Source organism: Thamnophis sirtalis, unplaced genomic scaffold, assembly GCF_051295495.1.
Source record: "Thamnophis sirtalis isolate CommonGarterSnake01/CBP01778 unplaced genomic scaffold, rThaSir2_p1.2 scaffold_3, whole genome shotgun sequence".
NCBI lineage: Eukaryota > Metazoa > Chordata > Lepidosauria > Squamata > Natricidae > Thamnophis > Thamnophis sirtalis.
Genome location: NW_028261383.1, coordinates 160,123,176 through 160,183,645, shown reverse-complemented (window position 1 = coordinate 160,183,645; position 60,470 = coordinate 160,123,176). Strand labels below are relative to the sequence as shown.

At 42.9% G+C, this 60,470-nt stretch overlaps 1 protein-coding gene across 1 annotated transcript; it reads left to right on the top strand.

Moving 5' to 3' along the window:
• Positions 1–26,808: 26,808 nt before the first annotated feature.
• On the top strand, positions 26,809–52,716 carry SHMT2 (serine hydroxymethyltransferase 2). The gene is made up of 12 exons (XM_087710609.1): positions 26,809–26,942; positions 32,106–32,297; positions 34,397–34,476; positions 35,953–36,153; positions 36,811–36,892; positions 39,366–39,488; positions 39,582–39,721; positions 42,051–42,216; positions 45,901–46,000; positions 49,648–49,803; positions 50,900–51,007; positions 52,315–52,716. The coding sequence occupies exons 1-12, from the start codon at positions 26,910–26,912 to the stop codon at positions 52,440–52,442; spliced, it is 1,509 nt and encodes a 502-aa protein (XP_087566735.1). The 5' UTR covers positions 26,809–26,909; the 3' UTR covers positions 52,443–52,716.
• The last annotated feature ends 7,754 nt before the right edge of the window (positions 52,717–60,470 follow it).

The following is a 60,470-nucleotide window of genomic DNA, read 5'->3' as shown; positions in this document are numbered from 1 at the left end:
TGTTTCCATGAACCAGGACTTTATCAAAAACCTCAGATGTTGGCTTCAAGGAACAGCACAAAGAGCTCTCTCCATCCTGCTCTTCAAGGAAAGAAGACAGGACTTTCAGCTGGGAGATATGGGCAAAAAAGCTTCTAAGCAGCTCTCTTCAAAGGGCTATCAGCACTTGGCTGCCAAAAACAGGGCAAAGGCCTCATGGCCTTCAAGATGAAAGCAATGAGCTCCAGAGTGGGACCTGTGAAGCTTTGGACAGATTGCTGCTGTGCTAGTGAGCTTTGTAGAGCTGAAGTTGTGCAAAAAAAAATATTCCAAATTGTAAGAGTTAAGAGGACAGTAGAGCCGGTTTGGTGTGATGGTTAAAGGGCTAGAGATTGCGAGTTCTAGTCCCACTTTAGGCATGAACTCATTACCCGCAACTTCTGGAGGCAAGTCGTCCCAGAGAGAGATGCATAGTCTCTATCTCTCTCCCTCTCCCTCCCTCCCTCCCTCCCTCCCTCCCCCCTCTTTGTGTGTGTGTGTGTGTTATATATGTGTGTGTATACATACATACATACATACATACATACATACATACATACATACATACATACCAGGGACGTGCAGTCAGGGGAGGCAGGGGAGGCGGGGCCTCACCAGTGTCAGGAGGAAAAGAAAAGAAAAATTAAAAGGAAAAAGGCTACGGTAGTTGCTGTCAGAATGACTCTGCTTAGTGCTAACTGCAGGGGGGGCAAGAGAACTACGTGCCTCCTTTCCATAAGGAATTTTTCTCCTTTTAACCCTTGCTCAGAGTTAAGCAAGGGTAAAAGGCGAAAAATTCCTTATGCAAAGGAGGCACGTGGTTCTCTGCCTCCTGGTCTGGGAGCAGCAGGTCTTGCCTAAGTTGCCTTTTTCTTTTTACATTTTCATCATGGCAGACAAGAGGAGAGTTGAAATGATCCTCTGACACAGCTGGAAAAGGTGGGTGCGAGGGAGGGGGCAGGGGGGAGGAATTCAAAATTCCAATCATCCATCCCCTATAATATGCAGCTATAAAGTGATATTTGATGTTTGACCGAGTATATAAGTGTAGTAATATGGGACATCATTTTGAAATGGTCAGTTTCCTATAGAAAATTATAGTTATTCTTGAACACTTCCCAAAATTCACTGCAACATGTATGTATTATTTGGTTCACCAGTTGAAACAGAAATAGTTCCCTGAAGAATATTTAAAGTGGTAAAAAGAAGCTGACTTCTTCAAATGAGGAGCCCGGATGAGGCTGGAGCGAGAGCTGTGGAGGCAAAAGGCGAAGAGGGGTGGGGGTGTTCCAAGAGCCCCCCTCCCCTTTTTGCACTCCGCAAGCCAGGCCCGCAGTGGCAAGAGGCTCTGCTCCACTTCTATCGCCCCCCCCCCCACTCCAGAGAAGCTGGCCGTGGGCGAGTCTCCGCAGCCCCAGTTCCATCTCCAAGCAGCCCTGGGAGGAAACGGGCCAGCCCCGCTTCCCTCCCCGGACTTTCCAGGAGCGGAGGACCTGCATTCCGCTCCCCCTTCCAAGACCCGAGTGGCCAGCCTTTCGCCTTTGCGGCTCTCGCTCCAGCCTCATCTGGGCTACTCCTCGGCGGGCCTGCTGGAGCTCTGGAAAAAAGCAGCGGGAGCCAAGGCTGGCCACCCGCCCGCCCGCCCGCCTACCTACCTACCTACCTACCTACCTACCTACCTACCTACCTACCTACCTATCATCTATCTATCTATCTATCTATCTATCTATCTATCTATCTATCTATCTATCTATCTATCTATCTATCTATCTATCTATCTATCTATCTATCTATCTACTCTGTTTCCCCCAAAAAAGACCCAATTGGAAAATAAGTGCTAGCATGATTTTTCAGGATGCTCGTAATATGAGCTCTACCCCAAAAATAAGTCCCAGTTAAGATCATCAGCCAGATGGACGCAATTAATACCCCCAAAATAAGACATAACCAGAAAATAAGCCCTAATGCATCTTTTGGAGCAAAAAATAATATAAGAGTCTTATTTTGGGGAAAACATTATATCTATCTATCTATCTATCTATCTATCTATCTATCCATCCATCCATCCATCCATCCATCCATCCATCCATCCTATCTATATCCATCCATCCATCCATCCATCCATCCATCCAATCTCTCTCTTTCTCTCTCTTTCTCTTTGGAACGATCTGCCTCCAGATGCTGCGGGTGCTCCAACACTGGAAGTTTTCTTGCCTGAGCAGAGGTTGGACTAGAAGACCTCCAAGGTCCCTTTCAATTGTGTTAATCCACTTCCAAAATCTTGCCAAGAAAACTCCAGGGACTAATCCAGGCAGTTGCCAGATGTATGGCTTAAAGGGACACACAGACCCAGACACACAAAAAGGACGGTTGGAAGTTTGTGTTACATTGCTCCTTGCCCTACATTATAGACCTGCAAAGAGACATGGGTTTTCTATTCATCTACATAGCAATTGACACACTACTTCAGTATGGAGCTATTGGGTGCTGTTGGAGAGACAAGAGGGAGAATTGACCGAGGAGATTTCTGAAATATATTTGGGGAGAATGAATCAGTTCCACCCACTCCTGCCCCCAATTTAATATTTGTAGTACATGGATTATGTCCTAAAAGCCAGATATTTAAATCATAGGGTGAATCCTGTCAGAGCAAAGGGAATACAACAAAACCAATAAGCAAGATTGCTGGCTATTGCTCTGAAATCTTTCAGTGTGATGAAACGTTTGCATTCATGGGATGTCATCACATAGAAACTCATATATTTGTTTCTGTTCCAAGAACAGCACCATTGTCCAGCTTTCCCATCCCACCCCTGTCAAACCAATTTCGTTAGTCTAATCTTCTCTTCCCCCTCTAGGCAGCAGAACAAAGCAAGCCGCCGTTGTTAAAAAAAATGTTTTTGTCTACGGTTGCTTCATTTTATATTAAACAAAGTTTAACCATTGCTAGAAAAGAATTTGCATACATTCTGGTTAGAGGTCACTGATGTATTTGTTGCAGGTCTAAGTAAAAGAGGATACAAATGTGTATGCAGAATCTGTACTGTTGCTTTGAGTCCATGATTTAAGATTCAAGATTTCTGTCTCTTGATGGCTAAAAACCAGGAGACCGTGAGTTCTAGTGGAGAAGAGCCGAGGTGGTGCAGTGGTTAAATGCAGCACTGCAGGCTACTTCAGCTGACTGCAGTTCTGCAGTTCGGCTGTTCAAATCTCACCGGCTCAGGGTTGACTCAGCCTTCCATCCTTCCGAGATGGGTAAAATGAGGACCTGGATTGTTGTTGGGGGCAATATGCTGACTCTGTAAACTGCTTAGAGAGGGCTGAAAGCCCTATGAAGCGGTATATAAGTCTAACTGCTATTGCTATTGCTACCTTAGGCATGAAGCTAGCTGGGTGACCTTGGAGAAATCCCTTTCTCTCAGCTCCAGAAAGGAAGCAATGGCAAAACAAGTTTTGAAATCATGCCAAGAAAACTGGTTTGAAGGTGAGAGAGGGGGGAGGAGGGAGGGAGGGAGGTAGAGAGGGAGAGAGAGAGAGAGAGAGAGAGAAAGAGAGAGAGAGATTATCTAAGATGTAGTTCTTTCTTAGGCATGGAAATTGACTAGATAACTAGGCTAGTCTCTCTCTCTCTCTCTCTCTCTCTCTCTCTCTCTCTCTCTCTCTCTCTCTCTCTCCCTCCCTCCCTCCCTCCCTCCCTCTCCCTCTCCCTCTCTCTCTCTCCCCCTCTCCCTCCCTCTAAACTGGGAAGTTAAAAAATGTCTGCCTACCAACATGATAGATCATCGTATATAACCTGCATTAGACCAGCATGATAGATCATCGTATGTAACCTTTAATGAAAGTGCCTTCGTTCTGCAGTGGATTGATTCACACTGATAACAACAACATTATGGTTGCTGTGGTTGTTGTTATCTTAATTTTGGGTCCAGCCTGGAAACTTCCAGATGTATTGGACTTCAGTCCTCACAATTTCCATCTCTGTTGGCTGAAAAATCAATACGAAAGAATGGTTAGGAAAAGTTAGGCTAGTTTCCTTAACTCCACATAGTCAGAAAGATGTCACTATATAAACCTGGCATCCAATATACCTTTTCAATTACAGCTTGGTATCATCGACCATATTTTTCTGTGTTTCTTATCCATAAATGTGGACCCAATTGGGTATCGTTTCTAAATTAAATTCTTTGTTTCATTTTGCTTTAAAATGTAGTTTAGATTATTAGAGCTTCACCAATCTTAACAGGTCTTATGGGCTTGTGGATTACTTTTCAGGGAGCAAATGTCATGTATTCCATCTTCTGTAGCTCTAATTAGAGGCATATATTAAAACAAAACCACATTGTATTTTTTTAAGGTCATAGTTATTCTTGTTCTTATCATTATCAGTGCAGCTTTTCCTTACTCTTTCCATGGATGAGCATGAAATTACAATTTGATAAATTTTCCGAATACATGGTAGAGCAGGAGTGTCACACTCAAGGCCGGATCCAGCCCGTGAGGTGCTTAGATCTAGCCTTCAGGGCTACCTTGGAAACAGCAAGAGACCGCTCTGCAGTGCCTCTGCCAGTGAAAACGGAGCTGGGGAGGACCATGTGCTGCCCTTCCGAGCTCCATTTTCATTGGTAAAGGTTTGCAGGAGGCCATCACAGCTGAAAACGGAGCTCGGGAGCCCGTTTTCACTAGCAGAGTGGCCAGGCCACCACAGGCGCCCCCAACACGAGTAACATTGAGCTGGCCATGCCCACCCTGGTCCCGAGGTTAAACACAATCCTGATGTGACCCTCAATGAAATTGAGTTTGACACCTCTGTTGTAGAGGGTCACCCAATAATTGAGCTGGGAGGGACCCTATTGAGCGGAAGATAAACTCTCCCTCTTGGAGTATTGGCAATTAAAAGATGGATATTTTCTACCCAGAAAGGGGATTGCGTTAAAATATTCCCAACAGGAGCAGAGGCCCTAAAGTATCCTTGCCTTGGCTCTGCTTTTTTACTACTTCGAGCGTTTCAGTTGAAAGAGTTTATGCATCCATAAATAAAAATAAAATTTCATGGGCTCCACTTTTGTTCATTGACACTGAATTAACTGGTGTTTTAAATAGTAGCCTTGAACAGCCTGCTAGATCGACCTTCTACCTTGCTGAGGCTGCAGGAAGTCCCTCTCTCCGTTTAAGATATCCAGCTACACTTCACAACCGAGGCACCAAGCTCTGCTCAGCACACCTCGAGGCTTTAATTCCTCAAACCATTTATACTTTTTTCTTCTCAATAGAAAAGAAAATGGAAAGAAAAAACATTGTTAGTGGAAAAGTACCTTCTGCAAAGACTCGGTGGAAAGGCCCACAGGAAAAGGAGGTTCGTATAAAGCACACTTTCATGGAATGGATACTGCATCAAGGTTCCTTGTGAATGAACATGGTAGAGAAACCTATGAATGAGATCTCATGCCAGCAGCCAGGTGACCCATGTAGATTAAACTGTAGTTCCACTTGTGTACAGACATGTTTGATTCAACAGCATCCTCAGACCACACAGCTAATCCTTGAGATGGACTTAACCTTCTTTCGGAATCACCACTTAATGTGAGAACTGAACCACTCCCAAATAGTATCCCTGTATCTCTCCCTGCATCGAATCTTGGTTAGTTAGCCCTCATTTAGCTCATTACCCTGTCCTGGTTTAGTACCCAGACTGTGTCATCTAAAATCAAAAGGGGAGATACATCCGGTTGTCATTTGCACAATGGTGAGTTTTGGGCTATAGTGCTGCTAATCGGGATAACCAGAGATTTCATTGTAAAAGTTAATAAGGATGAAGGATGAAAGATAACTCTGAGGGATCTCATAGGACAATTGCCATGTGTTTTGGCCCGCCTGCAGCCAGGGGAGCTGGTAGCAAATTCAGACAGTGAGGAGATTGGGGAAGAACATGGGCCAGTCCTGGAGTCTGGGGAAGGCTCTGATGAGTTCTCTGCGTTGGAGGCAGAGAGGGAGCCAGGGCCATCCAACAGTTATCAACTGCTGGAGAGTGGGAGATCAGTGGGGCAGAAGAACAGCTGGAGCCCATTCCCGATGTGCGTATGCGCAGAGCTGCCCGGAGAAGGGAACAGTTAAGGAACAAGGGCCAACTCGGGAATAAAGAGGAGCGAAAGGGGAGTGGAGTTTGCAGGAGACAATTAGTTTGCTTAATTAGTGTGAAGATTTGTTCCTGACTCTCAAAGACTCCTTGCCAAGCATTTTCTTGTACAGCATTGCATTTGGAAGTTATCGGCCTGGCAGTTCTCCAAGCCTGATAAGGTCTGTTGTTGTAAATTCTCCCTTGAAAGACTGTTTGCCGGGACTTTGCTGGATGTGAATGAGAGGAATTCACATTAGCTTAATAAAAAGGGGTTTTGTCGGGACAAGGAGTTTACTTTGTGATTTTGTGACGCCTCAGTTAGAACACCATGGGTCAGTGCGAGCCCACTAACAACATCTTCTCCACTTGACTATCAGAGAAAAAAAGTATCTCATGAGATGACAGAAATACGTGAATGGCTCAGCAAATCAGTCACAACATACTTGTAAGGGTACCATGATTTTTCTCTCTGGGCCAGATTGAAAGATGTTCTGTACCACCTGGAAATGTTCCACAGGATACCTCAGAGGTAGATTAAAAAAAAACACCCTTCTTTGCTGCCCTTGCTGCCACAGAAAAAGCTTACTAAACAGTTTTTACCTCTATTGAATCAGATTCCACATGTTTTTATCCACTGTTCTAGTATCACCCCATCTGCTTTCTTATCCACAACTCGGAATACAGGTAGTCCTTGATTTACAATGGTCCATTTAGTTACAACGGCACTGAAAAACGTGACTTATGACTGTTTTTCGCAGTTACAACCTTTGTAGCATCCCCATGATCATGTGATCAGAATTCAGATGCTTGGAAAGAGGCTCATATTTATGACCTCTGCGGTGTCCCAAAGTCATGTGATCCCCTTTTGCGACCTTCGGACAAGCAAAGTCAACGGGGAAGCCAGATTCATTTAACAACTGGGTTACTAACTTATCAGCTGCACTGATTCACATAACAACTGAGAGACCGCCTCCTGCCGATTACCTCTCACAGACCAATTAGATCACACAGATTAGGTCTCCTCCAGATTCCATCTGCCAGCCAATGTCGGCTGACGACTCCCCGGGGAAGAGCCTTCTCTGTTGCAGCACCTCTGGCCCTCTGTTGCAGCTCTGGCCCTCTGGAGCTCCCTGTTGAGATCCGGACCCTTACTACCCTCCCGGCCTTCCACAAAGCCACCAAGTCCTGGCTGTTCCAGCAGGCTGGGGGGGGGGGGCTGAGAAGCATTTACCTTCACGGAAATTGTGAATGTTGGTTTTGTTTTTAATATGTTGTCTTTGTCTCGTTTTCCCCCTTTCCCTTGTCTTTTGTGAGCCGCCCGGAGTCCTCCGGAAGTGGGCGGCATACAAGACAAACAAACAAACAAACAAACAAATAAACAAATAAATAAATAAACAAACTGTAGCAAGAAAAGTCATAAAGTGGGGCGCTTAGCAGATGTCTCACTTAATAACAGAAATGTTGGGCTCAATTGTGGTCATAAGTCGAGGACTCCCTGTATACCCAGGAACTACAGGGGCTCGGCAAGAAAGGAAAGGATGCTTAAGGCATAATTATATTCTATAGGTGGTGGAGAAGGGTAATGAGTCCCACATGCCCAACACAAAATATGACCATATTCGATTGGTACAGGGATAAACAGGAAGCCTAAAGAGGGAAATGGGTTATGGGTATCTGTGAGTTATGGTGACATCTCCTTCCTGCCTATTAAGTCTTTATGGATGCTGCAACTAATTCCCGAAACAACATTATTGGGTCAGGCTAACCTTTTCCACCACAAAATAGCTCCAGATGCCAGATCAGCCTCATCATCAGCAACGAAACCAGAGAGAAGTTTTAATTATGAATTGATCTGCCATTCAGTCTCAGCAAAAACCATACTCAATGGCAAACTGGCCAATGTGGCCAGGAATTAGTTACACCATGATAGGCAATCTGTGGGTCTGTGGGTGACTTGTAGTAAACCAAGGCTATGTTGCTGAAATGTTCTTTGGTTTTCTTCAAAATTATGGGGGGAAATGGGAGCGGGACACTTCCAGGAGGCAAATCAACTCTATTTTACACTTTTGCAAGCTCACCCAAAGAGCACAAAACCATGGCACCAAAATTTCAGCTACCGGGGGAGCTTTTAAAAGATGGACTTGCAAGCTTAGGGATTCTTTATTTCCATTGTTTAAACCCTTCACAACAGGCCAAAGCAATGCTCGTTTGTGACATTAACAAAATTCCACCCACATCTCTTGAAGCCCTTGAACTGGTTGGAGGAATCAATTGCTGCTCCATAATCCCAGAAAAACTGTTCATTCAGAATAGGAGAACAGGAAGGAGATGTTTGACTGACTTTCTGCTCCACTGGCTCACTGTACCCCCGGCTCATAGTTACCATGGTCTAAAATCACATTGATAGGCACACATACTAATCCTTCTCTATTTTAACCATAGAGGCCTTGAAGTAGAAGAGCTACTATTGACTGTTGCTATATTGCTTTATATTGATTCAATGAGATAAATTCTCCTTTCATGGCCTAGATCCGTGATGGTGAACCTATGGCACTCATGCCACAGGTGGCACAGGAAGCCATTTCTTAGGGCATGCAAGACGTTGCCCTGTCAGCTCCAGTGCGCATGGATGCGCTGACCAGCTGATTTATTTTTGGCCATTTTTCGCCCTCCGGAGCGAAACCAGAAATGGCCTATTTCCTGCCTCCGGTGGGCCTGCAGGGGTGGGGGAAGCTGTTTTTGTCCTCCCCAAGCTCCTAGAAAACCTTTGGAGCCTGGGGAGGGTGAAAAACGGGTCCACTGTGCCATCGCGCACCAAAAACAAGGGAGGAGGGAGGAGGGGTCAAGTGTGCATGCACGGGGGTGGGTGGGTTGCCTGTGCAAAAGCGGCGGAAGGGCACACAAGTACACGACGCCCCCCCCCAATGCTCCCCCAGCTTTTGGCACGCGATGGCAAAAAGTTTAGCCATCACTGGCCTAGATAGAAGAATGCTAGCTTTTCCTCTGCTGGGCAGGACAAAACTGGCAGGTAGAAAATGGCCTTCTACAATCCTTATCCCAATTTGACAAATTGCTAAGATCTTGAGGTTGTTCTTCTGCTTTCGAGCTCTTTGCTTATCTAAAAACGACTGTGCCCATGCTATGCAATTCTGCTTTTACGCTTATAATAGGGCTATAATAGGGCTACCATAGCAGGTTTGCAAAAATCCAGAGAATCACTAGATGGCAGCAGAGAGACACCACAGACTTTCGATACTTCCCTGTAAAGCTCATTTGCATTTTTACAATCTGATAAGGTAAAGGATCCCCTCCCACATATGTGCTAGTTGTTCCTGACTCTAGGGGGCGATTCTCATCTCCGTTTCAAAGCCAAAGAGCCAGCGCTGTCCAAAGATATCTCGGTGGTCATGTGGATGGCATAACTAAACACCAAATCCCTTTACAATCTGATATGATAGCCCTATTTAAATGGTGCGGTGGCCTAGAGGTGGTGCTCTCGCCTCACAATTAGGAGGCTGTGAGTTCGATCCTAGGTAGAGGTAGATATTTCTCTCTCTGGGCACACTGGGAATGTATCAACTGGGAAAAAAAACTCTGCATTGGCGACAGGAAGGGCATCTGGCCAGTAAACACTCAGGTCCATTCAGTTGCCCAGGCTCCACCCAGCAAGGGATTATGGGGTCGTTAAAAGAGGATGATGATGATATGATAGCTCTATTTAAACATTTTTCAACATCCAGAATCGGTGCCACCCTATGTTCCTACAACATAGATCGGTTTCTGCATCTCTATGTAATTGAATCAATTCAAATTCTTCTGCATCTGAAACAAAATGCCAGGAAAACAATTCTGCAGCATGAATGCTAGAACTGCATGGTGAGCAATTACACTTTGACAAGAACTTTCACTTTTGTCCCAGCTCTTGCCTGATTGGCTGTTCTCCCTCCCCTCCTGAAATCAAGGGGAGCACCCATCCATCACCTCACTGTAGGGTTGACCACTTTCTTCCTTACTGTAACAATGGCGGCAATGGAGGAAGGGCCATGTTTTTCCCATTGATCAGTTATAGGGAAGATGCAGGTGGGATGAGATGATAATCAGTGGTAGAACTCAAAATGTTTTACTACTGGTTCTGTGGACAGGGCTTGGTGGGCATGGCTTGGTGGGCGTGGCAGGGAAGGTTACTGCAAAATCCCCATTTCCTCCCAATCAGCTGGGACTCGGGAGGCAGAGACTAGATGGGGGTGGGGCCAGTCAGAGGTAGTATTTATCGGTTCTCCAAAGTACTCAAAATTTCCACTATTGGTTCTCCAGAACTGGTCAGAACCTGCTGAATACCACCTCTGGTGATAATGCTTCTGGGAGCAAAAGGGATGAATTTTGTAGCTCTAGGAAACTACCATCATCTTTCATGATCAGCTGGGAGGGAATACTGCCAGGTGGAGCTTCCTGGCTCCTCAATATGCGGGACAGCAAACTCTGATCAGAGAGGTGACCTTGAAATGCAGCTCCTGGTACTGCAGGGAAGTGCTTCCCTTCCCCCACTGTTTGACAAGGTTTTTCTCCCCTGCAATTAAGGTGGGAGGATGAATAACAGACTCGGCTCATTTAGCAATAACCCAAGCAATGAACAACAGCAGTGCTGAAAAGCAGCCGCACACACAAGGTCCTGCTTCTGGAAACACCTGTTTGGTTGTCCCAAAGGTGCTTTTTCAAGAGGCAACTGGACTTTCTGGTTTTTCCCTGAAGACGTTTTGCTTCTCATCCAAAGAAGCTGCTTCAGCTCTGACTGGATGGTGGGGAATGGAAGGATTTATATTGCTTGCAGACCGCTGGTCATTTGCATTGTTTTTAAGAGAGTCGTTGAGGCCACCTGGAGGCTTATCTGTGTCCTCAGGGTCACCTGAGTAGTGCAAATGGCTGTGGAGCCTACTTGGATCTGTTGAAAGGACTGAGAATCTCCATAGACACCTGTCTGATTCCATGAGTGTGAAGCAGCCTGGCCATGTCCTTTGAAGAGAGAGGGAAGATAATGTGTGAATCTTCACAGGCTCCTGAACAACCGTTGACAATTAAAGACCAGCAACATCTGGAAGGATCCATACATTCCCCCACCAAACCCAAAAAAGTACTTTCTGATTCAAAACACAAGAATTACATGATTATAGCAGTGTTCTAAATAAGCACTACTTTATCTGGAATCTACATGTATATATATACAGTACATTCTTTTTTGGAATGGATGGCTTGGATGCAATTTGCATACAACTCACAGTTGCTATCTCCTGTCTCCCAACTTCTCTTATTCCTCAAATAGGAGAATTAAGTTTCTAAGTGGTTCTTAACCACACAAGATGTCGGGAATGTCAGATTGTACACATAAAGGTCCACAAAGGAGGTGGGGGTGGGTGGGGGGCAGGGAAATGCCATCATACGTACCCTGATGACATTTGCACGATGGCATTGGAATGCATGGGACTTCTCAAATACATGTGGCACTATTTGGGGTTTATTGCAGACATCTGTGGCTCATAGCACACAATGTGAAATTAACTTGCATGTGCCAATGTTTTGAGCTGGGAGAGAACCCTAGGAACACAAAAGTGGATTGTTATTTATTTTTCTGAAAATGTGTTGACAAAGCTCCTGAGTGCTGGGCAGAGTCTGACTTTAATTGAGGACAGCTTGCCCATTATAGCATGAAACTGTATGCTGACTCTCATTCTGTGAGCAAGCCCTAAGCATCTTTCCCAGATTTCCCTAAAAAAAATATATTGGCTACAGCGGCTGCTTTAGCCTCCGCAGTTTCTCACCCAAACTAACCTGAATCCTTTTGTTTTTCCTCTGTCAAATCAGTGAATCAGCATTAAATCAAATGACGAGACCTATTACTGACGGGAAGCATAACTGTGCAACAAATTAACTATACATGGAATGCATTGGGGGGACGGGATGGGACACTGCTGGAAACCTCTCCTGGTATGCCCATCAGCCTGGAACAAACAAACCACTTACATTCAAATTCTCACTAGTGACAAATAGAATTTACTACCCCCACCCCTTTCCCCTTCCTTCTCTCTCTCTCTCTCTCTCTCTCTCTCTCTCTCTCTCTTTCTCTGTGCTCATCTGCTCCTATATAGTGTGATTCTTGCCAGATGACACATCACGTGCAATTTATCTCCCTGCTTCCCACTGCGAAATCTTTATTTCCTGAGCCCAGATGTTTGGTTTTTCTTCTGTTATTTTAATTAGATTCTGTTCGGCTACTGCTTTCACAAAGTATCATTATTGCTCTGAGAACACAGTAAAAAGAGTGTCAGACATTAACAGGAGAAAAGGAAGAGGGTCCCAGCGAATAGAAAAAAAAGGATATTGGAGAAAAAGAAAGGCAATTAGAGTTTTTAGTGATTGATAATGGCCAAATGGGGAAAAGATAAAATGAACCCTGTGGCCAGAGCCATGTGTTGCCAAATAGGAGATGCAAGATCTTACTGTTTCGCTAACGACTCCCGGTGGCATTGACATCAACCTGCCTCAACATGATGCCCTCCAGATGTGCGGGGATTGTGGCTTCTCCTATTCCTCCTGGCAATTTCCCAGATAGGTGACTGATCTATATGGAAAAAGGGCAGAGGAGAGAGAATGGTGGTTTACTGGACAAGGCAAATCTTACCATCAGACAGAATGAAGCAATTTCATTGTTATGAAGAAACAGCCTCATTCCTCTTTCTTGAAAGATTGAGTTGTATATAACAGCCCTAACACCAGTCATGGATGCAACCTCCATTATGTTTCTTATCCAGCACTCTGAGTTGTACTAAGTAGCTACATCTAGCCAATGTTTAAATGTCCATGATATTTCTGGACAATCATCATTCTGGGAAATGTGAAGCATTGCTCAACCCAACTGTTGAGTTAGATAATGTACCAGAATCACCTCTCCTTCTAGCATCCAGTGCACGTGACGTCTTCAAGTTGATACTCAAGAGAAAAGTTAATTCTGCTTTTGCTAGAATTTTCTAACTACTCTAGAGCAGGGGTTCCCAACCCTGTGTCCGGGGATCATCTCTCTCTCTTTCTCTGTCTCTCTCTGTCTCTCTCTGTCTTTCTCTCTCTCTCTCTCTCTCACACACACACACACACACCAGCAAAATGCTGTGAGCACAATGGCTGCAAAATAAGAAATCCAGTGGGGCAAGGGAATAAGTCAATAAGTCCAGAAAGCAAAGGAACATAGCAATGGTTTCAGGAAGCAAAGGAACAAGGCAATTAATCCAGGAAGCAAGAAATAAAGCAAGAAGTCCAGGAAACCCCAAATGTTGGCAATGACACACAAACCTCCATGAATCCAGCATTTGTTCCCGACAAATGCCCCTCCCCACAATGTCTTCATAAGTCTCAAACCCCAGGTGTGCTTTGTCAAGAGGGGTGGAGCGCTCTCCTCCCGAGTGGTTGTGTTGACCTGCACTTTTCCTGTTTCCTCTCCACTCTCTGTGCTCGGGGATCAGGAGGGGGTGGTTCTTGCTCATTGCCTGAGCTCCTTTGCTCCTCATTTCCACTGTCTGTCCTCTGTTGGTCGTCCTGGGCCCATTCCTCCCTGCTAGCAAGCCATGCTATTCCTGAGGGGCCTTGGCCTGCCTTCTTCCCACATTCTTCCAAAGCCAACGAAGCCACCCCCTTGGTCTCCCTCGGCTCCAACTCCGGCTCGTCTTCCTCCACAGATTCAGGCTCCGATAAGGATGTGACAGCCCCATGCAAACAAGTGAAGCCACATCCACAGGATTCAGCCAGCAGGCAAAACCATGTCCTCTCCGGTCTGCGAAAAAAACCTTTCGACCAGAGAAATGGTCCCTGGTGCCCAAACGGTTGGGGGCCATTGGTCTAGAGTACTTTTGCACAGAAACGGAGTATCAAGAATGGGCAATGCTGCCAGATCTAACTGCTCCAAGGAAGTCCAAAACACAAAACTTGGATGGGTACCAGTGGTGGGATTCAGCCAGTTCGCACCTATTCGGGAAAACTGGTTGTTAACTTTCTAAGCAGTCCAGAGAACCAGTTGTTGGAAGAAATCTCATTTTGTTTCCCCCCCCCACTTTACAGGGCTAATTCTGTAAGGAAGGCAGGAAGAAAACATTCTGGTGTTGCTTCTAGCCTAATCTTTATTGCCCTGCTTACAGAAACTGCCTTTCTGGCTAATCCTTGTTAATTCTAACAGCTGACGAAGTGCCCATTGATGTGAGTGATGTTGAGTTGGCCACGCCCACACAGTCACATGACCCCCCAACCAGAGAACTGGTTGTTAAATTATTTGAATCCCACCACTGATGGGTACCAATAGCTGCAATCTATCCATCTCAAAGGCCAGACTGCAGTAATGTTTCTGATGGCTCAAGGAAATAAATAGAAACTTTCCTTTTCACCCTAACCCAGGTTTCAACTTCCTGAACTGTTGTTGGCCTTGTCTCACTCAGGGTCTTAGACTGAAATGCAGCCATTTCAGAATAGGGCAAGCATAATTGGTTGTTGAGAATCTCCATTAAGTGTAGGCATGTCCATTGGAAAGGAGAGAAGATGAGTACAAAGGAGAAAGCAATAACCCCAGTTTGGGCTCAAGCCGGAGGATGGTTGGAATTAAAGCCGCAATTCTTGCAAGGAGTGATCTTTAGTGGCTGGGATATGTTTGTGCAGTAACTACATCATAAAGCACCTTTCATCCTGAACAAGAAGCCCCAGGGCACCTTAGCATGGATCAAGCAGTGCAGAAACATAAGAGCTGCCAGACAGCGTAAGGCCAATGATCTATCTAGCCAGGCATTTTGGTCTCTGCAAAGGGAAACAAAGGAGAGACCAACTGGGAAGAAAAAGATCTGAGCTGCAGCAAGATGACCAACCACACTAGTTTCACCCCAAACCAATCCAGATGCATTTGAAAAACATAACAGTACACCTGTAAGGACTTCAGGCCAGGAGGAAAGTACCAAGCTTTGAGGCCAAGAGAGGTACAGCCTCAGGCTGCAGGATCGCATTCCTCCTCCAATAATCCCGTCTATGGCTCTCACAGACCCCTAATTATTTGTTTACTAAACTGGAATTTTCCATATGACAGAAAGAGACAATGATTAGATACATGGGGGGAGGAAGTAATTGGGTTATGTATGTTTCATTTTCCTTCAATTTTAACGGAAATGACATTAAATCAGTTTTAGGCCATCATCCTGGCTCCAGACACTACTTTAAGAGTTTAGTATCCAGCTTCTTCAAAAGGCAACTCTAACCATATGAAATGAATGATCTATGACAGGGGTCTCCAACCTTGGCAACTTTAAGCCAAGAATTCCCCAGCCAGCTTTGCTTTCTGGGAGTTGAATTCTGGGAGTTGAAGTCCGTCAGGCTTAAAGTTGCCAAAGTTGGAGACCCCCCCCCCAATCTAGGATGCTTCACTGATGATGTTGGTGATAATGCAATTAGGGGCTAAAATAAATTCTTACTGGTTGCTGTGGGCCACCGCCTGTCCAATTCACAAACTGTCTGTCTGCTGGCTTGGTCTTGGGGAATAATTTCTTTGCTAGCCCCTTAGCAATTTGAAAGGTAGCTAAAACTTCTATTCTGGGCATCTGCCCACATCCACTGAATAGAATGAGTAGAGTAGAGTAGAGTAGAGTAGAGTAGAGTAGAGTAGAGTAGAGTAGAGTAGAGTAGAGTAGAGTAGAGTAGAGTAGAGTAGAGTAGAATAGAATAGAATAGAACTTTTTATTGGCCAAGTGTGACTGGACACATAAGGAATTTGTCTTTGGTGCATATGAAACCAGCACTATCACATGTTGGGGACTGATGCTTACTTCCTTGCCAGTACATAACACAGGGTGGGAAGGAAAAATGCATCCAGGGGGAATCCATTAACTTTATAAACAGTCCCATTGACCAATCCCATCAATGAGGCAAAATAGAATATGGCTATCATAACACAAATACTTTTCTACCTTCTTAAGGGCTGCAGGAATATGGCCATGAAGAAGACAACTTTCAGCTAGTTTAGGATTAGAGAGGCAAATAAGTAACTATTGATCACAGATGACAGAAATAGCCTCGGGTTGCAAAGCGAACAACACCCCCCCCTTTTTAAACTAGCTTGATCTAGCAAAATCAACAGGTGAAGCTTTCCATGCAGAAAAAGGCAATATTATTGCTGCCTAAGATCTACAGGACAAGCTGTGCTCTTAAAGGCAAAGCCACCCAAGAGCTTTCAATATGTCTTCATTTTAGTGCCTGATTGTGCCCATTCCCTTCTTTTATGACGAAGTTCCTATTGGGCCTTCCCAGTAGCAAGCAGTGCCACATGTGGCATTTAATTACCTCTCTGCTGAGTGTTGCTGTGCTCTGGCCACAGGATTAAACATGCAACAGTGTTGTCACTTAACAGCAATAATTAATGCATAATGCAAATGTATTACAGGGCAGCAGGAAACCTCATGCTCCTTTATGCTGCTCGCCTATTGGCCTTAGCCCTGCAGAAACAGATAAATAATGGTTTGGGAGGCATGCTATATCAGGAGGAGAATAAATGTACACCTTAGATGCCCTGTCATCTGATTCTGTAGTTTTGGTTGATTAAAGCTATTTGATTTTAGGTAGCCTGCATCCCATTCATCAGCTAATGACCAAAATGCAGCCGAATCTTGCTGCTAACCCTGGAATAATGTTCTTAATTTTAATTGCGAGCAAATAAATTTGCTTTATTCAGTCTGTTTTTATCTGCAAGTGGTGCTTTGTTCAGTGAATGTTTGCAGCTGTAATGATAAGTCTACCCTATTCATCATCATGATGGGTCTATAGTAGAGATGCAAGCACAAAGAGAAGAGCTTATATCCAGTCCCACCTACCCTTCTCCCCCTCCAGGATGTTTTTAAAAAGTGACGAGGGTAACTTGGGGCTGGCTAGATATTATATTCTTAACCCCCTTTTTGTTCTCAGGGAAGTATTTGTGGAAGTTCCTTGTAGTCACTTCAAATCACCTTGGTCTACGCTGTCTTCATGGCAGAGGTCACCCATTGAGTAAGCTATAGCAGCTTTGCCCCGTTTCTGGAGCACTGGAGTCACACAATACACAAGGAAGGGAAAAAAAACACATATCATGGCTTATTTTGCTGGGCGAACTAGGGCACTGAAGGAAAGCCATAATTATCATTAGGATTATGAATACTTTGAAAATGATTCAGAAGAAGTGCTTCAGACCTCTGCAATTCGTCAAGGCAACCATCTTTGTTCAGGTTTCCAAGCCAAGCCTTAAAAAGAAAAATCAGCTGCTACAAAAAGCCAGTTCTTTAAAACCAATGAACACTTCAAACGTCCAAACCTTTCTTCACAATAGCCAGAATTTTTTTTTTAAGGGGGAGGGTGGGGGGAGAAAGATAGGCAGTAATGCAAGGATGCTGTTTGAAGCATTTTACTCCTAATCATTTTCGAAGTATATATCACCTACGTTTTGCTGAATTTTCTCTCTTGATGCTTTGATTGGTCTGATTCTTCCCAACTACCTCTAGTTTGGCACATGGTGGAAAAAAGCAATACCGTTTCTTTTTTTTTTTTTAACATTTAGTTAAATGGATGCCCTGAGCTGTGCCCATCTTTTCTGCTTACCCATAATGCCTCTGGGCTACTTCGAGGCTTTATTGAGGGAAAATAAAGATATCCGATATCCTATAATAGATATCCTATAATAGAAGGCATCTGGTATACAGTCTGCCTGTCTAATTTTTTTAATATCAAGTCACGCAACACCAGTGGTGGGTTTCAAAAATTTTTGGAACCTACTCTGTGGGTGTGGCCTCCTTTGTGGGAGTGGCTTGCCGGCAATGTGTTTTCTTTCTTTGTTTCTCTTTCTCTCTCTTTCTTTCCTTCCTTTTGTCTCTCTGTCCCTTTTTTCTTTTTTCTTTCATCTCTCTCTCACTCTTTTTCTTTCTTTTCTCTTTCTTTCTTTCTTTCTTTCTTTCTTTCTTTCTTCCTTTCTTTCTCTTTCTCTCTCTCTCTCTCTCTGTCAGTCTGTCTGTCTGTCGCTCTCTCTGTGTAGCAGTGGTGGGTTTCAAAAATTTTTGGAACCTCTTCTGCAGGTGTGGCCTGCTTTCCGGGTCCACTGGTGGAACCTCTTCTAACGGGTTCGATAGATTTGACGAACCGGTTCTACCGAATATGTGCGAACTGGTAGGAACCCACCTCTGCACAACACCATCGACTTCTAGAGATCTTCCAATACATAAAATATTAGATTCTCTACCTCTCACCAGGTTTAAATCTAGGAAACCAATTTGGAGTAACATGCCACAGTCTTACAATCTAAATGAAGAAGGGCAATTAAGATGGAGGACTTTTAATAACCACAACCCAACAGAGATCACACAGATCCAACAAATCACTTCCAGTTGCCCCCCTCCACCTCCAAAAATATGGAGCCACCTGAATAGAATCAGGACAGGACATGCCAGAACTAAGGCAAAGCTCTTTATGTGGGGAGTGGCTGAGAGTCTTCAGTGTGACTATGGTGCACTGGAACAAACTCTTAACACTTATCGTTCAAAAATGTCCTCTCGGGAAATTTCAAGGCACCAGGGATGATCTCACCACAGCTACACACGAAGCAGTTAGATCGTTAGATATCAAAATATAACATCTCATCATCATTTTAGCCATTGTTGATCCCCCGCAGGATGAAGGCCTCTTCCGCATGTTTCTAACCCATACGGGCCTGAGCTTTCTTTTGCCAACTGGGCCCGCAATACTTGCTGATGTTGTCAATACATCTGTTTTAGGTCTCTTTCATGGACACTTTTTGCATTGGAATCCTTTCTGTGACTGCCTTGGTCCACCTGCCTTCAGGTCTTCTTGTTATGGGACCAGCCCATTTCCATTTCCATTCTTTTACTCTCTTGATGATATCGTACATCATCATTGTTCTCTAATACAAGTGCAAGTCTTTTTATCTTGTCTTGTAATGACAGGCATGTATCTTTCCATGGTTCTTTGTGCCACTCATAGCTTTTGTATCGATTGTGAGATTAGTGTCCATATTTCACTGGCCTATGTTAAGCAGGTAGCACCCACTGATCGAAAACCTCTCTCTTCAGGTATAGGGGGAGATTGTACTCGAAAATTATGCTTAGCTTGCCGTGTGTGTTTGTTTGTGTTGATGCTTTATTTAAACTAAATTTGTATATCAGTGATTGCATGATCTCTGTAGATGCCATACCTAAATAAATAAATAAATAAATAAATAAATAATAAAAGAATAAAGGAATGAATTAATGAATGAATGCAAATCCACAAGCTGTGCAAATGTTAGTTAGATTCCACAATCCCTTTTATTCCATCTATCAGATACACTTTATATTCTTCACTTGTTTTTCTCCCCTTTAATCCTTGTTTACCTATCAATCTAGTAATCTATAATTAATTTTTGAAACCACATGGAGAGTTGCTGGGATAAATTCAAGGGAAGAAGAAATCAAGTCAAAATACAGAATCAAGCATGCAACATACCTGCAGACAGTGATAACATTTATAGGGAACATGCTAACCAATCCATCTTATTATAAAATTTATCCTCCTTGGATTTTCTCCAAAATCAAAACAAACCTCTGAACAATTCAAGTGAATAGCTCTGATTCAATGAAATCCCACCCCTCTAAGGGAAGCAGGTAATAATTATGGCTCATGAAATCAGAGCAGCAGCATTATTGGTACCCTCCATCCCAAAGAGGAGTCACCCTGTGTGACTTGGGGGAGCCATATATATTTTTTCATAAATAAAATAAAATAAAATCAACACATGATAAGAAATCACCAGGACAAGAGAAGAGAAAAATACAACACCAGGGCTGTTGCTTGGGTTTGGCTCTGCTCAGTAGGGCACAATATTAAAACTGAGGAATGAGCTAGTTCAGCAACTAATCAGTGTGCTTTATTGGGTGATTTCAAATATGCCACAAACTAGAATGTGACAGAAATATTGACTTTGCAAAATTTCTTAGCGAGTGCTCAGTGGGGGACTTAAAACTTGCTCGGGTCCATCCATAGCCAAAGTACAAAACGACTGAGCAAAGGACACATTTGGGGGGAAGGGACTTCACTTTAAGGAGGAGAGTCACAGCAAGGGTCAAAGGTCCGTTTTTGAATTTGTATTCTAGTAAGGCACTGCTCAGCTTGGTAGTAAGTCATGCAAAAGTAGGATAGAGTAGAACATCAAGATGGTCAAACTATGTAAGATAAGGAAAGAGTTATGAAAGGTTCTGAAAGAAAGCCTTTCGGACAAATGAGATTACTGAACATATGAGATTACTGAATCAAGTAAAAGTGAAATGGTGTACACTAAAGGTGCAATCTTACCAGTGGCGGGTTCCGGATCCTGTTCCAACCAGTACAGTTGGAACGGGCCTGGCGTCGCCCACATTGATGTGCACAGCATGCACATGCGCGCGCACACACAGTGTATGCATGTGTCGTACCTGTCAGCGATCCTCCGCAAGCCTATGTGACGCTCCAACTGCTCGGCGGAGCGTCGTGCGGGCACTGTGTGCTCCCTGCGCATGCACGGAAGCACCAAAGGCTTTAAAGGACAGGTAAGGAGCTTGGTTAGGCAGGTGGGCCCTCTGCACCACCATATCCAAACGGTATCCAATGCTCCAGGCAGGCTTGGTACACCCATACTGGGACATGCCACCTGCAACCCACCACTGAATCTTACTGTCACTTATCTAGCTTGTGCTAAGAATCAAGATAGAATTCAAAACACATACAATGACCCAGCAATAAAAATGAGGGGTTTGAATGAGGATGAATTTAACAGTTAGCAGCAAATTTACAAAATAACACCGCCTTTAAAAAAAAACACGTGCTAGGGATGATTAAAGATGGAAAATAAAACTGCCAGCATCAGAATACCATCATACAAATCTATATACCATTAACCCTTGACTATGTTGCATTTTTGTACCTCCTTTGACCTGTAATGGATTCTTCTAAAGATTTCCATGTAAGCCCGTTTGCTCTCCCTTTAAAATAATTCATTAGAGGTTGAAGGAGGTGCAAAAAAGTAATCAACATGGTCAAAAGATCAAAGAAGTTCTCAAGAAGGAAGAGAGAAAGCTTTTAAGTCTTTTTAGCTGAAAAGAAAAAGTGACCAGAATGAATTAGGTAGTGGAATGAAAGGATTTCTCCTGGGAATATTGGAATTCTAGCCATAATAACAAAATCTGTCATATATTAAAAGCTTGTGCTGACCAACTGGCCCTTATCTTTAATAAATCACTGGAGATGTGCTATGTTCTTTCTTGCTTCAAAAGCTCTCTTATCATCCCAGTGTCGAAGAAATCCTCCATCAAGGAAGTGGATGACTTCAGACTGGTTGCTCTAACATCTGTAGCTTTGAAAACCTTTGAAAGGCTGGTGCTGGCCCATCTGAAAACCATAATGGACCCACTGTTAGACCTCTTGCAATTTGCCTCACAGAGCAAATAGATTGACAGATGATGCTATGAATATGACTCTGCACTACATCCTACATCTTGAATCTCCAAAGACCTATGCAAGAGTCCTCTTTGTAGACATCAGCTCAGCTTTCAATATCACCATTCCAGATATTCTTCTAACTAAACTAAATCAGCTAGCTGTACCTGACCACACTTGTAAATTGATCATAAGCTTCCTAACAGGCTTGAAGCTAGGCAAAATCACATCAGATATATGTACAATTAGCACAGGGCCCCCTCCAGGGCTGTGTGCTCTCTCCACTTCTCTCTATACACCAATGACTGCATCTCAAAAGATCCCTCTGTTAAAATACTGAAGTTTGCAGATGATACAACAGTGATTGGTCTCGTTCGACACAACGATGAATCTTTATACAGATGGGAGGTTGAACAACTACCCTTGTGATGCAACCAGAACAATCTTGAATTAAATACATTCAAAACCATAGAAATGGTGGTAGATTTTAGGCGGAACCCTCCTATACTACCACTTCTTACTAAACTAGACAACACAGTATCAACAGTAGAGACTTTCAAGTTTCTAGGTTCTATCATATTGCAAGACTTAAAATGGAGACCTAACATCAAAAACGTCATCAAAAAAGCACAACAAAGAATGTTCTTTCTGCGCCAACTCAAAAGTCTCAAACTGCCCAAGGAGCTGCTGATTCAGTTCTACAAAGGAATTATTGAGTCTGTCATCTGCACCTCTATAACTGTCTGGTTTGGCTCTGCAACAAAACAAGACTTCAATGGATAATTAGATCTGCAGAAAAAGCAATTGCTACCAACCTGCCTTCCATTGAGGACCTGTATACTGAATAAATAAAAAAATGGGCTGTGAAAATATCTACAGACCCTTCACATCCTGGACATAAATTGTTTCAACTTCTACCCCCAAAATGACTCTATAGGACATTGCACACCAGAACAACTAGACACAAGGGCATTTTACCCTAAATGCCATCACTCTGCTAAACAACTAATTCCCACAACACTGTCAAATTATTTATTAAGACTATATTACTATTCTTCTTCTTATCCTTCCTATTACCTATCTCCTCCCACTTATGACTATAATATTGTTGCTTGTATCTCTACGATTTAGATTGTTTTATTTGTTCCTAGTATGATTTGATTGCTTATTTAGTAATCTGTGACTATACTGTATGTTATGATTCTTGATGAATAGATTTTTTTTCTTTTCTGTACACTGAGAGCATATGCACCAAAGACAAATTCCTTGTGTGTCCAATCACACTTGGCCAATATTCTGTTCTGTTCTGTTCTGTTCTGCTCTACTGTACTCTATTCTATTCTATTCTATTCTATTCTATTCTAGTCTAGTCTAGTCTAGTCTAGTCTATTTAGAGGCAGCAAAAGAAAGACTTCTTCAAGCAACGTTTATGGAAAAAGTGTGATGATAGGGATTTCTATTGTAGATGGTTTCAAAATGGGATTGCAGAAGTTCACATAGACTCAGATGGCACTAAATTTACATAATAAAATTTGGTCATGATCCATTTTGTTTGATTTTGCTTACTTTAAGGTATAAACCCAATCATTGTAGCTTGTAAACCATGCTTTATAGTATAATGTATTGTATTAATCCAGATACTTATGGCTTATTCCATGACCCAAAATGTAGGACAAAACACAAATGAGATGTCAGTGGATAATGCTCCTGTAGGCTGTTTGCTTGCTGCCTCCAGAAAAAACAACTCAAAATGGTAGTTGTCCTAATCTCCTGTTGTAAAGGCACAGCAAGTGGTAATTGAGCTTGACTGACTTCAGAATCTCAGTGGGGTTGGAGCTAGTGAATATGTGGATGGGGCCATCTAGGATTGCCAGATGATTTATTTGATTCGGAAGTCAGAAAAACATTCTAAAAGAAGACAATGGTAAGTTAGTTCGGGAACATGGAGAAAAGCATAGGTACAGTTGCCAGGAACTGGGTCCAACACAAGGGTGTCCTTCCTTTTACCTTTCTTTTTGTGAGCTACTCTAGACAGTTTTGATTATTCACTATAAGATGTAGGATGTCTAAGTGGATCCTTGAATGACCTACCTAGGTAACTGGCCATACTGTACAGGACAGGGGTGAAATACAGCAGGTTGTGACAGATTCTGGAGAACCGGTAGTGGAAATTTTGAGTAGCAATAGCAATAGCAATAGCAGTAGACTTATATACCGCTTCATAGGCCTTTCAGGCCTCTCTAAGCGGTTTACAGAGAGTCAGCATATTGCCCCCAACAATCTGGGTCCTCATTTTACCCACCTTGGAAGGATGGAAGGCTGAGTCAACCCTGAGCCGGTGAGATTTGAACCGCTGACCTGCTGATCTAGCAGTAGCCTGCAGTGCTGCATTTAACCACTGCGCCACCTTGGCTCTTAGTGCTGGTTCTCCGAGTAGTTCGGAGAACCAGCAAATACCACCTCTGGCTGGCCCCAGAGTGGGGTGGGAATTGAGTTTGCAATATTCTTCTCCTGGAGTGCGGAGGGAATGGGGATTTTGCAATATCCTTCCCCTGCCATGCCCACCAAGCCACAACCACAGAACTGGTAGTAAAAAAAAAAAAAAGAATTTCACCACTGGTACAGGACCATATTGTTCTGACCCAGGCTTCCTTAGAAAGCAAAGTCCCAACAAAACCTCTTTTCTTTACATGACTGTGAATTCCTTTCATTCACAGTCGGCACGGCTTATCAAACAGTCTTTGAAAGGAATGTTTATCCACATGCACCTTTTCCCGTTAGGAGCGCTGCCAGATAACTAGTGCCCAAACACAGAGCAAAGCAAAATTTGGCACAGAGTTTCTCACAAACAGACCTTTACAGAGCAATGAACGAGTTGTTTCCTGCAGAAGCCCACTCCACGTTCGCTCCTCTGTTGTTTCCTAAGGGAGGCCAATTACCACCAAGGTATGGCTTTACTGCTTTCTTAGTTGTTCTTGTCTTCTGGCACCTCTGCGCATGCGCGCACTGCAGTGGTGGGTTTCAAAAATTTTTTGAACCTACTCTGTGGGTGTGGCCTCCTTTGTAGGATTGGCTTGCCGGCCATGCGTTTTCTCTCTCTCTCTCTCTCTCTCTCCTTCCTTTTGTCTCTGTCCCTTTTTCTTTTTTTCTTTCATCCCTCTCTCACTTTTTCTTTCTTTCCTTTTTATTTATTTATTTCTTCCTTTCTCTTTCTCTCTCTGCGTGAGTCTGTCTGTCTGTCTGTCTGTCTGTCTGTGTCAGTGGTGGGTTTCAAAAATTTGATGAACCGGTTCTACCGAACTGGCGCGAACTGGTAGGAACCCACCTCTGGTGCACTGGGAATAGGGTCCAGCTGTTCCTCTACCTTGCTGCTGTCCATTCTTGATGTACCGTAGCAGAACCTTCCCCTTTTTGGTTTGTTGCTATCCTTATTTTTATATATTTTTTAATCTTTTTGAATTATGCCCATCTCCATCTTCATCAGGAAATAGGCAATGTTGAATCCTGTGTTGTATAGCTCTCACTTCACTCTTTTCTGTTGGTACTCCTGGCCTTTGTCTTCTCCAGGTGCCAGGCGAGACTATTCTGGATTTATTCTTCCTACAGCAGAATAATTTTTCCTATTCAGGTAGAATGGACACCACCTGGTTTAATAAGGGAGTTTTCCTCCCCACTGAGCAGAACAGGATTCCCTCTATATATTCCTCTCTTTTATGGGACTACAATGAGCAGTATCCTAACTTACAACTCTTTTGTTCACATGAGCATTGCAGCTGGATATTCTTAGGTAGAAAAACTTATTAATACATTCTGTTTTGAAAATTGGAATGAATAATATGGAAGTGAGGCAGTAGCCTACTCATCTAATGATTTTTTTTTCTTATTTAATTGCTTTACATATGCACACACACATAGAAACAGAAGTAATGGAATCTAAGGAAAGCCTTATGATATGATTCTGTAAAGTATTAGGGGTCAGCTACTGCCCACTTTACAGGTAGGGCTCCCAGATCTAGGTAGCAAAAACCCAGAGGACCACTAGATGGTAGCAAGGGGATACAACCCCTATTTCTTTGAAGCTCCTACCTGTACTTCAGGATTATCAACATTTTGCAGGAAAGCTCTTTCCACATCTTATGGAACCTCAGTATGATGGCTCACAATTGATCTTCAATATTCCACATAGAAATCCCCCAAAGCATGTAAAAAAGTTTAACAAGAGAGAGGTCAAACAGTTGGTCTTTCCCTTCATTAGACAATCTTCATTGCTTAGAAGAGAATTTTAGTTCTTTAAAGAAAGCAATGGTTTTTCAAGCCTGTCTCATATCTCCACTCTGGTAATTAATGATTGTTGTCTTCTCTTTTCCATCTATCTTTAACAGAAAGCTACTGTATTCATTTTAAAAAATGAAGGTTGCACCATTTTTTGTTGGTAATGGGCAACATTTGGTTATATCTTCTAGATTTCCCAGTATGCTATCTAAAAATGTAAGTAAGCGATTTAAACACTACTATTCTACCACTTCCCACTTTTTTTAACCAGGATTTTCAATCATTTCATTCAGAGAAATTCTTTGAAATTCAAGAGCGCATGCTTTTTTTTTTTTTTGTAAGCCAGCATCTATTACAGATGTGGTTGCAATACAGATTCTAATTCTTTGGTTGCCTGATCGCACAGGACGTTGGAGGAGATCCCTGTTGAATTTTGACTTATTTTAAAGTTGTATAAAGTGTAGAACACTATACAGCTTGTGTGATGGAGCGGGAATAAATTAATGAATTAAACAGGCAATCATGCAAAGTTGTGAAAAAGCAGCCCTCTTTCTAATTTTCTGTCTGGATAAAAGGGAGGAGTTTTCACTCAAAATCAATCATGAAAGTCGAATGCAACATCCCCATTATGGGTCTTAAGGTTATATTAAGAACCTATCCTTCGATATTACGTCGCTGACACTTGCTTTCGCTTTCAACAGACAGACTGAAAGAAAATTCCTTCCTTCCACAACAGCGATCGCCGCAGATGCCCATCCTGAAGTCACCGCTTGCCAGACGTTAAGATAATAAGTGCAAGCAGAAGGAACATCGAGAGTAAAAACTACATCTCCCATAGTGCCTTTTGCACCCGGTAGTAGCTGGCAGTGGCGAAGGAAGAGCCACGCGTTTCCCTTCTTCTTCTTTTTTTTTCTTTCCCTTTTCACCAGCTCAGCGATTTTCTTTGGTCTTTGGACTCACTTAACGTGAGCAACAGCTTGTACAACAGTTTGCACTTTCCTCGCCTGTTATGCTGTCTTTTCCTTTTAGACACTTTGCCAAGGTAAGATGCGGGGCGAATGACAGGTGGGGGCTCTAGCGGAGGGGAAGAGAGCAAGTTGCTTTGCCCACTTGAAGTGGGAGCAGAGATGCCAGTTGCTTCATTGATAACTTCTGAGAAGCGCTTTTGAGCCGGCGGTCTTTGATGTTTGGGGCCTCTTGGGATGGAGAGCGGATGGCTTGAATTGCAAACTATCGGGGGGTCTGACCTCAATGATCATTCCCCCCCCAAAAAAAGCCGCAAGGAGGGTGATGGGTTATTTAAAAAGGCCTAAGCTGTTCTCCAGGCTCGTTTCAGTTTTTCCAGTTCTCTGAACACCAAAAAGTTTCGCTGCTCCAGGAAAGATCCATCTCCTTCTCTCCCCCCCCCCCACTTCATTTTATATCTTTTGTTTTGAATGGGACTGTTAAGTGTGCAAGTTTAGAAATCGGAGTTTCTTGGGTAAGGAGTTTATATGCCCGCCTGGGGCTTATAGCAGGGATCTGAAAGCGGCACAGATCGTTGCCATTCTGCTACTCAATTATTATTTAATTCTGGCTAATAGCTCTTGGAAGCGGCACAGAGCAAGGCGAAGAGTTATCTTGATGTTCAGGACTGAGACACTATTATCAGCGGAAACCTCTCCAAGCAGTCACGCTTTGCTGGGTTTTATGGGCTAATTTTTTTTTTTGTAACATCTCTTTTCTTTCGCATACTGTCCTATCTGACATTGCAGCTTTGAAGAGAGGAATTACAGAATTGGTTAGAGCCTCCGGCGGGCAGGAAGAAAAGAACAGGGATAGATGGGACAAAACTAACTTTGCAGCTACTCTGTGACCTGGCTAAAGGTCCCTTGGCAGTAACTCTGTTGTACCCTGGAACCATCAATAAAATGATCTGCCCCTCTGAAAATTGCTCTCTGATTTGCAGACTGTTGATTAGATAATGACATTAAAATACTCCTTTAAAAAAAAAACACCACAGCAAAAAAAAATATTAAAGGTTGTGTGGCAAATCTATTCTTAAAGGTAAAGGTTCCCCTCGCACATGTGTGCTATTCGTTCCTGGCTTTAGGGGGTGATTCCCATTTCCGTTTCAAAGCTGAAGAACCAGCGCTGTCCAAAGATGTCTCCGTGGTCATGTGGCAGGCATGACTAAACGCCAAAGGCGCACGGAACGCTGCTACCTTCCCATCAGGTGGTCCCTATTTTTCTCCTTGCATTTTTACGTGCTTTCGAACTGCTAGGTGGACAGAAGCTGCGACAAGTCACGGGAGCTCACTCTGTTACGCGGTGCTAGGGATTCGAATCACCAAACTGCCGACCTTTCTGATCGACAAGCTTAGTGCCTTAGCCACTGAGCCACTGTGTCCCTTTAAAATCTATCTTTGCAACCTGTCAAATATTCCTTTCCTTTAAGAAGGAATTTTTTTTTCCCCCTGGCAAACAGTGTTGGAACATTTCACCCTTAAAGCCAAAGTTGATGCATTATTTTGCTACTTTGCTGATGCAACTTATATGACGCCGTTGCATCATCTGCAGAAGAGATTATGGTTGGCTGATAATTTCTTTAATAAAGAAAATGAAAGCCAATTGTTTTGTTTTCCCCTCAAGGTGCCTGTCAGTTGTGGTAACGGCCTTACTTTGAAATGAATGTTAGTGGCGGGGATGAGGGAACCAATCCAGCTTTGTAGGCACATATGCATCCAGCAGTTCTTCCCTGACTGGATTTACCAGCTCAGCAGCACAGAGGTCTTGCTGTTCTACTCAGAAGAGGCCTACTTACCCATCTGCAGCACAGAGCCATCTCTGTCTCACCAGACCTTGAAATTGACTTGTCCCGCTCGCCCCTATGGCTTTGTCTTTTGAGTTCTCACTCCGTTGCTCATCCATTGAGTCAAGTGGCTAGAAATATAATCCTTTTTCTGAGTTCCATGTGGGTAAGATGCTGTAAGGAATGTAAATGCCATTCTGCAAATTCATCGAGACAACTTAGAGGGAAGTTGACTAGCTTCAGCAATTTTGGATTGCATGCTTGCCAGTATATGGGACCATGTTCCTTAATGCTAGCAAAAGTAATATTTTGTCCGCATGACTTCTTGTTCCCCCAATTTTCAAAAGCAACCACGGTGATCAATAGCTATCTGATGACAGAAACGTGCCATTTAAATTTCTTGCTATCCATGTGATTTGTGTGATGATAGTCTAGTTCTGACATGAACATAATTGCTACTGGTCACTGCTGCAAGAGCTAGCATGGTAGAGGGAGAGAGTTGGTCTGAAGATCAATGTAACTTACTGGGTAATCAAGTCTTTGTACCATTTTCCTCCAACCTCACAGCCTCCAGAAGCAATGGGCTCTCAATAAAGGAGAATATTTGTAGCTCAGAGTTGAAATGAGGGGTTCTTGGTGCTCTCTGAGCTTGTTGTCTGGCAGATGTTTCATTACCTGAACTAGGGTAATAGGGTAATACCTAGTTTGGATAATGAAACATCTGCAAGGAAACAAGCAAGCTCAGAGACCATCAAGGATCCCGCAATGGGCTCTTTGCGCTATCGAGAGTTGCAATATTAATATACTATATCTGGAGATTTCCAAGCAGTAGAAATCCGTTTAGGCAGTAATTCCAAACTTGAATGGCCCCAGATGCTTTTGGAATATAATTCCCATCATTCTTTGCCATTGCTTATGCTGATAGTAGAGCAGGTACATCTGAGGACAAAAGTGGGTTCCTACCGGTTCGGAGTGGTTCGGCTGAGCCGGTAGTAACTTGGTGGTCTGGGTCGCTGGAACTGGCAGTAATTTTTTGTGTGCCAAACCAGCAGTAATTCCGGCAGCAACCCACCCCTGCTGAGGACCCAGGGGGGAGATTACTGCCAAGTCTGGTTTGCTCATGTGATCTTAATTACATGGAGGAAGAACTGAACTGTACCCTAAACCTTGCAAAGACATCTTTGAGGGATGTGGCCCTTCCCTCACTGGTCTCGAAAAAGGGAGGTAGCATTAAACATATGTGTTTCTTCAGGGATTGGGGAGTTTTTATATATTAGCAGTCTTTCCCCCAATAGAAGGACAAGTATTGCCTCTTAAGATTGCTATCAATCATCTGGAGATACCACTGAAACTAGCCCTGCTGATCAGACCTAGGCCCATTTTAGTCCAGCGTTTTGTTTTTCACAGTGATCAGTCAGATGTCTCTGAGAGGCTCACAGGCAAGATATTCCTCTCTGCCGTCATAATTCCCTTGCAACTCTCTTTGAAGGCACAGCACCTTGTATATTATTATGAGTGATGATTTAGGAGCCAGAACTCTCTGTTCCCAGAATGCTCTTCTCCTGGCTATGAAGCTTTTTAAAAAAAGTATTTTACTGCTTTGGAAAACGTATCTCTCTGCTGAGTTGTTCCCGGTCCACAATGATTCTATTCAGGGGTGTTATTCACTTACTTTCCCTACCGGTTCGCAAATGTGAGTGCAGGCGCCCCGTCGTCGCATGTGTATGGCCTTCTGCGCATGCGTTTTGCTCACACGCTCGGCTTGCATGCATGTGTGTGGCTTGAAAATGTGCCTAAATAGGACAACATAGAGCCGAGGCAGGTGACCGGGCCCACCTGCAGTTCAGGTGAACCGGTCCAAACTGGCTGAATACCACCTCGGATTCTGTTTCTTCTGTCAGTTAGGCTCGAAGTCCCATTCTGAGATGAACTAAGAAGAATGGGATGAGTAGGAGTAACCCTTCCACTGTGGAATCTGTTGTCCTTGGAAATATGCTTGGGTCCCTCAATCCTGGTTTATAGGAAATCTCCAAAACCTTCTTATTTAAACAAAACTCTCCCCTTTTTGGTTTGTTGCTAGCCTTATTTTTATTTATTTTTCATCTTTTTGAACTGCCCATCTCTATCTTCATCAGGAAATAGGCAATGTTGAATCCTGTGTTTTATGGCTCTTCACTCTTTTCGGTTGGTTCCTTGGTATTCCTGGCCCTTGTCTTATCCAGGTGCCAGGCAAGACTATTATGGATTTATTCTTCCTACAGCAGAATAATTTTTCCTATTCTAGTACCCTTTTCCTTGAAAATAAGACCTCCCTGGATAATAAGCCCAATCAGGCTTTTGAGTGCATGCGCTAAAATAAGCCCTCCCAGAAAATATTGCAACACAGCAAGAGCCATGAGATGACCACGCTCGCCGCCTCCTGCACCTAACAAATAATAAGACCTCCCTGAAAATAAGGCCAAGCGCTCATTTCAGGAGTCAAAAGAAAATAAACCCCGTCTTATTTTCGGGGAAACATGGTAGAATTGACACCACCTGGTTTAATAAGGGAGTTTTCCTTTCCACTGAGCAGAACAGGAGTCCTTTTATATATTCCTCTCTTTTATGGGACTACGATGCGCAATATCCTAACTCATTTTCTCCTCAGACTTTTCCTAATTTCATGCTTTCTTTTCTTATTCAGATTGTTGACCTCAGTAGCTTCCAAGTTTGGACACTCAAATGAAATTTAACTATCATTTAAATTACAGTTGGTGGTGCAGTGATTAGAATGCAGTACTGCAGGCTACTACTACTGACTGCCAGCAGCTTGGCCGTTCCAATCTCACCAGGCTCAAGGTTGACTCAGCCTTCCATCCTTCCGAGGTCGGTAAAATGAGGACCCAGATTGCTGTGGGCAATAGACTGACTCTGTAAACCGCTTAGAGAGGGCTGTAAAAAGCACTGTGAAGCGGTATATAAGTCTAAGTGTTACGGCTATAATCATTGGTCCTATGGGATGGAACTATTTGGCATTCTTATCCCACAACACCTGGAGCTATAAAGTTCTCCATCCTAGGTGGCCATTTTGAATATGTATTAATGGGGTTTCCAGTAAAGGATTTTGCCTCCTGTAGATAACATACAGTGTGTTTATACGATTTTTGAAGAACCAGTTCTTTTTTGACTGGGATGGCTTATGTTGGCTCTCTTGTGATCCCTATGGGATGGAACTATTTGGCATTCTTATCCCACAATACCTGGAGCTATAAAGTTCTCCATCCTAGGTGGCCATTTTGAATATGCATTAATGGGGTTTCCAGTAAAGGATTTTGCCTCCTGTAGATAACATACAGTGTGTTTATACGATTTTTGAAGACTGGGATGGCTTATGTTCGCTCTCTTGTGATCCTGTCCACTCTTTTACCTTCTTAGCCCCTACAAAGATGCTGCCAAGCGAAGGGGGCTCTGCGGGCCCAACACAGCAAGGCAGCTGCAACTTCTTTCAAGGAAGCCTCAGGCTGGACCGGGCAGGAGAGCTTGGCAGAGAGTGACCCTGAGATGTGGGATTTGGTACAGCAGGAAAAAGATCGCCAGTGCCGGGGTCTAGAACTCATTGCCTCAGAGGTGAGTGAGAGAAGCATCTTTTTCCTCAGCCTTGGGTTGAAGCTGAAGTAGACGCCTTTTACTTTGGGTCCTTCCAATGAGGGAATGTTGCCATCTTCCTTGATACCTTAAAACATATGCCGGTAATCCTCGACTTACAATTGTTCATTTAGTGACCATTTAAAGTTACAACGACACTGAAAAAGTGAGTTATGACCGTTTTTCACACGTATGACCATTGCAGTGTCTCCATGCTCATGTGATTTTTCTGTATATTTCAGACTATAAGACGTACCAGAGTATAAGTCGCACCATGATTTTGAAGAGGTAAATTTAAAAAAAAAGTTTTTGCACTCTGCAGGCCTCCCAAACCCTCTGCACCCCTCGTTTTTTTGCCAAAAAAGGGAGGGACTTGCAGAGCTTTGGGAGGATTGTAGAGTGCTCCTGGGGGTTGGGGTGGGGGAACCAAGCAAAAAACAGCCCATTTTTTGCAAAAAAAAAGAGGGGGGGGCTGCAGAGCTTTGGGAGGCTTTTAGAGTGCTCCTGGGAGCTGGGGGGGGGGGGTCAAAAACGAGCAAAAATGACTTGTTTTTTGCTCGTTTTTGCCCTCCTCAGCCCCCAGGAGCACTTGGCAAGCCTCCCAAACCCTCTGCACGTCCATTTTTGCAAAGGGAGAAGGGTTTCAGTAGGCCAAAAATGCTGTATTCAATGTATAAGACCGACCCAGATTTTCACCCCCTTTTTTGAGGGAAAAAGGTGCGTCTTATAATCCAAAAAATACGGTACATCGGTTGTTTGACCACTGACTCACATTTATAATGGTTGCAGTGTCCCAGAGTCCTGCGATCCCCTTTTGGCGACCTTCTGAGTAGCAAAGTCAATGGGGGAAACCAGATTCACTTAACAACTGGGTTACTAATGTGATTTACTTAACAGCTGTCGCAAGAAAAGTCATAAAATGGGACAAAACTCAGTTAACAAATTTCTCACTTAGCAATCTAAATTCTGGGCCCAATTGTGGTTGTAAGATGAGAACCTAAGTCAACAACAGAACAGCAGTCCCAATACGTTTCTGTAGAGAGCTGCAAAGAGTTGAGCTAGAGACTTTCAGTCCACATTCTAAAAAATTCACTGGATTGAGACAAATGAACAGACATCAGGCCAGTCTACTGATGGGTATTAGCCATGCTCTGTGATAATATATCCATTGCAGAAGGAAGAACAGTTCCATGAAAGGATGGAAATCTATCAGCTTTGCAGTTTATTTGTGGGTTTTCAAGAAACATCTGATTTATTACTGTATCAGGAAGTGTAATGGACACAATAAAAGCTGAAACTTTTTAATTTGTACTCTTAAAAGATCTGAGTGCAATTGTCATTATGAAGTAAAGTAACTAAGCCTCTGTTGAATACAAGTAGTTCTCTATTAGCAAATAGTGTATCTTAAAAAAATTGTTGGAAGAATTATACAGAATTTAATGTCTTTCCTGTGGCTGGATAGAGTCACTGAAGCAGTAGGCGTGAGCTTAAATGGACTCCAGGGGATGGTAGAGGACAGGAAGGCCTGGAGGAACATTGTCCATGGGGTTGCAATGGGTTGGACATGACTTTGCAGCTAATAACAACATCTTTTCTATTGTCTTGTAACATTAATGGATGGAGAAAGGATTATAATTGCTTTTAACCAGAAACCAGCAATACATTTTTCATAATGCCTAGCCAAAGTTTAAGAAACCCCCAAATATTACCTCTTTCCGGATTTGGACTTCTCCTCTTCCACTATAGGGTTTCCTGCCTAAGCAGAGGGTTGGACTAGAAGACCTTCAAGTTCCCTTCCACCTCTGTTATTCCAAGTCTGTGACTCTATTCTATTCTACTAGATGTTCACCCTCACCTTCTATTGTTTGCTTCTGAAGTGGCCATTACAGCACTGGCTCCACTCAGAAGGTTCAAAGAAGGAACAGCTAGATCTTCCCATTGTGTTTATCTGAATTAAACTGTCGCTCCATAAAATATGGCATTTTTCTTCTTTAGCATAAGAGAACCAGAAATGTCATCGAGGTTCATTTTCCTTTTCCCCCCCATTCAGCACTTCTTTTTTTCTCTTTCCTCAATTTCAGAATTTCTGTAGCCGGGCTGCCTTGGAGGCTCTGGGCTCGTGTCTCAACAACAAGTATTCAGAGGGCTATCCAGGCAAGAGGTAGTGTGCTTTATTATGCGACCCCAAAATACCTTAATTGACTGGGGTGGGCAGACATGAGAATGGATTATGAAGAGATTGCCTGAGTTTGTCCTCAGCTGTTTGCCTTAGAATAGAAAAATACGGTAGTCTTTGACTTACAACAGTTCGCTTAGTGACTGCTCGAAGTTACAATAGCACTGAAAAAAGTGACTTGCGATCATTTTTCACATGGCCATTGCAGCATCCCCATGGTCACATGATCAAAATTCAGGTGCTTGGCAACTGACTCCTATTGATGACAGTTGCAATATCCTGCGGTCATGTCAGTGATGGGTTCCGGGAGGTATAGCCCGGTACGGCCGTACTGGTAGTAGCCGGGAGCAGCGGCCACCATACCGGTACGGTGGCTCGTTTGGCCCACCTGCCCTCCCTTGTTCCATAGTTGTTTATAATGCGACTGGCCAAGCGTGTGGTGCCTGCACAACCACCGCCGAGCAGCTGGGTGTCACAGGATGGTGGCGTGCCCATGCGTACGCAGCGCATGTGCCTGACTAGGACGCCCAGCTCCGTGCGCAGCATATCGTTTGTGACGGGCTCCCCACCACTGGGTCATATGATCCCTTTTTGCGCCTTCTGACAAGCGCAGTCAATGCAGAAGCTAGATTTACTAACAGTCATGTTACTAACTTAACAACTGCAGTGATTCACTTAGCAACAATGGCAAGAAAGGTTGTAAAATAGGGCAGAACTCACTTTACAAATGTCTTGTTTAGCAACAGAAATTTTGGGCTCAATTGCGGTTGTAAGTGAAGGACTACCTATATGACCTTATAGAAGTTGTTAGGTTCCAACATATCCACCACTCCTAGTCACTAGTCACACAACATTTGAAGGTCCATGATCCCTCCATTCCAGGTATCTTAAGCATTACACCACCCTGTCTGCCACAAAATGATCTGTATTTATCTATACACAATATATGTGCTCAGATATCCATTACTCCGTCAAGAGGAGGAAGCCCTATTTTCTGTTCTCTTGGATTATCTGGGAGTAAAGGTTAAGGGAGCATGTAGATCCTATTGAATCCTTCCCACATGCCTGGTGTTTGCCAGCCACATGAAATGACTTGCCTTCAGAAGAGGCCTCAGACATTTTGCTAAGGTCCCATTTTCGGGGCAGATACAGTTATATGTTGGCTCTGAAACTGACCTCTGATCCCGATGGTGGAGAGAAGAAACATGTTATAGCTATAATTCAGAGGGGAAAGTGTTGTATGGAGATTTATTATGGATGAGGTGCAGAGAGTTACATGGAGAGAAGGGGTGGCCAGAATGCTTCATTAGGGATGGTTGCCAAGGTAATGTTCTTTGTACACTGTGATGGCATGGAGGAAACAGATAACATTTTCTTCTAGTTTTACTCTATTTCAGAAATGATGGTGGCATTGTGGGTTTTTCTGTCACTAACAATTCCTTTGTGGCTATCCTGATGCAGGTATTATGGAGGTTCTGAGGTGGTGGACCGCATTGAACTGCTCTGTGAACGCCGGGCTCTTGAAGCCTTTGACCTGGATCCTGAACGCTGGGGGGTGAACGTCCAGCCTTATTCTGGATCCCCGGCCAATTTTGCTGCCTACACAGCCTTGCTGCAGCCGCACGAACGTCTCATGGGCCTGGATTTACCCGACGGGGGCCAGTACGTGTTTGGAATTGGGGAATGAAACTTGGGGAGGAAAGCCTTGTGAGATGTTCTAGTCTAGTAGCATATCAGAAGGGGTGAAAAGGGAGGATTGGGCTGGCGCAGTTGGGATAGCTGAGGGGAAAGAGAGGAGGGTGGTGTATAAGAATAACTGGGAGAATGAGGATCTAGTTTACTGATCCAGAAGAAGAAGCAGCTGAAGAAGCTGGAAGAGGCAGGGAGAAGACCCAGAATGACTCATAAGTGGCATCTTTAGAGTAGCCTTTTTTGACCAGCAATATATAAAACTCATAGAATAAGGCTTATCTCCTCATTGTCTATCTCTGATTTCGACAGGACCATGTTTTTTTTAGTTTTGACCTGTAGACGTTTCTGTCACCTCCTCTGGATGCCAACATAGATGATGTTGATGTTGGAGGATGTTGAAGAGCATCTGCCTTTTTGCTTTCTGGGAGCTGCTATCTGTTGTGTCCCCCCATAATCTACACCTCTCCCCATGCTTCCAGTCTCATGGTGGCCTTGTGGGGGAAGTGCCTGGCTAATTTGTAATCCCTTTAGACATAAATATGTGTTCCCTTAGCTTCTTGGCTTGAGTTGGGCTATGATTGAGGCTTAAACTTTGTCTGGACAATATGTCTTCCTTCTTCTTGACAGCCTGACTCATGGGTACATGTCCGATGTCAAGCGTATCTCAGCCACGTCCATCTTCTTTGAGTCCATGCCTTACAAACTCAACGTGAGTAAATAGTTCCAAATATTTGCATTTGCCCTGATTTTCCTCTCTGCTTCTGACAGTAGGTTGAAAATGCAGATCTAGAATGGTGTGCAAAAGCATTCCTGATCAAAACTTAGTGGATGCTTGCAGAAAATAGGAATGGCGATCAAACTGAGTTTTGCAAAAATTCTAGATTTTTTATGATAATCTCAATGACAACCTAACAAAGCAGCTTAGCTTCTGTGCTGCCAGTAAGTATGTGAGCGATGTTTTCTGAAATCAGAATTATGACTGAATGGGTTTTCCAGTAGTTGAGAGGATGGTGGGAAAAGTTTCATTTTCACATGGACTGGACCTCCCTTCAGCTGACAGGAATTAGAATAAATTACACCCATTAGTAAACTCTGCAGATTCAGTTGTGAAGAAAGGAAAAAGTTGCACATATGCTTAAGTTACAGAAATAGGATTTCACGAGCACCAACTTTATTCATTCATATATGTCCACAATTCAGTGTTGTCTCACCTGTTTATCCTTAGTAGCTTTGATGTCTCCCTTCTGGATATGCTGTGCCCCAAGATCACTCTTCTGAATAAACTAGATCTTTTTACACTTGGATGACTTCATCCAACCTTCTTGGGTAGCTCTTAACTTTTACAAAAACATAGAATAACCTTCCCAACTTAGAGCCCTGGGTTGAGTTATATTTTGTTTTAAGTTTATGTTTTAAATTTATATTCTGGCTGAAGTAATCATTGGATGGTTGAATCTAACCTTGATGCCTGATGTCAGCTTTTATTTTGTTTTTAATTAAAATGTAGAATCACTTTCTCAACTAGCGCCCTTTATTATATCTTCATGTCTGTGTTAAGTGTTAAATATATGACCTTGCAACTTTCAAGGTGGTTTTTAGAATTTTGACCATGCTGATTGGAATTTTCTAGACATTTGGATTTGCAGTCCTATGTGTCTGGATAATGTCCTGTTGAGGAAGCTAATTCAAAGGATCTTATCTGTCATTCCCACACCCCGTTTCTTGTTTTCTACCATCAAGGTATACAAAGAGGCTTAAGGCTGAGCATTCTTATTGTCAGCACTGAAGGAGAAAGGAGAACACCAGGATGTATTTATGTATCCACTACGGCCTTGATGGCACATGGAGCCATATTGGTGGGCACACGAGCTCAGCTCCGGTGCACATGTGCGTGCCGGCCAGCTGATTTTTGGGCCTTCTGGGGCCACCAGAAGTTGGGAAACAGGCTGTTTTTAGCCTCTGGTAGGCCTCCGGAGGGGTGGGGAAGGCCCTTTTCGCCCTCCCCAGGCTCCTGGAAAGGCCCTGGAGCCTGGAGAGAGTGAAAAACGGACCTTCCGGTCGGCAAATGGGCCATTTTTGGCCTTTGGAGGGCCTCTGGTGGGGGGGGGGAGGCCTTTTTTGCCTTCCCCAGGCTCCTAGAAAGGGTCAGAAACCTGGGGAGGGCAAAAAACGGGTTCACCATGCCATCACGTGCCAAAGGCGAGGGGAGCGCAGGGGGATGGTGATAGAATTATAGGTGTGGGAACACATGTGCACGACCCCGCCCCCCACGCTCCCCACGTTTTTGGCATGCGATGGCAAAAAGGTTAGCCATCACTGCGTTATAGGAACTCCATAACATTATTTGTTTAAAAGGGATTTCTTTCCATTTTAGTTCCAGCCTGATTTTCTGTTGATGCCCTTGTTTGGATTCTCTTGCAGGTTTTTTTTAAAACCTTTTTAGAAAATCAGGAAAGTGATTGTCGGTGGTGTCAACCCGCTATAAATATAGTAGCTGGGAAGTGATGGCTAATAATATCTCTACTTCAATATCTTGGCTGGATTTAATGCAAGCTTCTAGAGATGATGTGTTTCCTGTAGGTTGATCTACACAAGTATTTGTACTAATTTTTCCAGCATTTGGAGGAGGACAGTGCAGGTGGTCCTTGACTTACAACAGTTCATTTAGTGACTGTTCAAAGTTACAACAGCAGTGAAAAAAAACCATCCCAAAGGTGGTTTTTCAAGACACAACTGGATTTTCTGAAAGTTCAGTTGCCTCTTGAAAAAATACCTTGGGGACAACTAAGACGTGGATGACTGAAAATCTCCATAGACATTTAGCAGTAAAAAAAGTAACATGACCATTTTTCACACTTATGACCGTTGCAGCATCCTCATGGTCATGTGATAAAAATTCAGATGCTTAGTAATTGGTCATATTTATGATGTTTCCTGGGGTCACTTGATCACCTTTTGTGAACTTCTGACTAGCAAAGTCAATGGGGAAGCCAGGATTATTAACAATCATGTTACTAACTTGACAACTGCAATGATTCACTTAACATTTGTGGCAAGAAAACTCATAAAATGGAGCAAACTTACTTAACAAATGTTTCACTTAGCAACATAAATTTTGGGTTGAATTTTGGTCGTAGGTTGAGGACCATCCGTATTTATTTGTTTCTCTGTCCCCTGTCCAGCCAAAAACAGGACTCATTGATTATGACCAGCTTGAGTTAACCGCCCGACTGTTCCGCCCACGTCTCATCATCGCTGGCACCAGCGCTTATGCCCGTCTTATTGACTATGCCCGCATGAAGAAGGTATGTCTTAGTGGATTGGGAGGACAACGGTTGAACTGAATGAACGGCAAAGTGGTGTGAATTTACCTGTCTTCATCCTTCCCTTTTTATCAGGTATGTGAAGAGGTGAAGGCCTACCTGCTTGCTGACATGGCCCATATCAGTGGTCTGGTGGCAGCTAAAGTCATCCCATCACCCTTTGACTACGCTGATTTGGTGACTAGCACCACTCACAAGACTCTGCGAGGTGCAAGGTAAAAGCGTGATGTAGACGGGCACATACCATTCTGTTCAGGCAGTCAATATTTGTCCTTCAGCCAAAGATGAAGGATTTGGGGAACTATACAGCAATCTAACAATATCAAAGGAGCCATGGTATCTCCCTTTTTTGCAGTTGTACTAAGGACTATGGCTTCAAGACAGGTTATACATTTTATATCCAAAAATCTTGTGTTGGAAACATTTCTAGATAATACTAGGCTATTACTGTCTGAATCTGTAGAGAACAGCTGACATCTATATATCGCATTTTTCGGTGTATAAGACGCACCGGAGTATAAGACGCACCAAGATTTTGAAGAGGCAAATTAAAAAAAAAGTTTTTGCACTCTGTAGACTTCCCCAAAATAGACTGTTTTTCGCGAAAACGGGACCATTTTTTGTCAAAAAGAGGGCATGCATAGCCTTTAGGAGGCTTGTAGAGTGCTCCTGGGGGCTGAGGGGGGACAAAAACAAGCAAAAAACAGCCTGTTTTTCATGAAAACGGGCCCGTTTTTTGTCAAACAAAACGGTATGAATAGCCTTTAGGACGCTTATAGAGTGGTCCTGGGGCTGGTGGGAGGGAGCAAAAACGAGTAAAAAAATGGCCTGTTTTAAGCTCATTTTTGCCCTTTCCAGCCCCCAGGAGCACTCTGGAAGCCTCCTAAAGGCTATGCACAGCCATTTTTGCAAAGGGAGCGGTGTTTCGGGAGGCCAAAAATGCTGTATTCAATGTATTAGATGCACCCAGATTTTCACTCTATTTTGAGGGGGAAAGGTGCAACTTATACTCCAAAAAATACGGTATATAATGTTGACCAATAGAAGAGAATATTTGTAGCTCAGGGTCGAATTGTGGGGTCCTTGGTGCTCTCTGCGCTTGGTGGGCTTTTCTTGCAGGCATTTCATTATCCAACTAGCTAACATCAGTGCTAGTGCAGAGATCACCTAGGGACTCCACACAGTGTTGGGGCAGATACATCACAAGCCTTGATGCAATCCGCAATACATTTTTCTTCATTCGACCTACTTGTGTCTTCTAGGTTTGTAGGTTCTGTGGTTTCTCTGCCCTTCCCAATACGGAAAGTGTGAGCTACTTGGGAGCAATAGGAAGCATGGTGTTGTCGGCGCATGGTCTGTTGAGCAAGCGGACTAAGTTTTATCAGATTCAAGTCATTAGCATCGCAGGAGTAGCCAGCTGGGGCTTCTGGTAAACTTAGTCCAAAGTTAATCAGGAGAGATTGTCTTTGGAGTTCAATACGAAATCAGAAAAGGATGGTGCACTGCTGATTAGCCAATAAGTAAAATTGCAAGTCAAAGAAAGTACAACTTTTTTTGTTTTTAATATTGTCTATCTCTGTCACTTTTTGAATGCCTATAGTGAATTTTGGAATGGTAACAAGGCAGAATTTTTGCTTTTTAAAAATTTATTACACTTGTTTGCTGCCCATCTCACTGCGAGCGGATTCTGAACCCACAGCCCATGAGATTGCTATTTAGCTTCTTTACTTCTATTAACATTTTTATTGAGTTATAACTTAATGTAAAATACAAAATAAATGGGATAGCAGTGGGGAGGAAAAGGGGAAGGAGAGGGGAGGAAAGGAAAGGGGGGGGGGGAAGAAAAAGAAGCATTGACTTCCGACTCTCTCTGTTACAGTAAAATAAGGCATTAAACATCAAATCACAACTTTTTGCTTTTTTATAATAATATGAACAAGCCATTTCTATAAAGATCTATCAGTCTAATCAGTAAAACCCAGAGTTTCATTCTTCTCCACATCGAGCATGAAGTTCAGAAGTGGTTTCCATGTGGAAACAAAACCACTTATATTCTTTTCTTTAATCAAAGTGGTCAATTTTGTTATTTCGGACAACTCCATCAATTTCTACAACCATTCATCCATAGTGGGAATCGAAGTGTCCTTCTATTTTTGTGCATAAAATAGTCTTGCTCCTGGCAACATATATAGTAACAAAGTTCCAATTTTTTTCTCTAGTTCTTTTTCTGTTAAACCCAATGACTTCTGGGATTTCGGTAGTTATTAAAACAAGAAACTTACGTTTTTGTTTACCGATGGAATCACACGGAGGTGAATTTGCTTCCTGTTGCTATAAGCACCACTGTTGTCTTTGCTTCTGTAGAATTACTGCAAGGATGGTCTTGATGAAGGACATTATATGAATGGAGGATTTTTTTTTAATGGCTGCGAAAGTGAATGTGTTCAGCCTGGCACATTTTGCAGCAATATTTGAGGGACTTTGCAATAAGCATCTAGCCAAGAGATTTCTGTTTTGACGCTTCCGTCTTCGTATTGCACACAGGTCAGGGCTGATTTTCTATCGTAAGGGTGTCCGTTCTGTGGATAAGAAGAGTGGCCAGGAGACCCTTTACAATCTGGAGGACAAAATCAACTTTGCAGTCTTCCCCTCTTTGCAAGGTGGCCCCCACAACCATGCCATTGCTGCAGTGGCCGTGGCACTGAAACAGGTAGGAAAAGAGGGGTCTGTTTTCTTTGGTGTTTGGGTGGTCTTGAGTGGATTATAGCACAGTTACTGCAGTGGTGGATTAAAAAAAAAATCCTACCAGTTCTATGGGCATGGCTTTGTGGGCGTGGCAGTGGAAGGATACTGCAAAATCCCCATTCCCTCCCCACCCCACTAACCTGCTTTCCAGTTCCGTTCTCCTGTTCAGGGCAACAAAAGAAAATCAGGTGGGCGGGGCCAGCCTATTGGCTGGTTCTCCGAACTACTCAAAATTTCCACTCCCGGTTCTCCAGAACCTGTCAGAACTGGCTGAATACTACCTCTGAGTTACTGGTACCGACATGAAATAGTGGTATTCAAATCAGTTTAAGATTGGTAGTCAAGCCTTTGGTTTATGGGTTCTTCTCAAGTAGGCAGTGGCATCATCTTATCTCTCTTCATTTCTAATTCTGAAATTTAATTGGCCTTTCACCTTGGCCAAGTTGGATGTTCTACCCTCTGCACATCCCTTTCCAACAGTGCTTATGACCCTGTGGAGATGGCTCTGTAGAATCCTTAAGCCATGTGCTCCTTCGTTGCTCTCCTTATAGCAGGGGTGTCAAACTTGATTTCATTGAGGGCCACATGAGGGTTGTGTTTGACCTGGGGGGTGGCTGTGGCCTGGGTGGGCATGGCCAGCTTGACATCAGCTGTTTTCACTGGCAGAGGCATTGCAAGCCAGTCCTTCGCTGTTTCCAGGACAACCGTGTTGGCCAGATCTAAGCACCCCTTGACTTTTACATCCCTATTCTATGGAGAATTAAGAACAATATATATTTATCCCATATTTTTAAAAAAAACCTACCCTGCCAAACAGCACAATGTGTATCTGTCACGAGGTGAAATGCTACCAGGTCGGGCCGGTTTGCCTGAACTGGTAGTAAAAAAATACTAAAAAAAGTTTTTTAAAAAAGTTCCGACGATCACACATCGCACAGCTGATCTTCGGAACTTTTTTTAAAAAAACTTTTAAAGCATTTTTTTTACTACAGGTTCTCTGGAAACATGAGGGTAGTGGGGTCCGGTTTTGCTCTCGGCAGGCTTCCGTGAAGCTTGCTAGGCCAAAAATGGGGGGTGCTGAAAAAGAAAGAAAGAAAGAAAGAAAGAGTAAGTGAGAAAGGGAGGGAGGGAGGGAAAAAGCAGAGGAAGGAAGGGCTACAAACCTGGCGCTAGACGCAGCTTCAGAGGATAATCCAGGGCTGGAAGGGACCTGGAGGTCATCTAGTTCAACCCTGCTCCAGCAGGACGTTGTTAAAGTGAGTTTCTGTCTTTTCATCCCTCAGTTACATGGCTACATAGCCACGCCCACCCAGTCACATGACCCCACCAAGCCACGCCCACAGAACCTGTAGTAAAAAAAAAATTAGATTTCACCACTGATCTGTTACTGTTTTAATCTGAGCAAGACCCTGATGTATCTTTCCAGGTTTCCCAATTTTGTGCTACCGTTTGTTGCATCCATCCTAACTGTGGCTGAAATTCAGTACAGATGTGGTGATTGCCACTGCTATTTATGCTACAATTATTTATTATTACGACGGTGCACTTTATGTACTTCTATTGCAATTTTTAAAAAAAGATTTATTAAGAATTACAGGTCGATTTATTTATGTTGTACTTTCTGGCCCGTAGGCCGTAATAAAGATTTTGATTTGATTTGACATGGAATGAGCAACACTTAGTCTTCTAAGGTCTTGCACGGTTGGCAGCCTTTAGAAAAGGGAAGCTTCCAACAGGCAACTAAGAAGATTCTTGCTGAGAGCAAGTAACCTATCTTGGCCCTTTGTGTGCACAGTCTGCTTTGCTGAGATGCCAGAACAACATCTGTTGTTCAACCATCGCAAAATATGGCCAACTAGGTTGTTTCCACGTTCTCTCTCCTGCTTGTATCACCCAATCTCGTTGTAAATCCAGAGTTAATCTGGAGGACAATATCAGAGGATCTATGTTGGCAAATGAAGGCAAATAACGTTGCAGGATCCAATCTGAGTTGGGGACTGGGAACAAAGGTTTATTCTTCCAAGCTTTCAGGCTCGTGCTAGAGCCCATCCTCGGGGAACTTCTCTCTTGCTCCAGAATGTGTCATTCTGAGGATGGGCTCCGGCACGAGCCCAAAAGCTTGGAAGAATAAACCTTTAGTCCCAGGGACTGAGTTAGATTCGATTTATGTTGGGGCAGACAAATATGAAGTCATCACGGTGGAATAAATCCCGGAGAGACAATTAGAACTGAGTTTATTGCATTTTTGCTGTAAAGAGGATTGTCTTCCTTCTTTGATCCTTCATGGTGGCTCTAATACTTCTGGGAGAAACTCAACGTGGTGTCCTCCAAATTCATTGGATTCCATGCTGCTTGGAAAATCTGGGAGCTAGGGAAGTCTGGACCAAACTCTGAGTAATCCAGAGGATGGGAGTCTATGGAGGTGTATTAATAAATGTCTGTGGAGATTCTCAGTCATCCAGGTAATGGTTGTCTCAAAGGTGCTTTTTCAAGAGGCAAATGGACTTTCTGGTTTTCCTTTGAAAACGTTTCGCTTCTCATCCAAGAAGCTTCTTCAACTCTGAAGAAAGATGGGAGGTTTTGGAATTAACCTAGCGATGCACTCGAGCTGTGCAATATTTTGGATTTAAAAGAAAAAAAATTGCTTAAGAACGCAGAATGCAGAGACATTCAGGTAGCATCTGTGGGCCACTCCTTAAAGTATCTTCCCCTTTTCCCAGGATTGTGCAGCTGCTCTCTGCAGCTGCAGAACAATCCTGGGAAAAGATGATTCAAGGAGATGCTGGCAGATGCTACATGTGTTCCTACATGCACTGTGAAATTGTGAAATTGCCTACATCCACTGTGATCTTGTATTACACATACAATATCTTAGTAATTTGACGTTTACCAGTAATACATTTTGTTGGATTTTTTAAAAACAACAACAACAAGAGTGTAATGCAGTTTAAGAGATTCTGTGCAATGCAGCCTTAGTTATTAGGATATATTAGTTTGGCTGGGTAGATAAATAGGTTCTATTAATACATCACACTAAGCCATGCTTGTTTTGAGCATGCTCAATTGAACAAGCTGTAAACAGGGCAAAATTAATCTTGCAGTCAGGCAAAATAATCCTGGCTTTTTGGACTAACTTTTAAAGCTGCTCTTGTCTTAGAACTTTGAATTGGTGAGGGACAGTATTCACCAAATATGCTTAAAAACCACCTGTCCCTATTTTCACATAATAGTACACTTTTAATAGCAATGGAAATAGACTTACAATATATACCGCTTCATAGTGCTTTACAGCCATCTCTGAATGGTTAACAGCATATTGCCCCAAAAATCTGGGTTCTCATTTTACTGACCTCGGAAGGATGAATCAACCTTGAACTAGTTAGCCTGCCATACTTGAACTACTGCCACCATGGCCCCTCTTTTAATCAGTAAGCCATGAACAAATCGTAGTTTCTAACAAAGATTTATTGCCATAAAATGTGATTGATTTTGAATGGCCTTAGCATAATGTGGGAACCCAACTATAAAGTTGTCCTTTAAGTCTTTATGATAGGACATAAGAATCCCATTATGTCCTAAAATGTCCTAAGTTACACTGTAGAAGAAATAATGCTGATTCTTCCCAATCTTGCATCCCTTTCTGCTTTAGGCCAGCTCACCCATGTTCCAAGAGTATTGTCAGCAAGTACTGAAGAACTCCAAGGCCATGGCAGAGGCGTTGCTACAACGAGGATACAATCTTGTTTCAGGTATAGTGAAGATCTGTTCCCATGTGTGCTAGAGCACACATAGGAGCAGCTTTTTCTGACGGCCACACTAGGTGAAAATGGTATACAGGTAGTCCTTGACTTACAGCAGTTCTCTCAGTGACAGTTTGAGGTTACAACAGCACTGAAAAAAAGTGAATTATGACCATTGCAGCATCTCCATGGTCACATGATTTACATCCTTGACAACTGACTCACTTTTATGACGGTTGCAGTGTCCCCCAGGGTCATGTGATTATCTCTTGCCATGTTCCAACCACCCAACTCAACGGGGAAGCCAGATTCACTTAACAACCAAGTTACTATTTTAACAACCGCGGTTCCACCACAAAACCGTGTTCGACTAAAGCACGCTCGACAAAACTGCGTAGCTGACGTCATCAACAGGGCGACAACAGCGCGGAGACAGAAGGATGCTGTAAACGCTAAACCTAAAATTAACCCCTAAACCTAAACCTAACCCCCCTCAACCTAATCCTAAACCTAAACCTAACCCTTAACCTAACCCTAACCCTAACCCTTAACCTAACCCTAAACCTAATCCAAAACCTAAACCTAAACCTAAACCTAAACCTAAACCTAAACCTAACCCTAAACCTAACCCTTACCTTAAGTTGAATCGGCTTGCTTTCAAAGCGCTATTTAAAGCGCCCTTCTTTCTCCGCACTCGCTGTTGTCGCCCTGTTGATGACGTCAGCGACGCGGTTTAATCGGGCGCGGCTTAGTCGAGCGCGGTTTTGTCGTGCCACGAAAAACCGCAGGTGATGTGACAAGAAAATGTGGCAAGGAAAGTCTTAAAATGGGGCAAACCCACTTAACAAATTTCCCACTAAATTTTGGGCTCAGTCATCATCTTAAGTTGAGGATTACCTGTATTTTAATGTTCTTCCCCATTAGTAACCCCCATATAGAATGATTCTTAAGTAAGAGAGAATAATTCTAGTCCAGTTTTCCATATGATGTGTGGGTAGATGGACTTTTTCATGTGGGATCGAAACATAAACTTTGGACTCAATTATGGTTGTAAGTTGAGAATTACCTGTATATAATGCAGATGTGAAGGTGTGTGGGTATTGGCAGGAAGATGCTTGGTAACATAGTAAGTCTATGAAAGAATACAAACAATATTGTGATAGGAGAGAGGGCATATTTAAATGGTCGACTCAGCCAAGAACTACATAACATTTTCAAACAGGATAAAATCCCTATTATGTTGAGGTAAACAACATAACATGAAATTTGTTGTGCCAAGGGAGGTATTTGCTTAATATCTCTGTATATGTAGTTTTCAGGGCTATGTGCCTTGTAATGGGGTAATTCTTAGTGGGTACAATGGAGGTCACTATTGTCCCCAGATGAATCAGAGATTTAGCAAAAATATTGCCCATTAAAGTTTACAAAAATGCTTCTCTAAGTGTTTTCTGTCTCATCTTTTCCTGGTAAAAATTGCTTTCTCTTATGCCATAATAATCTCAGGAGAATCAGATATTTTATATAAAAATAAATATATATATATATATTCGTAGATTTTCACGGGTACAGGTATGCAGGTCTTGGCGTATTTGGGTCTTTTCCCGTGTAAGATTGAGAGTATCTTGTCGCCAAGATACTATCAATCTTACACGGGAAAAGACCCGAATATATATGCAGTTTGGACTTTTGATTATCAAAATGAATAAAAGTAGGTTCAAGAGAGCTATGAAGATGAACTTTTCAGAGAAGTCATGTAAACCCGTACACAGGGGCATGACATCTTCTATTATCTATATCTGCTCTGAGGCCTCAAGGGAAGAAGGATTCTATATCCTGTTCTGAGACCTTGAAGGAGAGCATAGTTACCCCATGGAAATCATTGACACAAGATTTGTTGGCTTGGAGGTTGGGTCAGTAATATGAAAGAGTTCATTTACTTCACGAATGAGATATCTGCCATATCTTAGCTGGGATCAAGAGATTCTGACTTGGACAGAAAAAGCTGGACAAGAGGCACTTTTGACTTGAATCAGCAGGGCCAATTCTATTTGAAGGTTAATCAAGATAACTTCTAAATGGACCTCTAATTATTATTATTTTTGTTGTTATTGTTATTATTAATAATATATAGTTTTTTATTTTTTTCATTTTCAGAACATATAATCACATGTATACTATTACATAGCCAACATCGTATTTATTATTAAATGTTTAAATCAATTCATTTTATCATCAACTCCCCAAAACAATTATTGGCTCTTCTGCTCTCCATACACCATATTTGTACCTTATCCATCACTTTCTTCTCCCTCTCTCCTCCCCCTCCCTACCTCCTTTCTTCCCTCTGTCATCCTTCTCTTCTCAACTTCTCCTTCCTCTGTCCTTCTCCTCTCTCCCCTTTCCACTCCTTCTTTCTCTCCTCCTTTCCCCCATATCCCTCTCTTCCTTTACCTCTCTCCTCTACTTCCCACTCTTCATCTCATTTACTTGGTGTATTTCAGCTTCTGAGCAAGCTCCATTTTAGGTTGATGGTATTTATAATTCCTTTTCAATATACATATTTAATTTTAACATATATCTTCCTCCTTTAAAAAAAAAATAGAACAAAAAAGTATACATATATAGGCATTGTGCTTTTAATCCCCACCCACACCGCCTAATTTTGGTCGAGATGTAGACCTGGTTACAATTCCCAGCTATTCACATCATTATATTTATATAATTATACTTGCCCCAATTTGTGATTCTGTCTTTAAGTCTCAATAGTTTCCCATTGTAAGTATATTTCATGTTCCCTCTCCATTTTTCCATATCTTTCCATAAATGGACCTCTAATTATAGAGGTGTAGAGCAGGCTCCACTTGCTGATAGGAATTATGGGAGTTGTCCATTACATCTAGTCCAGAGTTCCTCAATCTTTCTGTGTTCGTGGGCCAGCCCAGGGGGACGGCCTGGGGGTGGGGAGGGAAAAGAGGGGATGGTTTTGTGTGAGGGGAAGGCGTGCACATGCCCAGCTTCATTTGTGTCAGTGGTGAGTGGGGCTGCAACAGAGGTGGGTTCCTACCAGTTCGCACCTATTCGGTAGAACCAGTTCGTCAAATCTACCGAACCGGTTAGAAGAGGTTCCATCAGTGGACCCGGAAAGCAGGCCACACCTATAGAAGAGGTTCCAAAAATTTTTGAAACCCACCACTGGCAAGGATCTTGTAACTTGACAGCTTTAAGTCTTGCATGCTTCAATGCCAGAGTTTCTGAATAGCTACTTGGACCAACCTAAGTACTAATTCATAATTTCATATCCGGTCACATGGGCGGCAAGCCACTCCCACAAAGGAGGCCACACCCACAGAGTAGGTTCCAACAATTTTTGAAACCCACCACTGGGCTGCAAGCACTGGTATTGGCACTCATACAAGTGAGGCTCCGAGTGTTGGTATGCACCGCTCTCATGAGTCAAGCTGTGTGCACACCAGCCTTCCACTCTTGTGGCCTAGCTGCAAATAGGCCACAGCCTGGTAATGGGCCATAGCCCTCAGATGAGGACCCTCTGATTTAGAGGCCACCCTACCAGATTGGGCAAAACTATTGTGGAGGATTGCTGGGGATTAGTTAGATTGCCTGGAGAAAACTTAACTCTTCTCACTCTTTTGGACTAGGTGGCACAGATAACCATCTAGTACTAGTGGATCTGCGCCCAAAAGGTATTGATGGAGCCCGGGCTGAAAGAGTCCTGGAACTAGTGTCCATCACTGCCAACAAGAACACCTGTCCCGGGGACAAAAGTGCTTTGACACCTGGAGGCTTGCGACTTGGTAAGACAAGGAATTTTTTTTTAAAAAAGATTATATGGTTGTTTCACACCTGACTCTTAAAATGATGATTCTGTACAATGGCAACCCTAATTTCAGATGCATTAAAAATAAAATGCTTTTCTCCATGGTCGATTAATTTAGAAAATCAGGAATGGGTGCATATTTCATTAATATAGAATAGATTACATCCAAGGCTACACAAATATTATTCAGCAAACACAGTAAAAAAAATGGGGGGAGGGTTCTTATTTTGGGCATCTTCAATCTAATCTTCAGCACTTTAAGCTATTTTGGGAAGATCCATGGAATTGGAAGAAAATCCATTCAACACTTAACTATTCCTTCAGCAGCTGAATGTCTTTAAATATAATCCTTGCAAACACTTATGTTGCAGGATTTAATATCACCTGCTGCTGAGCATTTCTTATACACATTTTGCATAAATCTTCATCTCTTACCTTGCTGTAGAAGAGCTTGTATATACAGATGGGAAAGGGAATTTGTAAACTGAATATGCACCCCTGTATATGTGAGAACTTTTCTTGTTTTCCTTATACACCATAGCATGACAGTACGGGCATACCAGTGCCTGCTGGGAGCACCAGGTACCGTTCCAGTACAGTGCTCCGGAGGGCCCACCTACCCGCCCGCTCTCCTTACTGCTATTTGAGCTGATCGGGGCATTTGCGTACGCGCACCGAGCGTATGGCGCCTGCGCAATGCTCCGCCAAGCAGCTGGATGTTGTGGGCGGTAGGTACGCATATGTGTGCGTGCTGCGTGCCTGCACGTGGTGGGCGCCCGGCCCCGTTGCACCGTACCAGTTGCAACGGGATCCAGAACCCACCACTGCAGTACGGGTGTCAAACTTGCGACGTCACATTGCTGTACGTGATATTTTGCAATATTTTTCCCATTCGCGGAACTGGGGTGGGTGTGGCCTGTCCATGATGCATCCAGCGCGTGTGACGCCAGTTTGACATCCTTGCACTAAAGCCTTATCCCCTCAGGGTTTTCACAGCACAGTATTTGTTTGTAAATGTGGTCTTTAGATGTCAAAAGCAACACTTCTCGAAATTGTTTTGACTTTTTCCACAGGAGCACCTGCGCTTACTTCCCGACGGTTCCGGGAAGCTGATTTCCAAAAGGTTGTCGAGTTAATGGATGAAGGAATCCAGATTGGACTGGATGTCAAGCAGAAGACCTGTAAGTCAATGTGTTATGAAAAACCAGAATCTGCTGGTACTTATTGGCCAATTTTTGATTCCCAGTCAGTGAGTTGACATAGAAGTTGCATTGGCTGAAAATGTGGAGACATTTATGAACTATTTGGTTATATTTGATAGATTTGTTACAGATTTGCTATATTTTAATTGTGGTTCAACTGAGACTCACGTGGTAACAAGCATCCTCTGAATGCTGCCTACCATCTTTTTATTGATCTTGCAATGTAATTTCAACACACACCCAAATTTTCCTACCTAAAAATGAAAGTGGACTATGTGCTAACACCCACTAGTCTAGATTTTATTTTCAGTGTGTCCTGGAAGAGAGGGAAAGCAAATATATAACACCGGAGGGGATATGAAAACCCAGTAGCTATGAGGCAACCTTCGGCAACATGATTTCCTCCAGATGTGCTGGACAAATCCCCATGTTCATCAGTCAGGGCAGGGGAAAACTGCCTTAGGGATTAATGATAATTATAAAAGAGAAGTACTTGGGAGCATTTGTGGATCAGAGGGTTTTCTCCTGCAGCTCGTATTTTTCCATGTGTTGGCGAACTCCAGTCCTCCTCGTCCTTTCTCGCCTGGACTACTGTAACGCTCTCTACATGAGGCTGCCCTTGAAGAGCACCCGGAGGCTTCAACTGGTCCAGAATGCGGCTGTATGGGTTATCATGGGGGCACCTAGGTGCTCCCATGTTACACCCCTTTTAGGCGGCCTGCACTGGTTGCCGGTTGTCTTCCGGATGCGATTCAAGGTACTAATTATGACCTTTAAAGCGCTCCATGGCTTAGACCCAGGGTACCTGCGAGACCACCTACTGCCACCCGTAGCCTCCCACCGTCTAGTGTGATCCCACAGAGTTGGCCTCCTCAGGGTGCCGTTGGCCAGACAGTGTCGGCTAGCGACCCCCAGGGGGAAAGCCTTCTCTGTGGGAGTGCCTTCCCTCTGGAATGAGCTGCCCCCGGAGCTTCGTATAATCCCCGACCTCCAGTCCTTCCAACGCGCCCTAAAAAGTTGGCTTTTCCAGCAAGCCAGCCTGGCCTGAACAAAACAAAATAAATTACTGGTCATTGTTAATTTTAATTCAATTTTTTTTTAAAAAAAAATGTTATTGTCAATTCTTATTGGGTTTGTTTGGGTTATTCTATTTAATTTTTAAAAAAATTTTGTATTGTGTGTTTCTTTTAATGTTGTATGCCGCCCTGAGTCCTTGGGAGAAGGGCGGCATATAAATCTAATAAACCTAAACCTATTTACCCTCTCTCTTTGGTTTCCCCCCACAGCCAAACTGCAAGACTTCAAATCCTTTTTGCTTTCTGATCCAGAGACAAAGAAGAGGTTGTCAGATCTTCGGCAGCGTGTTGAAACCTTTGCCCGTGCCTTCCCCATGCCTGGCTTTGACAAACGTTGATATCTCATTCAACCGAAGACTGGCTAACCATTAACACCTAGATGGCCAACAAGAGTCCCTGAAGCCTTGTCTCTCAGAGCTTTGTCTAGTGGAGCCCCTCTTCAGAGAGGTGATCTCCTTGGCCATTTTCTCTCTCTAGTCTTATCCCCATTTTATAATGACTCAAAAGAACTTAACTTTGTGTAAAAGGACTTGGCTCTGATTCGCAATACATGTATTACATTATGTAGCATGACTTGCAAGAATTAAAGTGATCCATCTCTTCTTTCTATGATGAAGACATTTGAGCCCTTTTTGAACATTGGCCATCTCTGCTTTCAGGTGCCTTCTGAATGTACGTGTATCAGGCAGATATTTTCTCTGCGTGTATATATGCACAGCCAAAGATGTGAATGTGGATGTTACCCTTGTCCATCATAGTGATGTTTCTACATAGCAACCGAAGTAGGCAGCATCGTGCCTTTGCAACAATAGATCACCTCATACACACTGGATCCCATCAAAGGCCTTAACAAGCACATTGATTTAGATCCATCACACGAACATGTAACAAACAACCAATCAACAAGGGAACCAGTCAGCCTCTCAGAATTTAAATATAGTTCCAAACAAACAATCCACCATTCGACCAACTGACCCCACTGGCACACAAGACAGATATAAGTTAAATAGGACCAAAAAAAAACCCCACTGATGATGTTTCCTAGTCTGGTAATGAAACGTTCGGGAGCTAAACGGAAACAAGCTCGGAGATCAAACCACTGCCAAAATCTAAAACCCAAGCTACAAGTATTTTCTACTATTTCCTATCACAGGCCTTTCTAATTAAAGATCCTGATTTCCCATAGTTTCCAATTAGATCCTGCTGACTTTCTACAAGGAAGAGGTAAAGGGCAAACACCCTCTCCATCGTTGTCCTCCAGCCCCTGGCATCAAAAATGTGTGACTTCTGATTTTGGTGACAGCGTGGAGCCATTGTGACTAGTAAACACTAAGAGGAAACACTCTATGCAAACACCTTTGCACTTCTCTGGCTTATTGAGCACAGGTGGCTGTCTATGGTAGCCTATTTCTATTGGTTTTTTTTTAAAGGTAGATGTATCATGATTTAACAGTAAAAGTTTATCACAGAACAAGCTGGTAGTCTGCACTATCTGTTTATATGGGGACAATCACCTTGCTTCTATTCCTTAACGTTCCAGCAAGTTTGGCCTGCATTATTCACAAGGCCTCTTTTCCAGTGCAAAACTTCAGCTAACAAAACCACAAATAAGTGGATCTTGAATCTGGGAATCAGGACTTAGGTTTGGAGCCTATGTTCACCCTCATCCCCTAGATGTCATCAGGTCAATGCATCTATGCCTCCTCCTCCTCCTCCTCTCATGATAGATTGTATGGCAGCATCAAAAACCAGCAGTGGGATGGAGAGGTCCCTCCATCAAGAGCCATGTGGATGGAGAAGCCAACTCAAGCCACAAGCTGAGAAGCAGGGTAACACCGCGAAGGAGTTCCTCAGAAAAAGATAGCTAGCTACCATCTTGTGGAGCTTTGGAAGTGGACTAATCTTCCCAGCATCTTAACAACCAGGCCAAAAGGACGATTAAAAACAGATCCATAACCTAAATCATAACAAATGTGCAGTTGTGGGATAGGCTTTTGCTCACTCGGACAGTGCTGAGCATCAGCTTGCAAGTGGCTGTGTGGACATTTGTCAAGTTGCAACCTCACCAATCAGCCATCATAAATATGGTGTCCTCCCCCACCCCAAGTATTTATTGCATTTCTCAGACTTGATAGTCAACAGGGAGCTGGATAGCATCAGCCTGGCAAGGCTGTGGTACAGTAAAGTGGTCCATTGGCATAGACATATTGTAGGCAGAACACCAATAGAATAGAATAGAATAGAATTCTTTATTGGCCAAGTGTGATTGGACACACAAGGAATTTATCTTTGGTGCATATACTCTCAGCATACATGAAAGATGATACATTCGTCACAAATCATAAGGTACAACACTTGATAGTATAAGGTACAAATAAGCAATCAAATCATACCAGGGAACAAAATAAATTGTAAGGATACAAGCAACAAAGTTATAGTTGTACAGTCATAAGTGGGAGAAGATGGATGATAGGAACAATGAGAAAATAGTAATAGTATTGCAGACTTAGTAAATAAGTTTGACAGTGTTGAAGGAATTATTTGTTTAGCAGAGTGATGGCATTCAGGAAAAAACTTCTTGTGTCTAGTTGTCCTGGTGTGCAATGCCTTATAGCGTCTTTCGAGGGTAGGAGTTGAAACAATTTATGTCCAGGATGTGAGGGGTCTGTAAATATTTTCACAGTCCTCTTTTTGACTCGTGCAGTATACAGGCTCTCAATAGAAGGCAGGTTAGTAGTAATTGTTTTTTCTATTATTTTCTACTAAATAATGACAACCGTAGGAGTTCCTCAAATGCTAATGCCTTAGTTTTTAAATGGGACATACGTGACTAAATCCTGAATACTTTAGTTGGTCAGCATGACCTCCTCTTCACCACAAAAGAAGATATATGCATGGAATAATCTATCTACTGTTAAGTTGAGGTTGAGGTTGATGTGATCATTATTGGGAAGAAGACAGCAGAACTCCGTGAGAAAATCTTATTTTGTCCTTGAGGATCCATCATAGAATGAAAGGGTCAGGGTGAGGCTACTGCTACTACCCCAAGGGGACCATTTCAGATACTATGTGCTTCAAGGCACAGCTTCCAGGGGAATATTTCGGTTTCTTCCTCAAGGACACAATTTTTTTTATATTCTATGCATAATATTTGGAATAACACATAAAATGCGTTAAAATTTTTAAAAAAATGTCTGGGAGAATGTGCTGTCCCATCTATTATTCAACTTCTCGATTAATAGTTTTGAAAGGTAACTACCGTAGTCTCTTTAATATTATCTATTTCCCCCTTGTTTTGGGAACATACTGTTTCCCTCTTATTAATAAATCAGACAACTTCATTCAAATTTAGCTTTATGGGGGAAGTTCCTAAATCACTGGAAAGCTGCACTTCACAGTAAATTATATTTACCCTCCTCCTCCTCCTCCCCGCGTATCCTGGAAGCTTATCCTGAAGATTAATTACTATTGCTGATGACAACTGATGCCTTAGTTAAATTGCTCTGGTTTCAACTTCCAGATGTTCTGTTTCTTCTACCACAGCTGGCTTTGATTATATATTTTGATACTAAGCTTTTTTTGTGTATGCAATGCTTGTAATCACATGATGCTGCTTGCATCGGAAGATTTGTCTTGCCTGAATGGCCCTGTTGGCAATTATAATCCAACACTTCTGGAGGGTACCAGGTTGGAGAAGACTGTCAAAAGTCAATGACCCCTATGAAAGTCTACAAGCTAGCAGAATATCCCTGTAATGTTAATGCAATGATTATGATCATTGCCTTCCAAAGAGTTCTTATTTGCTCATTCTATAAGGTCATCACATGCATCAAAAGTGGGTTTCTTTTTATTTTTTATTTTTAAAAAGCAACTGGACTGATTTTTGAGGCAAAACAAGACATTTTGCTTCCTCTCCTGGACTCTTCATCAGTTGTATTGGATGCTGTGGGAGATGGAAAGACAGATTTTTTTGCAGCAGCTGGCAAAAAAGCCAACATAGTTCTAGGCTACATAAACAGGGATAGAATCAAGATCACGTGAAGTGTTAATACCACTTTATAATGCCTTGGTAAGGCCACACTTGGAATACTGCATTCAGTAGAAAAGATGTGGAGACTCTAGAAAGAGTGCAGAGAAGAGCAATAAAGATGATTAGGGGACTGGAGATTAAAACATGAAGAACGGTTGCAGGAACTGGGTATGTCTAGTTTAATAGAAAGAAGGACTAGGGGAGATATGATAGCAGTGTTCCAATATCTCAGGGGTTGCCACAAAGAAGAGGGAGTCAAACTATTCTCCAAGGCACCTGAGGGTAGAACAAGAAGCAATGGGTGGAAACTAATCAAGGAGAGAAGCAACTTAGAACTGAGGAGAAATTTCCTGACAGTGAGAAGAATTAATCAGTGGAACGGCTTGCCTCCAGAAGTTGTGAATATCCCAACACTGGAAGTCTTTAAGAAGATTTTGGATAGCCATTTGTCTGAAATGGTATAGGGTTTCCTGCCTAGGCAGGGGGTTGGACTAGGAGACCTCCAAGGTCCCTACCAACTCTGCTATTGTATTGTATTGTATAGATACATAGACATTAGGTCATCACATGGAATATTTTCAAATAATACATTTGATCATGATTAACTGAACCATGACTTAATCCAATTGTATGGATTTGCAGGACACTTTGAACCCTCAAACTGACAAACCAGATGTGTGTTTGCATGGTAACACAGGATAAAAAAATGGTAAGTTAGTTTGCAGTGCAGTGTCCTGTAAATCATTTGTTACTTTAGATTCCTTTCACTGTATTTCCCATTTGTCTGAAACGGTATAAGGTTTCCTGCCTAGGCAGGTGGTTGGACTAGAAGACCTCCAAGGTCCCTTCCAACTCTGCTATTGTATTGTAGGAGGCTGACTAAGCCACACCCATTATGGCCACACCCACCCAGAGAACCCCTTGCTAAAATTTTTGAAGCCCACCCCTGGTTATAGTACATCTTGATATTTGCAGCTGGATTCTGCGGCTGGCTTGGTCTGTTGTCACACATACCTTGAATGTAATGCGGCTGCCTTCTCTTGCAGAGAAGTGGGCAACCCATTTTGTACTGTAGATGCAGGTCACTTCAAATTCACAATATATCCTCGGCGTGTGACCACAATTGCGCCCAGAACTGATGCTGCTAAGTGAAACATTTGTTAAGTGAATTTTGCCCCATTTTACAACCTTTTTGCCACAGTTGTTAAGTGAAGCACTGCAGTTGTTAATTTAGTAACACGGTGGTTGTGAATTTGGCTTTCCCGTTGACATTGCTTGTCAAAAGGTTGCAAAAGGCAGCCACATGAACCCAACACACTGCAAACACCATAAATATAAAGCAGCTGCCAAGCATTTGAATTATGATCACATGGCCATGGGCAGAGGTGGGTTTCTACTGGTTTGGACTGGTTCGGCCAAACCAGTTGTGGTTTGCTGGCCTGGGTCGCCAGAACCGGCAGCGCCCCTGGCCTGCCATGCCTCCAAACCAGTTCCCTGGTCAGCTCAGCATGTTTTTCCGCCCATTTTTAAATGTTCTGCACATGCGCAGACTTAATTACGGGCCACTGCGCCCACGTGAGGAGTGTGCATCAGGTGTGCATGCAAAATTGTGCGCACACTGAACCAACAGTAATGCCGGCAGCAACCTGCCCCTGGCCACGGGGATGCTCCAAGGGTCGTGTGAAAAATGGTCATGTCACCCTTTTCAGTGATGTTGCAACTTCAAATGGTCACTAAATGAACTATTGTAAGTTCGAGGACTACCTTGTGTCAGAATCTTCTTCAGACCCATGTGGTATGATAGCTATCACTGGTTGAATGTAAATTAATGATAGTGGTTGAGGATGAAGAAATGGAAACATTTATTTCCCTGCATTCCAACTTGAATTAAATTACAACCACTTTTCCAAGTTTGCCATAGCAGCTTGGGGTACACAGCTAGTAAAGACTGAGCTTCAAGCCATTAGGCTGAAGGTAGATATGAAGATCTTGCTTTCCCAGCTACTCAGTATCCAAATTGCTAAAGCAATGGGAGAGTGTAGGCTGATATATATGTAACATCAACCTGACCTCCATCACACCATCCCTACCCCAATCCTTGATGACATTAGGGCAGAGTCCCCCACCCCCTCAGAAATTCATTATCTGTGTAATGGTCAATTTGGCACTGCAAGAGCTCATCATGACAGCCTCCATCCATATTCAAGCCCCCAGGAAATTGAAAACGCATGTACACTCCGAAGCACAAAAACAAAGAAGGAATATCGATCCCTTATTCAACACAGCTACCCAAAGCAAACAACCGCCGATTCCGTCTCTTTGAACTCCGTGCGGCGCTTACTTTTGATTTCCTAGGTTTAACCTGCAAATCCCACTGAGCTTTAACAAAAGAGCTTCAGCCAGCTGAAATGCAACCTTTAGTTTTTAATTAGAAATGCAAACAATCTTGCGAAGAAGTGTTAACATTTAAACGGCTAGTGCAGTGTAAGAAGCTCCCGTTTAAAGGAAAATCAGTTTCGGATTTATTATTTTTCTCATTCTTTGGCTTCTCCTGTGTTAACCTGTCAGACACGGAAGTAAAAGTTGAAAGCCTTGTTATCACCTCTTTCACCTGTCAGAACAAGGCTGTCAAGGAGCTTGGCACCTTGACAGATGACATAATCAGTCCCTCTCTGAAAAATACCCCTGAGCTGCAGAACATAAGATTCCCATTCTGCTCCATTACTGCTTACCATCGGTACCAATATGATCCATTTCCATTAAAGGAATAAAATAAACAAAAATATGTTTAATATTGCTTATATTGCAAGGGAGAAGATCCTTTTTTTCTTTTTTGCCAACTCAGTAAAAGTTAAACTATTTATATTTTTATTTTTTTGAGGAGGGGCAGGTTGCATAACTAAATGGGTACAATGCATTGCAAAGAACTATGGTAAATGGATTATGCAATGTGGCTCCTTTCTAAAAATATTAGCAAGCCAGGATTGATAGTCAGGATATCATGGGGATGGATGTATTACATTAAATGTAGCAACAGCCACGGAACTAACAGTTGATCCGATTGCAAGTTCTCTGCTCTAGCCTAATAGCTAATGAGGGTTGCAAAGCTTGCTTTTAAAGCCTCTCACCATGGTGCCATATTGATCTAGGAAATGTAGCTCTTAACTATGCTTATCTTAATTGGCAATGTGGAATGGGTTAGGAAATTTAGCAAACATCCTGGTTCTTGAGCAAAACTGACTGCATGAAACACGAACACGGACAAGCAGCGTTTCAGATTTAGAAAATGTAGATCGCTGTCCACATGGTGGTGATGAATTGCATTTCCTAAGATGACTAGGCTGTCATCTGGAAAACTTTGCATTAGTATTGCCTTCATGATTTGATAACAGTAAAGGGGAATTCAGGTCTCCTTTTGTCTTTCCTCTTGACTCAATAGTTTTCAGTTTCCAAAGCCGTTCAGAAGTCTAGCGCAAAAGATTGGTTTAGAAATGCGGGGACCTCTGTTGTCTAATATATCCTTTTCTTAAGGGAAACCAGAACAACCAAACCTAAACCGACTGCAACAAAAAGTTGCAAGGCAGAGTTGTGTGTTGTTTAGGGCTCTAGCAATCCAGCCAGACCTAAACTCTAAACACTGCACCGCATTCCACCTCCTCTTGTACAATTTTCCATATTATCTCCCCCAGTAATATTCTGCAGCCATTGTATATATTTCATAGCCTGCTAAGCAACTTTCAAGGGATCTTTTAAAAATAAGATTAAGTTTGACATTCTTTTGCAGATTTCTCCAAACCTGCCAAAATCTTTCTGCTGTACCTGGATAGGATGAGCAGCAGTGCCTAAAGATTAGCACCTGGAGAACATGTATACAGTACTGCTGTTAGTATTTAACAGCCTTAAAGAAGATAAAAAGAATTTCCAAAGTTGTTGAACTATATCATTTTTTTTATATGCCTGGTCGTTGTGGCTGGGTATGATGAGAACTGTTGCAGGGGAGGATGGTGTACTAAATGGTTTACTTTTTTAATGTGTATTTCCCTTTGCTCTGGAAATAGCCAATTTACTTCTGGACCTGCTATTTCCTCTGATGAGGACCAGAGTTTGTGATGTTGGAACCCAAGTCTCTTCCAATTTCCTCCGTTCTGTAAGTAACACAAAAGATGACTAGGTAAATTTGCTCTGTTCCTACAACTGACCTTTGCCTCATTAACGAAGGAACAAATGGTACTTTTCCTGGCAATTTAATGCAGAACAAGGTTTTAAAAAGAGAAGAAACAGTGATTGGTGGCTGCAAACATTTTCCCTCCTACCCTGCCTGTTCCCAGTCTTGCCT

Coding starts and splice junctions, on each gene's coding strand:
- SHMT2 (XM_087710609.1), top strand. CDS start 26,910: ATGCTGTCTTTTCCTTTTAGACACTTTGCCAAG. Junction 39,489..39,581: donor ACTATGCCCGCATGAAGAAG/GTATGTCTTAGT, acceptor CCTTTTTATCAG/GTATGTGAAGAGGTGAAGGC. Junction 39,722..42,050: donor AAGACTCTGCGAGGTGCAAG/GTAAAAGCGTGA, acceptor TATTGCACACAG/GTCAGGGCTGATTTTCTATC.